Source organism: Vigna umbellata, chromosome 4 (assembly GCF_029865625.1).
Source record: "Vigna umbellata cultivar VRB3 chromosome 4, Vumbellata_1.0, whole genome shotgun sequence".
Taxonomy (NCBI): domain Eukaryota; kingdom Viridiplantae; phylum Streptophyta; class Magnoliopsida; order Fabales; family Fabaceae; genus Vigna; species Vigna umbellata.
Genome location: NC_142168.1, coordinates 6,729,065 through 6,801,153, shown reverse-complemented (window position 1 = coordinate 6,801,153; position 72,089 = coordinate 6,729,065). Strand labels below are relative to the sequence as shown.

The window sequence follows — 72,089 nt, the reverse complement described above, 5'->3', positions numbered from 1 at the left end:
GAGGAGCATGTTATCTAAGAACCTTGTTCCAGAGAGATCCTCTCACAACCAGATCAGAAAATCATGGACAACAATAATGGAAAGCCAGACAAACGTACTTTGGCAAATTATGCAACTGTAGTTGGCGCTCAGTATTTTAACAGCATTGCAAAGCCAAGGGTCAATGCCGCGAATATGGAGATGAAGCCTACGTTGATCCATCTTGTGAAGAGCAACCAGTTCAATGGACTGTCACATGAAAGTCCATATGAGCATCTTACCACCTTTAATGCGATCTGCAACACTGTGAAGCTGAATAGAGTGCCAGATGATGCTATTAGATTAGGCTTGTTTCCTTTCTCACAGGGAGGCAACGCTAAATTGTGGCTAAACCCTTTTCCTGAAAACAACTTTACTTAGTGGGAAGTTGTGGTAGCTAAGTTCTTGAATAAATACTTCCCACGGTCAAAGACCAACAAAGGGAAGCAAGAAATATCCTCTTTCAATCAAGGCATGGAAGAATCATTAGGGCAAGCATGGGATAGATACAAAAGCTTGCTAAGAAAGACACCTACTCATGGTTTTGATGAAGTAATAGTAGTCATTCTTTTCCTTGGAGGTCTTTGTTCACAAACCAAATTGATGTTGGATGCCTCAATTGGAGGCAATATCAAATGCAAGACTCTAGAGGAAGCTTATGAATAAATTGACAACATGGCTACTAATGATAATGAGATGCACAATGAAAGAAGAACTTCATCACAACCTAAGGGAGTTTTACAACTACAGTCTTATGATGCCTTGCTTGCTCAAAATAAGATCATCACTCAACAACTTGAAGTCTGAACAAAGAAGCTTTCTCAGCCACAAAAGGAATGCCATAATGTTTTACAAGTTCACCAGCAACTCTGTGAACTATGTGGTGGTGATCATATTAATGGTCAATTTGTTGTGCCCGAGAATCTAAATGAAGAAGTTAATTACATGGGTAACCAATTTCATCCCAACAATTATAATTAAGGGTGGAAATCTCATCCTAGCATGGGACAAAGTCAGTTTGGGCAAACTGGTGGACAATTCAATTGGTCACCACAACAACAACAATAGCAACAATAAACCTCTCCTTCTGACAGAACCACAAAGCTTGAAGAAACCCTCCAATAATTCATGCATGCAAGTCTTTCAACTCAAAAAAGCAATGAAGCTACTATAAGGAACCTGGAGATGCAGGTTGGTCAAATGGCCAAGAAGTTGGAGGAGATGCCTATCAGAAGTTTTGGGGCTAATACTGAAGTTAACCCCAAGAAAGACTGCAAAGCTATTTTAAGCATGAATGATGAGAGAAAAAAAAAAGAGAGAAAAAGAGAGAAAAGAAAAAGTTGAGATGAAAGAGAGAGAAGAAAAAGAAGAGAGAAAAAGTGAGATTGAGGAAAAAGAAAAAGAAAAAATTCAAAAAGAAGAGAGAGAAAGTGAGATTGAGAGAAAAGAAAAAGAGAGGATTGTGGAAAAAGAGAGAAAAGAGAAAGAAGAGGTTGAGAGAAAAAAAATAAGAAAATTCTTCCTTACCATGAGGAGTGTTCAAAAAAGAAAAAAATATGCAATTAGAGTGTTTTGATGAAATCTTCAAAAAATTGGGAATAAAATTTCCTGTGACTGAAGCATTACAACAAATCCCTGAATATGCTAAGTTTTTGAAGAAACTCCTCAAAAGAAAGAAATATTTAGAGGAGGACTCTATTGAGATACAAGGTGATTGCAGTGTGATCTTGCAGAAGGCACTTCCTCCAAAGGATAAAGATCCAGGAAGTTTCACTATTCCTTGCACTATTGGGAGGCACAAAATAGGGAAAGCCCTAATTGATTTAGGGTCTAGTATCAATTTGATGCCCTTGTCTGTACTTGAAAAGATTGGAAGTTTTGAAGTCAAGCCTACAAGGATGACTTTATGCATGGCAGATGGATCCACCAAAAGGCCTTATGGTGTGGTGAAGGATGTGGTAGTTAAAACTGACAACCTTAAATTCCTGGTGGACTTTGTTGTTATGGAGATGGGGGAAGATTTGGAAATCCCTATTATTCTTGGAAGGCCATTCATGAAGACGACCAAGGTAATCATCAATGTTGATGATGGAACTATAGCTCTTAAAGACCAAGAAGAGGAGATGACTTTCAATGTCTTCAATGTTGAGCAACCGGTTCGAATAAAGAAGACTAGTCTCAAAGCTGCATGTGAGGATGCACCCGGGACTAGTACAAAAGTTGTTAAACCAGGTAAAAAAGGTAAAAAATGTTTTCTATCACAAGTTAAGGAAGAAGAAAAAGACAGCAAAGGAACATGTGTTCATCTAGACTCACTAGAGAAACATGAAGAGCTGAGACCAAGATACTAGTGAGATTCAACAAAAAGCTTTGGGTTGTGAAAGAACTCGAAGCTGATGGACTGATAGAGATTGAATCTCCAATTTAAAGGAGAACTAAAACGGTGAACAGGAAGCTGCTGAAGATCAATTGGTGTGGAGAAGGAAAAGATGACACCAAGATTAAAGATGTGACATGAGCTTATTGGGTCAAGCTAGTGACGTTAAAGAAGCGCTTACTAAGAAGCAATCCAACTTTCAAAACCTTTCTTTTTAATCTTTTGTTTTCTTATTTGCTTTCTTTTTAATCAATTGTTTTGTTATTGTACTTTGCTTGAATGAATTAAACTGCTTTGATTCAACTGTGATGTGTTTTGTGATGAGTATTGCTTTGTAATATTCTAGTGTATTGATTGATGTTGAGATGATGCATGGTGTGCTGATATACAGGTAAAACAGGTGCTTGAGGTAAAATTTGATTAAGATACTGAGCATGATGTTTTTCTGAATTCTAGGACTTGAGAGTTTACTTGTGTGAGTTTTGGGCTTCAGAGTTGTTGTGAATAATTGCTATTACTTTGAAAGCGTGAATGATTTTGCCCAAATTTTCTGTGATTGAACTACTTTCTTGCAGGTTTCATATGATCAAGGTCATCTTTTGTTATACCTTAATTTTTTTAGCCTACTCATGAATTTTTCCAAATAAAAAGAGAACAGTTTGTTCCATCCTTTGAACCTTTAACCTTAAGCACGTTTTGAAAACCCTGTTTTAAATTCTTTTCCTTCAGTTGAGTTGAGAATATTTGTGAGGTATTGATAAATGTTCAAGTTTGGGGTTGCTAGAAAAATAAGCAGTAAGCACAAGGAAAAAGAAAAAGAGAAATCAAAAGAAAAGAAATAAAAGCTCACTGCAAGGGAAAAGGTTGGGAATAAGAAAAAGATCTTCTTGAAAAGAGAACCTGTGTGTAATTCTTAAATTCATAAATATCTCTCTTAACTCAAGGATTTTGCATTCCTGAAAAACCATGTTTCTTCTTAGCCCAGCCAAGTTACAAGCCAAGAAAAGTCCTTGGGATGAAAACCTGCTTGTGAGTATGTTTGGTTTTGGTTAAATGAAAGCCCTTTGGTGTAAATATCTGCACTCTAGTTGACTTTTCTACACTCTGGTTGAAATTTATGCACTCTGGTTGACTTTTCTGCATTCCAACTATTTGGTACTTTAACTCTTCCTTCAAATCATTCCAATAGCGTACAAAATCAAGGGAATTTAGTGATAAAATCAAGTATAACCTCGACTCTCTTATTCACAAAACTAAAGCACAAACATGAGTTAAAGCAAGTTTCTAAGTCAAAAAGGTTGCATTTAGTATCAAAATTACATCACAGATAACGGTATTTTAAACCGTTATCACCTAGCAATTAATTTTGCATTACATACGCACAGAAGCTTAAGATAACCAAAACTCATATCCCTATGTCTAGGCAATACTACTTTTGAGAGCAATTCTTCAGATCTAGGTTTCCCCATATGTGTCCATATCACGAAAACTAATAATCATTGCCATGAATGAGTTAAACATAACAAGCATTGAGTAAAGAAGAATAACTCTAACAATTAATGAAAGAAGCATAAATAAATAAGAATAAATTCAAATACATGAGAGTTCACAAGGTTACATCATCCCCCAACAACAAAGAATGTTTAGCTCCCCATCGTGATGGAGAAACTAGATGAACAATGGAATGAAAAAGATAGAAAAACCCTAAAAATTGAAGAGGAGAGCTTCCGCATCCACTTCTGCCTCTAGAGAATTGAAGAAAATTTGAATTTGTGTTAATTATGTCAAGAGATATTCTCTCTAGGTCTAGCTAATCCTTAAATAGGGTTGAATTGGGCCATAGGCCAATGTTGGCGGTGCTCAGCACCCTTACTTAGGACGCCCAGGTGTGCTTGCGAAGGAGTGGCGCTCAACGTCCAATGGAGGGCGCTCAAGCATGAAACGTTACAGGGAAGATGGCGCTCAACGCCCCAAAAAGGGCGCCTAGGCGTGACTGCAAGCTTCCAGCGCTGAGGATCATAAAAAGGGCGCCCAAGCGTGATGTGACCTTCTGCAACCTTCTCTTCCAGTGCTTTTTCTGTCCTTTATGAGTTCCAACTTCTTGACAACTTAACTCCTCTTCCAATTCATCCCAATTTCCTACAAAATCAAGGGAATTTAGTGATAAAATCTTAAAGCGTAATCTCAACTCTCTTATTTACTAAAATAAACCAAAATCAAGAGAACAAACAAGTTTCTAAGTCAAAAAGGGTTCATTTGATATTAAAATTTACTCTCAAATAACGGTGAAAACAACCGTTATCACTAACTGGACAGTCATATAGTACATAAGACCCCCAAGCCCGAGCCTGAAATGACTGGCGAATGGTTTGAAATTTGTTAAATGGCTTTTTCCTTCCATGCAAACTAGGGTTTCTTCAGCCTCCTATTTTATGTGCATTTAGACCGTTTGATGCATTAGAAATATTCACTTTGAAATGTTTGAAAATATGACCATTGGGAGAGAGGTGTGTGGTGCTTCGAATCTTAAACCTGTCAGAATTCAAAAGGTCGGATGCCTTTATCCATTGGATCTGATTAATCTAATGACTAAGCATGACTGACAGGTGGGGCCTTCGCTAGTATAAATAGGGGTGGGCCTCGCTTGCCATTTTCACCTTTGCTCTTTTACTTTCTGTTGCAGATCGATCATTCCTCATATTTTAGGTAATAATATTGACCGTCAACTTGTCTTCATTTAAGGAGTCTTTAGGAAGGGATGGTCGATGATATGAAAATGATGCTTCTTCATCGTCGATGTCACTGTCAATCGCTTCACCCATTTTGGGATCAATCGAGCGAGATGAGAATTTGGTTGGTAGCGTGATTGTTGTAGGTACCAATAAGGTAGTGAGCTTCGAGAGCATTGAAGTTCGTTTTTTGTTAACAATGCTTGCTCTAAGTCACCCCACTATATTGAGTCAGATAACACTAAGTCGCGATTGAACAACTTTAGTCATCTCACAACTCGATCAGTAGGAGTTCGTTTAGGTGAGTTCTTCCTTCACTAGACTAAGAGGTAGTGGTTCACTTACACAAAATCATCCTTCACTGACTTGGCATGCCTTCGGTAGGGGCTCACAAGTGAGCTCATCCTTCACCAATTAAGTGGTGCAATAGGGGTTAACAGATGATTTCATCACTCACAAACTTAGTGGTGTGGCAGGGGTTCACGGATGAACTCATCCTTCATCGACTTAGTAGTGTGGCAGGAATTCACTAATGAACTCATCCTTCACCAACTTAATGGTGTGACAGAGGTTCATAAATGCACTCATCCTTCATCGACTTAGTGTTGCGGCAGGGGTTCATGAATGAACTCATCCTTCACTAAATTAATGATGTGGCAAGGTTTAACAGATGAATTGATCCTTCGTTGACCTAATGGTGCATTAGAGGTGCATTAGGGGTTCATGGATGAACTCATCCATCACCGACCGATTCGTTTTATTCATTGGATTAAGCGATAGAGTTTCACGAATGAACTCGTCCTTCACTAACTTGACATGTTGTTGGTAAGCAATAACATAAGTAAACTTTTCCTTCACCAACCTGTTAATATCTAACCTGTTAATATCTAACCGGACCACACTTGCACTCATTTTCTTGAAAATACTTTATTGTATTCATTAAGATGAAAGTTACATGACGTTTGTAAATTTTTTAGTTATTGTAAAACTTCAAATGGAAAGGTTCCAAGTGTTAGGGATGGGTCTTCCCGCCATGCACTAGTTGGTAAGCCTCATTCTTAGGGTCTTCTACAATTCTAAACGGCCCCTCCCAGTTGGATACAAGTTTTCCATGTACCAACTTCTTATGCACTTCATAAGTCTTCATCCACACTAGGTCCCCATTGTTAAAGCTTCTTGGCTAAACCTTTGTGTAGTATCTTCATGCGATTACCCTTTTATTTTCTCGCACGACTTCCACTTTCCTCCTCGCTTGCATCATGTACCACTCCACTCTAAGTTGTGCATCATTCATGGTTTTAGATAACCTCATACATCGGTTGTCGGCAAATGGCCTAGGCCTTAGAGCCATTATCATGTGGTGTAGGGCTATCTTGTGGTTGAGATTTTTTGTTTGTCGTGCGGTATTCTTGAAACGATCCATGAGGGCACAAAAGGATTCTTCTTTCTTCTGCCTAAGATTCACCAGGGCAAAGAGTTTTAAGGTGATGTGATCGATTTGCGGTGAAATGAGTGCCGAACAATGAGCAAATCGCCAAAAAGCTATCTATATAATTGGGTGGCAGTGAGTTGAACCACGCCAAAGCTTCTCTTTTGAGGGAGACAGAAAAAGCTCTAGACCACATCAAGACGCTTATAGTGTAAAAATCCATTTGATTCACGAACATCCTTAAATGCTTGTTTGAATCAGTTGATCCATCGTACTTCTCGATGGTTGGGGAGACTGAGAGCTTGAGAGTCTCCATGATGGCTAGTGTGAAAGGATGTAGATTGGTTGTGTTGACCGTTTGCATGGACGAGTTTTCTCTACTAGCTCTCGTTTTGCCCCCATGGGCAGTTCTGCACGAGTCTTCTTTAGGCTTGGTTGGAGTGGGCTGATGTTCTTGTGGTTTAGTTAATGTTCGAGGCACTGATTGTCAAGTGCTTTGTCGGTGTATGGTCGCATTCTCAACTGTGAGTGCCATTAGCTCCTTTTCATATCTTCGTTGCATTTCCTTCATCTTCCATTGCATGTTCTTTATCATCTCCAACTAACTGGATTGATTCTTCGATTCTTCTATCAGGATGTTGAATGTCATGTTCCTTAAAGTCACTATAGGGCTTATTGGTTGTGAAATACTCATCCTCTCGTAGGCGCCAAAATGCTTCAAGATCACTAATACAATATAGACCTTTTAAGTCTGTCAATTTAAATCTATTTAAAAAAAACAGACTTAAAAGATGTGCAGTAGCACTTTTATAAATAAAAGATACCTGTTAATCAAATAACAAACTTAAATTTAACTCTTTTAAGTCAATAACAGATGTAAATTTATATTTCAAATATATTTTACATCTGTTGAATTTTCAACCGACTTAATTAAATGGTTAAGTATGGTAATTTTAGACTTAGATTTATCTTTTAATTTATGCTACACAGTATCATCCCTCCACTTAGCAATTTCTCTCCCTCCCCTTCGACAGATTTGTTCCAATCTCTCATCCTACGCATCAACATCTCCCCATCTCTTGCCGCAACAAAGACCTCTGGTGACTCACCACCGACAGCTCACCACAACGCGTCAACAACTCCTCTCCCGCGCGCGGTTTCTCTCGCTCTCGTTTGGTGGGCTGTGTTCTCATTCTCGGTAAGTTGGGGCAGCTTATGGGTGCACACGGATGTGCTAAAGTTTGCACTTTTTTGACAAACGTTGGTGTTTTTCTGCTCATGTGAGTTAATTATGCAGCTTAAGGGTTTTTGTTGCTACCACAGTTTATGATTTTGTTTTTCTTTCTCTATGGTATTCACCGTTTTCTTTTGATTGTCATTCCCTTTCTGGTTTCTAAGGATGTAATAGCAATTTCTGTTTTCGGGGGAGGGGGTGTTAGGAAACCAATATAAAACAGGCGAACGCGCGTTAGCAAACCCATATATGTGTGTGTGTGTGTGTGTGTGTGTGTGTGTGTGTGTGTGTGTGAAAGTAGTGTTCTAATATTATATATATCACGTGAAGTGCAGAATTTTGTTAATCACGGTGAAGTGCAGAATTTTGTTAATTGACTATGTGAAAGTAGTTTTATAGTATTATATAGTTCTTGTGAAGTTGGTAATAAGTTTGAAAGTTTTGGGTGGTGAATTAGATCCTAATGCATTTGGATATTTTTTTTATGATTAAAAAGGGGCTACTGATTTTTTTTTTTTTTATTTTTGTGAAAATTAGTGTGTATGATTTAGATATAATTTTAGTTCAGTTGCATGGTTTTTATCGTGATTAATTTGATAGAATGCTTTTAAAAATGACACTGAAAAATTCACTTTTAAGGTTTTATTATACATTTCTTCACTTTATTTTATTATTTATTATTTTATTATTAATTATATTTAATTTTTCTTTTTGTTTTACCGGCCAATCGGCAGATTAGTTGTAAACACTTCCTGAAGTATATTAGCAATGGACAAGTTATTTTCTCCAATGTGAAGATTAGGTGTTGTTTAAGTTTTGTTTAGGTTATGTTTAGACTTAAAAGATTAAGTTAAACTTTGTTTAGACTATAAATTTTAAGTTAAACATCTTATTCTTTATTTTGATTTTGAAACTTTATTTATGTACTTGAATTGCACAATTTGTAATATATATTTTATTATGAAAATTTGGTTGTACTTTAGATTTTAGATTAAACAAATAAAATTTAAAAAGTAACAAATTTAATTTGCTTATTTTTATTTATAAATATACAATAGTTAGTCAACAACAGATTTAATTAGTCAACAACAGACTTAAAATTTATGTATGTCGAATCTAAGTCTGTTGTAAAACAGACTTAAAAAGCCCAAAATAACAGGCTTAAAAAACTCATTTTGTACTAGACTTAAAAAACTCATTTTGTACTAGTGGATGTAGGGTCAATGTTAACTTTTAAGTTGATTATCATGAAAGTTAATTGTCATGGTTCATATGATTGATCGATTCACTTTTTTGATCGTCCGATCTCAAGACTTACTTGTAAATATCCAAGATTGACGGTTCGGTTTTCTTGATCGTCCGGTCTCGAAAGTTACTTGTAAATATCCAAGATTGACGGTTTGATTTGCGGCTGATCAAACCGTCTTACGATACAAATATAATCATAGATAATAGCCAAATTATAGAAAAATTGTGTAGCATATTATCTAGCTCTTTCTCGTGGTGTCGCCAGTGACAATGCGGTGGTTGTCGTGGGTTGGATTCAACAATCGTTGTTGCACATGAGCTTGACCTTGAAGTGGAGGGAAGACCATAACAGGGACATCAAAGGACCGGTGGTGGTGGTTGTTGACATTGGAATTACGAGCGTGTGGGATGGAATTGATGACCTAATGTAATATAAGAATAATGATGAAGAGAACCATAAAGGTAATATGAACAAATATAATGAGAATGAAGACGAACAAAGACAATACAACTAATAATTAAAATTAAAATAATATAAAACAATTGAAGCGATTAATATAAATTAATGATAATACAAATATTTCTAACCATATATTTAACATATACAAAATAATGGCTAGTAAAAAATATTTTTTTAATACATAATAACAAAATCATAAAAAAAATAAAATATAGAATCTTTAGCCCAAATCAAAATTTATTTTTTTTGAAAATCAGATAACATACAAACAGATTGTCTTTGTATAACATGATCAAATTCTAAAAGAGATAAAAAATGAAAACACAAATATAAAGAAGAGAGAAAAATGAAATGAGGAAAATAAAGAAGAAAAAAGAAAGTACCTAAGAAAAGAAAAGAAGATAATAGACGCAGCATCACATGTTTTGAGATTTATTTAACATTTACTGTAAAAAAAATGAAATTAAGAATAATGTTTTGTCAACTAAAGTAAATTTGTTGCTAAATTTGATTAATTAATGAATTTTATCTACAAAATTTGTCACTAAATTTGTCATGATATATATTTTATTTATTCGTACGAAATTTTTCACTAAATTTGTCATAATATATATTTTATCTATTCGTACGAAATTTGTCATAATATATATTTTATCTATTCGTAAATTTATTTTATCAATAAATAAAATATGCATTATTAGTGAATTATTTTATTAATAAAATTGTCAATAATTAAAATTTTCAAATCAATCCATAAAATCCTTTCGTAATATAAAATGGTAAGCTATGTAAGTATTTTTACTTTTTAATTATTGATATTTCATTATTTTTAATTTTTATTTTATTTAATTAATTCCTAAATTTTATTTATAAATGTAATTTTAATTATAAGAAAATATTTATTATAAATTTATTTTATTTTATTCTAATTTTTCATCATTAATTATTGATATTATATAATTTTTGTGTTAATTAATTCATTTAAATTTTATTGATAAAATAAATTTTAATTATAGAAAAGCATTTATTACAAACGAAATTTCTTTTATAGTATAATATTTTCAAACCATTAATTAGTATTATTTTATTACTTTTTTTATTTATGTGTTAATTAATTAATTAATTCATTTAAGTTTATTGATAAAAACATTTTAATTGTAAGGAAACATAGTATAAGATTTTTTTCAAAATTAATGATGATATTTTTTACTAATTTATTTTTGGGTTAATTAATTAATTTACAATTTATTGATAAAAATAATTCTAAATATAAAAAAGCATTTTTTTTCCAAATATGTTTTATAATATTCTCTTACCATTAGTTATTTATATTTTATTGCTCAGTTAATTGTTGTGCAACATTGATAGTTTTGCCATATGTTTACAAAGATTTCCTCCATCAGAATGTTCTTTGTCTTCTACATATGAAATTAACAATCATGTATGTTAAAATCAGTAATAATGTAGAAGTGGAAATAAGAGTTAATAAAATATAATTAATTAATTAATTAGCTATTTGAATTGACCTCATGTATGTTAATTATATGAATTGAATTAATTATTTTAGCACATAGAATATGAATAATTAATGCTGAGAGAATTTTGGGATACATGTTTCCAATAATTAAAATTTTGAGATAAATGTTTTCCATCAGGTCAAATAAAAAATAAAAACACATTTTTGTCCTTTAACATCATGCCATTATATATATATATATATATATATATATATATATATATATATATATATATATATATATATATATATATATATCAGATTGAAGAGAAAAAAACATGAGAATTTGCAATGTATACATTAGTGAAAATCGTTGTGTTGTTGTGCATGCTGGCATTGGCATGTGCATGGGCAGACCCAGCTAGTGTGGAAATTACGAATAGTTTAGAGGGATATGAAACTATAAATGTTCACTGCAAATCAAAAGATGATGATCTTGGGTTCCACATTCTCCCTATTGACAAAAGCTACAAATTTAGTTTTCGAACTAACTTTTTTGGGGGAACACTGTTCTTTTGTTCGGTTCAATGGAAAAATGGTCCTTTATTGCATTTTGATGCATTTGACCAAAGTAGAGATTCAGGTATATGTTTAAACTGCCATTGGTATATTATGAAAGATGGACCATGTAGGTACGAATCTGGCATTCTCACATGGTATAAATGGAATTGATGTGCTTTATTTTAATTATCTATTCTTTTATAAAGACAAATGATAACCCTACACTTCTATCTTATGTTATTCCTCCACTTACATTTTTTTTTATTACTACACCTTTTTAAACTTATATATTTTTATTACTCTTTCTTAAACTATATGTTGAGGCAATTGAAAAGTAGAAAAAAATTATTTAAGATTTTTAAAGCGTTGCGAGACCAAAAGGTAATGTTATATATACAATCGGTCGAAAATGAAATCTTACGTCGCTCAATCGATTGAGCGTCCAACCTTATTAAGATGATAAACGAAGGATTATAGCACCTAAAAAAATTTATAGTGACGATGTGAGTGAAGGACAATTGTATCCTCATAAGTTATTTTGAGCTTTCAGGACCCATAAGTTGTAAACCAAAAGCATTATATTCTAGAGACGAAATAAATAAAAGACAATTTTACTAAATGATCCTTTATGAGTTGGATGTCATAAGATAAACATGTAACCCATTAGCAGTCAACTTTTTATTCAAAAACCGTTAAGGGTAGTTTTTAGGGTAGTTATATGTAATTTGTCCAAATATAAATTCAAATATGTAATTGTCCAAGGAGGGTTGAAAATATAAATAGGTTTATTTTGATTTTACAAGAATGACAAATGGAACAATTCATACATACTAAAACACTGCAAACAAAAAAATCAGGGGTGATAAAATAAGACAATTCGAACTATTTTTGGCCTGCCAAAATTGAATCGAGCTATGCTAGCAATTAGAAAATGGTTTGGAAGATTCCCACCAATGTTATGTTGCTACTTCTAGAAGAACAGCTCTCCAATTTCTTCTTTGACCCAAATTCTTTTGGAAGAAACACCCAACATGTTTTACTGTAGTAGCAAGATGTGGTATTCTATTCTATGTTTGCAATAACCCTAATTAAAAAAAAAAAACCCTAATTTCTAACCTTGATTCTCAGATTACAAGTAGATAGAGGAATTGACAATGTCAATTGTAAACCAATTGCAACACGAACCTAGAAAATGAACTAAGGCAAATCAATGACAACGAAAACATAAACATGTGGTGCCTTTGCTTCACTCTTCTACCTTGCCTTGCTCCACCCTATAAAGATAGGGTGAGATTAGATTCAGACTATGAAAAGATAGTTGAGAGGGATTCACATTCAAAGTTTAGTGACATTCGCAGTCTCACGAGGTTCACAATCTCGCAAAGTTCACACTCTCATAGTGTTCGTACTCTCGTGGTGTTCATAGTTTTACATTGATGTTTGCATTCTCACAAACGTTCGCACTCTCGCGGCGTTCACACTCTCGCAACATTTGTACTATTGTGGTGTTCATAGTTTCACGATGGTGTTTGCACTCTCGCAACGTTCATACTCTCATGGCGTTTACACTCCCAGAAAAGCCAAAAACACAACATACAAACCTAATTTTGCGAGCTAAGTTAATTAACGTGTAACAAGCCGACGAGTTTGCATGTCCTGCCTTGCATCTGGTCTGACAGGTTGGTGGGCTGGATGGGCGAGAGTATTGTGTTTTGACATGTTCAAACGCATTTCTCCACCTGCCTTTATTTAGTCAGGTACTTTGTTACTCCTAGGAAAAATGGTTAATCCAATGTTGATGGTTGCAATTTTCTTTCCTTAGTAATTTTCTTTATGCAATTTACTTCAATGTTCTTGTTACTTTATTGCAACTTCTCCGATCACCACATATACCACTTTGAGTTTTATCACTTTTACGCTACACCTCATTGATTGTTGTTGCATTTCCATTTTCATCTTTATAAATAAACCAAATAAAACAAAAATATAGACTAGTGATGCACGAGATTATCATTGAAATTCGAGTAATAAAGAGATTATAATAATTAAGTGTGTGGGTGAAATTGGTACACGAAATCAATAATCTATACACTAAATTAATTTTATCCATCGACATTGAGACGTGAAAACACCCCAGTTAGATTGAAAAATGATTTTTTGTTGTCCCTATGAAAAAGAACTCACATTAAGCGATTTAGTTTTGAGCAATATTATGATATCGATTGAGACTAAATCCCCGAGAAGCAAAGACACTTATCCATGTCACAATGTTGAAAAACTTTCCTCAGTTTCTCACCACATGATGATATCTTAGTCTATGTGACTTAGATCATCAGTGAAACAAGGAGATTTGTTACAACATAATTTTCAATCCTTAATACAGAAATCAAATAATAATTCACATAAATATCATCCAAGATATGTGACAACATATTCATACAAGTCTTCATCATTTTCAATAGTAATTTTCATACAACATAATTTACATTTTGTTAAGAAATAAACTTTAAGTCTAACTCAACCTTACAAATTTGGCTTGTAATAAGATGATGTTTGCATTCACTTATATATTCTAAATTAACCTTATAACTAATTAATGTGAGATTTCAAAAATAATTCAATTAATATACAAATAATTACATCTATCATAAACATTCAAATATAATCTATTAAAGAGAAAAGCAAAGAAAAAGAAAGAAATTGGAAAATAAAAACCAGGTTTGAATCTATGTACTATCACTAATACAAAAATAGTGTATAATGTAACACATTCAACGTCCAATCACAAAATAGTCAATGTTAACAATGATCAGTGACAGTATTGTAAATAAATTCAACTGGTAGACATCATGTAGATGTAGCATTCGACGTCTTAAACTAAATGACGTCCAACCATTAACACCTTCGACATTAAACTTTAACCAGAACAAACGTATAACGTCCGCTTAGGCAACAACTGACGTCCAATCCAAAATAAATGAATACTAAACGCTCATATGCTTCCCCACATTTACACTTTAAATAGAGTTTCAGATCCTTTTGAAACCCTACACCTCCATTCACCAAACTTTTGGTTCCAAGTAGAGCTTTCTTATTCAAATTCATTTTTATAACTTTTTGTCTTTGGGTTTGTATCAACTCCTTCAAGTTTACAAAAGCAAGGCATTTTGTTGTCTTTATGATCAGCTTTTGTGAAGCTTGAAAGTATGATACAAACCCAGAGCAAAAAGTTAACAGATATGGATTTCAAAATCCTACTCCATTTTACATAACCTATGGTTCTTTTACTAGTTTGGTTTTCATTTTTGCCTATGTTTTGTTATAATGTATTTCTTTTCGTTTTGTTTTCATTTCTAAACCTATGTTTTTTAATAATGGATTTCTTTTTGAAATCCTTTAAGCTATTTGACGTCAGATTTAATGATAATTCGACGTCATATTATACTTTAACGTCGGCCAATTCCCAAGGTCGACATCCTTTGGTATATTTGAATGATCCATTTTACAACATAATTTTCAATTCTTAATTCACAACTCAAAAAATAATTCACATATCATCTCATATATGTGATTACATATTGATACAAGTCTTTTAGCATTTTCAATAATCATTTCTATACAACATAATTCAAATTTTGTTAAGTCAAACTTACAAAATTAACTTGTAAGATGAGGTTTGCACTTACTTATATAAACTTGTTAACGGTTGAAAATATCGTTATCTGTGATGTAATTTTGATGCTAAATACACCGTTTTCTGCTTAGAAACGTTCTTGGAATCATATTTTTCTGTTAAGTTGTGTGAATAAGAGAGTTGAGGGTGAATTTGATGATTTTATGACTAATTCCCTTTGTTTTGATAGAAAATGAGTTAATATGGAAAGCAGCAGGGATAAAGTGCTAAGGAGATAGAGCTCGGAAAGGTCCAGAAAAAGCACCAGAAGGAAGGAAGCTCGAGGTTGGGGCGCCCTTTTTGGAGGCTTCAGCGTAGCAAACCACCGCCCACCACCTGAGTGCCCCTTTTGGGGCGCTTGAGCGCCAACAACACGAAGCTTGGGCGTCCTCTAGAAGGCTTAAGCGCAGGAAGTGTCACTCACCAAATGCGGGACAACTCAACACATGATAGAGTTAATTCTAAGGTAAGGTCATAAAATTATTACCGATCATATAGGTCTTCAGTAAATATAAGTAATAGATTTTACTTTCATGATCAAGGTGGGATTGTTTTCTCAAACATTGTGACAACAGTTCACCTCTTTCACGACCCCACCTTATAATTTCTTTCAGTTTGATACAGGTGGAATTGTTTTCTTTTAATTTTATAATAATTATATATAAATTGAACTACACTACAAACTAAATCAAATTGAATTATTTTAAATTAGTTAAAATATCTTATTTGTTTTTATTAATAAATGATTTATTTTAAAATTTTCAAAACTTAAAAAAAAGAAACCCCAAACCCTTGTTCACCTCCCTCATTCTTGTTCACCTCCCTCATTCCGCTCAACCCTTTGTCTTTTATCTCTCTCACTCCAACCTTTTCTCTGTCATTTCTATTGTAGTCCCAATTGAAAAAATCAGAAACACTTGTCGTTAAACAATTTGTCTTTGTAAAGAGTTGAGTCATTGGCATATTCACTTTCAGGCAAAGGTTCATTCAAGATCTCTTCAATTTCACCATCTTTACTAACCTTTATAATTTCATCATCTGCATAGGTTGAATCATCATCTCTAAAAAAAACCCTCTAGGTCAATTACCAATTCCTTCGGATGTCATTATGCTCGTGAAAATTAAATAAAATTATATACGAAAAAAATTATAAAATGAAAACTCATTATAAAATCATTTTTTGTAAGAAATTGTTTAACGAGTGTTTCTGATTTTTTCAGACCAATTACCAATTCCTTTGATGTCATTATGTTTGTGAAAATTGGATAAAATTAGATAAGACAAAAATTATAAAATGAAAACTCATTATAAGGACTAGATTGTGCTTTGCATGACATTAATGGATGTATTCCTCTTGTTTGGTGCAATTCGTTGACCCTAGACTGGGTGTCTTCCTCTCGGTTAGGGAAAATGGTTATTAAGGGTGTCTAACAGGGGCTTTGTTCCTGGACAGTACGTGTACGAGGGAAGAATAAAATAGGTGTGATAAGTGAAAGATATGAATGATGATTGGAGTGGTGAGGAATAAAATGAGTTGAGTTATTTGAGGAGAATAAATAGGTGTGATGCATGGAGAGTTTCGGTTAGATGTGCGTGATGGGAATAGGTCAAATAGAGTAGAGTAGATGGTTTCTTGGAAGAGGATGTATGAGTGAGAATCATGGGAAAGTGTAAATGATTTTGTCGGATGTGGTAGATGAGTGTGTGAATGGGTACATGAATGAAGAGAAGGTGAGGACGAGAGAAGATATGTATGAGGGTGTTGTGAGGGGATGAAGAGTGTGTGTATGTGGGAGGGGAATGAAGAGTGTGTGAGAGTGTGAGCGTCGTGTTCCCAATTAGAGAGCCTCGGATGGGTTGTGGAAATTTAGAATGTGCGTGCGAATATATTAAAGTGGAGTGATGTCTGCTAAATAGTTTTGTCTGGAGGCGAGGGAGGAAAGAACAAGAAGAGAGAAATAAGAAGGGGTTGTATTATAAGAGGAGTGGTTGAAGTTGGAAGAAAAGAAAGATGAGGATAAGAAGGAGAAAAGTTAATGTGTAGAAGTAGAGTTAGAAAGGAAGCTGGGCAAGTTTACGTGAAGGTGCTTCTGGTGTTGATGGGTTTCGGAAACAGTGGAGGGGAATAGAAAAAAAGAAGAAGAAGAAGAAGGGATTTAGGGTTACGTGATTATTATGCATGAATAGAATGTTGGAGCTTTGAAGGGTATGAGTAGAAGTTGAGAGAAAGCAAGGGGAAGAGAGTCATGCAGGGTTAGCCATGTAAAAATTAGGGTGATTTTTATTGGTTGGATTTTACAATGCAGTAGGAGAAAGGAAGTTAATGGGTTGGGATGGCTAAGGGTTGCATGTGATAGTATGGGGCTCCGCGGAAATAAGAGAGAAAGAGAAGTATAATAGTGTGGAGCATGCAATTACGAGGGAGAGAAAAAGGTCCTTATATAATTAAGTTTACGTATAGGGTTTAACGAAAAAGATAGGAGTGGAGATTGTTGGATGCAAGAAATGGTGTGTGTGGGTCCCACGGTGGAAAATTGAGCAAAGAAAATAAAGAGTGGGTGAAGATGTGTGTGTAGTATACGTAAATAGTCAAGTGTAGGGGAAGAAGTTTCTTCGTTTGGGTTTTACTTTGAGAGGATGATTATGTGAAGTTTGGAAAGGAAGAAATAAAGAGTGGCACATTAAAAGCTTTACTGCATGCAACGTAATTAAATGGAGAAAATAGAAAGTGAAATGTTGAAATAGAGTTTTAAAGGACAGAAGGGTTTTGGCTTCTGGTGGAAAAATAGAACAGTGATATAGGAGAGTTAGGATGAGAATCGTTAAGGTGGGTTCGTTGGTTTTTTTTTGTAAGAGTGATTAGTAATTATTGAAAGATAATATATTGGTTTAAACGAAGAAAGATAATATATAGGGTTTAGGAAGAGGTGGTCAAGGGTATGCAAAAGATGCTTCTTCATCATCGATGTCACTGTCAATCGCTTCACGCATTTTGGGATCAATCGAGCGAGACGACGATTTGGTCGGTAGCATGACTGTTGTAGATAACAATAAGATCACTAGCTTCGAGAGCATTGCAGTTCGTTTTTTGTTGGATGTCCACACAAAAAATGAGGAAGTGTGATAATTACTTATTATTCACACTTATTAAAACCCCTTCTTTGTCTTGATTCATGTGTTTTGTGTTAAAATTCAATGAAAAGATGCAAAATCATGTTTTAATGAATTCATATTTGTCTATGGAATTATTATTAAAAAAACGAAAAAATAAATAAATATGTAAAATAAACAAATTTAATCAACTGTATTAATTAATTAATATAACTTTTATCATTATTTTTAAGCATTTATGACATGAAATTGTCAAAATAAATTCGTTTTTCACTTTATCTATAAGAAATCAACCTACACGGGCACTATTTTAAAATAATTGCAAGCAATTCTTTTCGCAAATAAAAAATGGAAATGAATAAAAATAAAACGAAGGGCAACTTGTTGTAGTTGACATTGATCACAACAAGGAACAAATTTAAAATAAGACTTCAAATCATATTGAAGAAAACCATTATAGTAAGCAAAATATATATATATATATATATATATATATATATATATATATATAAACTTCGGAAAACAAGGAAATAATAGTATAGAATGTGCTTAAGGTTTTGTTAATGGTGAATTGGGCCACGGTTTTAATTCTGCACCAAACATTTCCTCCATATCTTTCTGCAGAAGAATATGTAAAAAATCCAAAATATTTTAGCATTATTCGAATAAGAGCATTTCATATCAAAATAATCAGAATGTACCAAACCAGCAAGTATTTGAAGAGGCTATATATTTGAGGGAAAAAATAGTTGCTACCTGTAAAATAATATTATTTTGAGACGTACAACGGTCTAACATTTGGATCACTTTAGTGTTTGAAACTCTTTTGAAATCCAAGTACTCTTGCAACCGCTCGTTCCAATATTCAGAGGGTATTTCCATAAAACACTCGATGTCAAAGTCAGCTTAACGTTACACAGTTTAAATATTAATAGTGCAGTAAATACAGATCACCTACCTCATTACCTCAAACCTGTATTTAAGTGACCACCAATTCACTTATTTGATTGTCTAGTCTCGAGGGTGACTCACACAGATCTAAGCTTGATTGTCCAATCTGTGGCTGACCGGACGGTCATATAGTACACAGGACCCCAAGCCTAAGCTCGAAATGACTAGCGAATGGGTTTGAAATTTGTTAAATGGCTTTTGCCTTCCATGCAAACTAGGGTTTCTTTAGCCACCTATATATTTTATGTGCATTTAGACCGCTTGACGCATCAACAATATTCGCTTCGACGTGTTTGAAAATATGACCATTGGGAGAGGTGTGTGTGGTGCTTCGAATCTCGAACATGTAAAAATTCAAAAGGTCAGATGCCTTTATCCATTGGATCTAACTTGATCTAATGACTAAGGATGACTCACAGGTGGGGCCTTTGCTTCTATAAATAGGGGTGTGCCTCGCTTGCCATTTTCATCTTTGCTATTGTACTTTCTGTTGCAGATCGATCGTTCCTCATATTTTAGGTAATAATGTTGAACGTCAACTTGTCTTCATTCAAGGAATCTTTAGGAAGAGATGGTCAAGGGTATGCAAAAGATGCTTCTTCATCATCGATGTCACTGTCAATCGCTTCACGCATTTTGGGATCAATCGAGCGGGACGACGATTTGGTCGGTAGCATGACTGTTGTAGATAACAATAAGATCACTAGCTTCGAGAGCATTGCAGTTCGTTTTTTGTTGGATGTCCACACAAAAAATGAGGTATCCAACAAAAAATGAGGAAGTGTGATAATTACTTATTATTCACACTTATTAAAACCCCTTCTTTGTCTTGATTCATGTGTTTTGTGTTAAAATTCATTGAAAAGATGCAAAATTTGTACATTAGTGTTATAGAGATAGAGAATTATCTAGTTTTGGTTAATTTTGAAGGAAAGTGGAAGATTGAAGCTTGTTAAATTATTTTTGCCAAAAGTTGCTCGCCTAGCGAGTCCTCTCACTACAAAAAAGAAGGGCATTACCGAAGGCCATAAGCCCTCGGAAATAGCCAGAAGCCGTCGGAAAAGGGTATTTACAGACGGCTTATCGACGGCCAAAGAGCCCTCGATAAATCCCTTGTCGCTAACATTTACCGAAGGCTTTTGCCCTTCGATAATTACCGAGGGCCAAAAGCCTTTGGTAATTATCGAGGGCCAAAAGCCTTCGGTAATTACCGAGAGCCAAAAGCCTTCGGTAAAAATCAGGCAGGAGTAAAGAATAAAGAATCAATGAACTACATTTAAAATCTCTAGCAAATTGTAATGTAGCTGGTAATGCGATGAACTCTATAATTTCCTTTCAAGTTAAATCATATTCCGGAACATATATCTTGAAGAAGGTAATAATGAATGTAATCTTTTGTCATTCAACAAAGAATAAAGTATGATTCTTATATTCCAATACATATATCTCCAGAAGAAAAAAGGCTACAAATTATAAAATCTAACTATAAATAGAAAGCTCTTATGAATCGTCATTTACATTCTTGGCAATCTTCAAAAGAAACCTTATTAAGATAATTCATTTGCATGATGACACATATAGCCACAACTAACATAAAAAACCATGTCTCTGGGTAGATCAACTGATTTTTCCCTTCAAAAGTTAACTTCAAAGAAGTCCCGAGGGCCTTAACACTCATCACCTGTAAAATTATAGCAATCCAACGTAGATCAGCCTCAGTATTATTGTAGTGAAAAGCAAACATTTTTCAGTAAGTATTATTATAGAAATAATTATGCAAGTAAAAAATATATAAACACCGTATGGAAGCTGAAAGTCTATTTATGAAATTCATTACTAGAACACAGTAGTGAATAGTAAAGACCATATTACTTTGAACATGAAATCATGTTCCTCGGATTATATACTATGAAGTGTAGATCAATCATCAAACATAAGATTTAACAGGAGAGAAAACATTTAATTTACTTACAGAGAGGGAACCCATCAATGAACAAATGCCAGTATAAACTAGCACATTTGTATGCCCACATTTTGGTGCAAAATTGAAGACAAGAATGAATACCAATACTATTACTAAGCCCCCATATGCCAGAAAAGCTACAAGCACGGAGAAGACCTTCGTAATGAAGGAGCTACTATGAATAACATTATACTAATTCAGAGTATGAATGTTTTGGTCTTACATCATATTTATATTACCATAACTCACTTTGGTTATATTCTTTTTTGTTTCAATTTACTCTTCATTAAGAAAAAAGTGATAATTAATGTTAACCTTGCTAGTGAAGCCTTATATTGTGATCAATGGCAAGTCTTCCTTTGTTTTAACTAATTAACCTCATAAATCATACTAAATATTCAGGGAGTTTCAATCAATTCATTTGATATGAAAAACGAGAGCTTTCCATTAATTTATGCTGGAAATGCACCAAACATCAATGGTGGATACAATAGTTCCATATCTAGGTACCAAAATCTAATCTTTCTCTCTGGTAACAATTTTACAATTACATTTAGTGAGTCTTATTTCTTTATCCTTACACCATGACTACTTAGGTTTTGCATCCAACATTCCTTAGACGAGAATTTGGTGAAGGGGAAAATTGTTTTGTGTGATGGTCTTAAAGAATCTTCATCTCTGGGATTGGTGTCTGGAGCAGCTGGTGTTTTATTGAGAAGTGCAGTGCCAGAAGATGTGACTTCTATCTATGCATTGCCAACGGTTCAACTTGGCCTTAGAAACGGGGCACTCATACATTCTTACATAAATCTAACAAGGTATATTTTTACTACACACATCCCATCACTTAAGAATCACAGGAGCAATTTTCATTCGTGTATACATATGACTAATTTATATTATATTAACTGCATACTATACAGTAATCCCACTGCTACTATATTTAAGAGTAATGAAGGTAAAGACTCAGTAGCCCCTTACATAGCTTCATTCTCATCTAGAGGACCAAATGCAATCACTCCAAACATTCTAAAGGTAATATACATATCAATTTGTATTTTCAAAGAAACAGTTTGCTTATTCTAACCATTTCTTGATTTTGCAGCCTGATTTAGCTGCTCCAGGGGTTGAGATTTTAGCTGCATGGTCTCCAATTTCTCCTGTTTCTGATGTAAGAGGAGATAACAGAATTGCAAACTACAGTGTAGTGTCTGGAACTTCAATGGCATGCCACTGAAGATAAAACTACACTGTACATTAAACCATACAGAAACAGGTTCTGCAAGAAATCAGATGAAGAAAAAATGACCATGACAAACAAATATTTGCATCTAGCTAATAATAAAGCATGTAAAACATGAAATCCGGGTTCCACTACCTAATGTAAAACGAGTCAGTTGATCCTAACTTACCAGATTCAAAAAATTTATTAAAAATAAAATCCAATTAACTCCAGACAATTAATTGATAAAATCAAAACCAATTATTAATACAAGACAAAAGGTAAAAGAAAATCTAGAATCTAGCAGCCCCGTCCTGCCATGTTAAAAAACAAAGTTTTAAGCATAAAAACAAAATTAAAACAACACTAAAAGCTTACTTGTGATCATTCCCACCCACCAGAGTGGCTCCAAGAGATAATAATACCCACCAAAACCTGCAAAATGGCAAAGAAAACAAAATCATGTATAACCAAATACAAGCTTCCAAATAGAAATTCTAATTGTTAAAGGAAAAATAAGAAAAATAAGAAATTCCCTGACCAGCCCTGACACCAGAAGCTGCTGCAGCTCTTCTGAGACCTTGCTTCTTAATGATGAAACTTGCCCCAATGAACCCACTTGACACCAAAGCCAGTATGAGACCTTTCAGATTCTCCTTGGACAGACCCATCACGATTAACCGAACTAAAATTAGGATTGGTCATCAATAACACTCTTCAACAATTATAACACACACACATTAACCGAACTAAAATTCTATACTCTCTCCGATGGTCATCTCGAACTCCAATCAAAATTGGAGTTTCATTCTCATAATTATTACAGTGAAGCTAGTTGATCAGAGCGGAATTCTGGTCTAATTTAGCACTAAAAAAGAGATGCAAGACAAAGAAAAGAAAAGACAGAGCACCACCGTATAGCAAAGGCGCTTGAGCACCTCGAGGCTCCCTCCAAATCTCCGCCACCACGCCGTCACCTTCGTCTTCCTCCTCCTGTGCCGCCTCTTCCTCAAGGCAAAGTCTGCACAACAGGCACGACGCGTGGAGGTCGAGTCACGGCGTGATGCAACCAGCATGGTAAAGGTGTTTGCAGGGCAACTATTTGGCCTCGGCGTCAAAGAGGGAAATTTGGTCTTTGCACACAGCGAAGAAAACGAAGCCGTTGGGGTCGAGCGCAAAAAGGACCGAGGGTGTGACGTTGACGGAGGGGAAAGGGTGGCGTTTGGCGGGGAGGGGCTTCGGGGAGAGGAGTAAGAGCGCGTCCTGGAAAATGAGGTCAAAGAGGGGTGATTCGGCATCGTTTTGGGAGAAGGAAGAGTCCATTAGTTCGAGGAAGGAGGTGTGGCAATGGGGACAGAGGAGAGGCGAGGGAAGGAGTGTGAGGGACACGCTCATATCGCATTCGTGGCACCAGTAGGTCTTCGCTTTTGGCTCCGCTGTCGTCGCCATTGGAGGTGTTTCCCTCTGCAAATGATTGTGAACTTAACAGGGAGGCACCCTCTCCGATTGCACGAACCCGCTCCACCATCGGAAATGCTCGCGCTCTTCACACCACCGTTATGCCAACAGAAGATGGAAGGGACCGATGATGCGCAAAGAAAAGGGAATCAAACGAAGGAGGAGATATTTGAGGGTACCCTCACATGCCCTCGAATTTCAATTTTGGGGGAAGAGAAGAGAGAAATTAGGGGGAAAGAGAACTGCTGAAATTGAAAATGAGTGAGGGAATAGCCAAAATTTAGGTGAAGTAATCGTGCCTAATACCGAAGCCTCGTATCTGCCGATAAATCACAAGCAGCGCAAATTACCGAAGGACACTTGACCTTCGGTAATTGTCTGTCGGTAATAAGCGCTTTTCTTGTAGTGTCTCAACTCGTCCAATGAGAGCCCGACGCTAGCCCTGCCAAGAAAAGCTTGTAGCCTAGCGAGCTAAGCTACCTAATTTGTCAAAATAAGTACCTCTCGCCTAGTTAAAGCATTGAATGTTGGCAAAAGAAGGGGCTTTTGGACATGGCAATGAGACAGAGGCAAGAAGACTGGGTTGAGGCACTTCTAGAGCTCAATGTTTCATCTTCCTTCATCCTTTTCATCTTTCAATCCATCCTTGTGTTCTAGAATGTATAGGAGTAGCTAAAATCCATTTCATTAAGGTTTGATGTAATGTACCTAAACTTTTTGTAACTTTTTCTCTACAATAGAATATCTTTATTCTATATTCATGTGTTCCATCTCTTGTTTTCACTTGCATGATGGGATATATGCTATTATGTTGGTATCTAATCATTGAAAAATCTTTTGGAACCTAGATTAGGATAAAACAACCAAGACGCTTGGTTCTAGCATAGACAAAGACTCTTAGACATTCTTGACTTCTTTTCTTAATGAAAATCTTGTGTTTGAATATATAAGAGACTAGTATTTTCACATGAATATTTAGAACTTATTTCTAAGGGGTTAAAGTTTTTTTTTTTACTTATTATGTGAATGTGTGAAGATGTTAGAGATATATTCCATGGTTGAGTGATTAGAGTTTTGATCATTAAATTCAATCCCTTATAACTGTTATTTTTAGTAATTTTCACGTGTTTGTAATACATTTGAATTAGCACCATTTATATTGCTTAAACTAATAAGTAACCATAATTACTTAAGGAAACGTAAGTAACCATAATTACATGTTTTAAAATTTATTTAACATTTACTGTAAAAATTTGGAATTAACATTTTTATTAGTATATTTGTTGCTAAATTTGATTAATTAATAATTTTATCTACGAAATTTGTCACTAAATTTGCCATGATATATATTTTATCTATTCTTAAGAAATTTTTCACTAAATTTGTCACAATATATATTTTATCTATTTGTAAATTTATTTCATCAATAAATAAAATATGTATTGTTGAAGAATTTTTTATTAATAAAATGGTCAATAATTAAAATTTTGAAATCAGTTCATAAAATCCTTTCGTAATATAAAATGGTTATAATTAAAAGTGATGTAAGTACTTTTAATTTTTAGTTATTGATATTTTATTATTTTTAATTTTAATTTTAATTAATTAATTCCCTAAATTTTATTTATAAAATTTATTTTAATTATAAGAAAATATTTATTATAAATTTATTTTATTTTATTCTATTTTTTCATCATTAACTATTGATATTATATAACTTTTGTGTTAATTAATTAATTAATTCATTTAAATTTTATTGATAAAATAAATTTTAATTATAGAAAAACGTTTATTCCAAAAAAAATTTCTTTTATAGTATAATATTTTTAAACCATTAATTTAGAAAGTGGAAATAAGTGTTAATAAAATATAATTAATTAATTAGCTCTATGAATTGACCGTCACTCATGTATGTCAATTATAGGAATTGAGTTAATTAATTTAGTACAACAAGTAATAGAATATAAATAATTAATGGTGAGAGAATTTTGGGATAAATGTTTCCTATAACTAAAATTTTTGGGATAAATGTTTCCTATAATTAAAATTTTGGGATAAATGTTTTCTAATAACTCAGGTCAAATACAAAAAATAAAAGACATTTTTATTCTTTAACATTATGCCATTGTTTTGCAGCTTGTGTATATATATAACAGATTGAAGATCAGAAAAAGAACATGAGAATTTACAATGTCTATGTTATTGAAAATCGTTGTGATGTTGTGTATGCTGACATTGGCATGGGCATGGGTAGTAGACCCAGTTAGTGTGGAAATTACGAATAGTTTAGAGGGACATGAAACTATAAATGTTCACTGCAAATCAAAAGATGATGATCTTGGATTTCACCTTCTCCCTATTGGCCAAAGCTACAAATTTAGTTTTGGAGCTAACTATTTCGGGGGAACACTATTCTTTTGTTCGGTTCATTGGGGAAATGGTCCTTTGTTGCATTTTGATGCATATGATCAATATAGGGATTACAAAATATGTGTAAACTGCCATTGGTATATTATGAAAGATGGACCATGTAGGTACGAATCTGACATTCTCATGTGCTATAAATGGAATTGATGTGCTTCATTTTAATTGTCTACGCTTTTATAAAGACAAATAATAAGCCTACACTTCTATCTTATTTTATACCTCCACTTACATTTTTGTTATTACTACAGCTTTCTTAAACTTATATATTTTTCGAAATTTAAAAATATGTAATTGTCTAAGGAGGGTTGAAAATATAAATAGATTTATTTTGATTTTACAAGAGTGACAAATTGTGGAACAATACACACATTCTGAAACACATCAAACAAAAAAAATTAGAGGTGATAAAATAGGACAATTACCCAGTTTATTTTTGGCCTATCAAAATTGAAACGGGTTGGGCTAGCAATTAGAAAATGGGTTGGAAGATTCCCACCATGGATGTTATGTTGCTCCTTATAGAAGAAAAGATCTCCAATTTCTTCTTTGACCCAAATTCTTTTGGAAGAAATACCCAACATGTTTTATTGTAGTAGAAAGACGTGGTATTCTATTCTTTGCAATAACCCCAATTCAAAAAACCCTAATTTCTAACCTTGATTCTCAAATTACAAGTAGATAGAGGAATTGACAATGTCAAACGTCATGGCATGAACCTAGAAAATGAACAAAGGCAAATCAATGACAACAAAAACATAAACATATGGCGTTCATAGTTTTACATTGTTGTTTGCACTCTCACAAAAGTTCACACTCTCATAATGTTCACAGTCTCGCGAAGTTCACACTCTCGTAACATTTGTAGTCTTGTGGTGTTCATAGTCTCACAATGGTGTTTATAACACCCTTAATAGAGTGCCATGTTTTAATTTATAAAATCCAAATTGCCAATTTTTTTTTTCGTTTAGATAACGTCACGAAAACGAGAACCTGAAATTTCTAAACGTATTATAATAAAAAGTAAACCATTACAATTCTTGAAATACATTATTCAAAAATATAATATAACTTTAAAACATAATAAATTCCGAGCAGCAAATTCCTATATCTCTCTTTGACTACTCTAGTCCTGTCTTATCTGCATTGTCATATACTCTCGTACAAGTACGATCATTGCAGGTGGAACCACAACCACAAACAAAAAAGAGTTAGTAACTAAGAATATAACATAACATACAATTCAGTAATCATATCCCCAAAACACAGACTATATGAGTCGTTACATCACATTATATTTCAATTCTCAACTCATAACACAGACTAAAATAATAGTCATTACTTTACAATACACCCCATTATTTAAAACATAATCCAGATCATTCACACAAGCTTTTGTTGTTTCCTGGAATTTTATCATATCAAACCTGTTTCGCTATTCGAGCCGCCTTCCATCGCAACTTCAAGCTTATCTCTCCGACTCATCAAGAACTAACAAGTAAAAACTTCGGTTCTGTACATCTATCGAGCACTATACTCAACATAAGCCGAAATCATTGGGTGAGACATCCAACCTTCTCTAGTCCTTGCAAATGTGGAAAGGGTGATACTCAAATCTCAACCTCCACAGAAACTCAACACACTATTGTATCGTAATACGAACATCGTCCGTTCGACAAAAATTCCAATGAAATGACAGAACACTTATTCTCACAAACTCATAATCATACATATTTAACAAACCATGTATAAAATCAACCAATTCATTGACCAACAAATAATTAAAATTACAAACAATTAATTTAATTAATTTCCACAATTAATTAAAATATTTTTTTATGGCATATCCCATGAAATTATTAATTTTACAACTCGACCATTAGAATAATTATTTGTAGTGCACCCCACTTTTACTACATTCATACAAATTAAAATACTCTTTTTAATGTATCTCCATTTTTAATTTAAATACACTATCTCTTAACTTTACCAAGTAGACCCATGAACATTTTTAAATTCTAAAATCATACTTTATTTTTCTATGACGAAATAGACCCACTATAAAACAATCATTTCTCACTAAAAGCACTTTTCTCTCTCCCTTTTTTTTCACTTTTACGGTACCCACTCCACACACCAAAATTACACTTTCAATCTCCTCTCTCTAACCAATGAAGTTCACGGCCCCACACCATTACACCCCATTTTATTTTTTATTCTTGTCTCTTCACTTCCTCCACCACACTCACGCAACACCATGTCTTCTCTCACACAATTTCATTTTATTTTCTTCTCTCTCATAGCCCCAAGCTCACGGTCCCACACCACTCATTCCCATGCATTCTTTCATTTTTTTTTCCTTTTTATTCACTCCCTCTACTATTTACGTAACACTTTCTCCACTCTTTCATCCACTTTTTCATTTTGACTTTTCAACACCACTATAACTCTCATTCTCCTCCTCATTCACGTCAACCCATGCACACAATCTCACTCCACTTCTCATTTTTTTTCCTTCTCCACACTTACGTAAATCACCTCCAAAGCTTTTCGAAAATTAATATAGAAATAAATACTAATTTAATTTTATTCACATCTTTAAATATTTCTCAACACCTTCACAAAATAATTTATTATTTAATATCCTAAAATAAAATAATTAAATTAAAACATCATCTTATTTACACGGGTCTTATAATGTTTGCACTCTCACAACGTTCACACTCTTGTGGCGTTCACACTCTCATAAAAGCCAAAAACACAACACACAAACCTAATTTTGTGAGCTAAGTTAATTAACATGTAACGGGCCGACGAATTTGCATGTCCTGCCTCTCATCTGGTCTGGCGAGTTAGTGAGCTAGACCAGCGAGACTATTATGGGTTGGTAAGTTCAAAAGCATCTCTCGACTTGCCTTTATTCAGTCGGGTAGACGGGTTGGGCCATCGGATCTAACCCATTTTGTCACTCCTAGGAAAAATGGTTAATCACTACAAGAAAAAATCGTATTACATACAGCAAAAATCCGTATATAAGACCCGAAATCCGTATATAATACGTGTTTATATACGGATTATATACGGACAAAAATCCGTATATAATACTGTCGTAGCTAGATTTATATACGGATAAATCCGTATATAACTTATATACGAAAATTATATACGGATTTATCCGTATATAAGTTATATACGGATTTATCCGTATATAACTTATATACGGAAATTATATACGGATTTATCCGTATATAAGTTATATACGGATAAATCCCGTATATAATTTATATACGAAAATTATATACGGATTTATCCGTATATAACTTATATACGGATAAATCCGTATATAATTTTCGTATATAACTTATATACGGATAAATCCGTATATAATGGTTTCAGAAGAGCTAAATAAATACTCTGTTTATAGCAGTTTCCCATGCACAATATACAAGCAGGACTTACAGTATATACACTATAATACAACTTATCCCTAATGCATATTCACCAACACTATTAATCAACATATATATGACTTTTGAAATAAATTATTAGTGAAGGATAAATTAAATAGATCATAACACTTCCTATCAAATTTAGTATGAATATGACCTATGAAGCTGTTATTACTAACATTCAAAGACACCAAACTTCCTCCAACTGCAGCAGCTGCTGCCAAGTTCTCGAGCAAAGAATTTGGAAGTGTCCCGTTGAAAAAGTTGCTGGACAAATCCAGCTCCTGGATAGCAGCACCACTGCTATTTTTGCCACTGCATTAAAGAAATAGAGGAACTGACGGAGGAAATCTGAATCTGGACCAAAAGCATTCCTGAATGCAAATAAAGTGGCATTAACTTCAGTTTTAATAGTGCAGAGTTTGGGTCAGACTACACTAAATAAATAAATAATTTTTAGAGAAACCAAGTGAAAGGAAGCAAATAGATGTCATGCAACAATTCAGAGTAAACAATCCAATTTCACCTGTCTAAATTCTGACAGTTCTCCCCATAGATGCTAAGAAATTTCTCTCGTAGTTTAGACTGCTCTGTTCTGACAACTTTTCTCCCTCTCAAGCATTTCTGTAGCAAGAATCAGTCAATAATTTGCAAGACGCTCATGAAAGATAGATTAACACTCATCATCTTTCCAGTAATAGATGTTTATAGCACCTATGAAACCATATTGTAAGGGCCTAAGCTTTAAAGTTGGGAAATATGAAATGCTTATTTCCCATAGATGTACACATTAAAAATTGTTTTATAATTTTATAAAACAAATTCATAGAACCAAAAAAAGGATGAGCACTGACCAAAATTAAATTTAAGAAAATAATGCATCTAGGATTGCACAAACTTCTTTTTCTTACAGCAAGTAAATGGCATGGCATCTTTCAACAGGCATTTACCCGAGTTCATAAGGTCAATTTGAATTTAAATTTTGATTGTACAGATGAGAGATGTTAAATAGCATGGCAAACTATTGTAAACCAAATCTTCAATGTTGAAACATTATGTATGCAGTGCAATGCATGATTAATTGATTCGGTCATTTTATATGCCATATCATTGTAACTGTTAAAGAACTACACTTTTATTTCCTCAATGATCATTGGAACTTGACTAAGGAGAACAAGGAATAATCAAATTGAAATTTAAGAGAGGAGTGCTAAAGATATGATACCCTATTACAAGTTTCATGATATATACTCCATCTAGAGGGGGAATGTTATAGATATGATACTGTATAACTAGAAAAGTATGCATGGCTAATATTCAAGATATGGTTAGATATATAGCTCGAGATCAGGGATTATATGATTATATCCCTTATTACCCTTTATTTTGTTTCCTTATTTTGCATTCTTGATCATTATAAATAGAGAACCTTTTTACTGCTTTTACATATTCAGCAAATCCTACATTAACTTTAAACTTGAACTTTGGAGATGGACTTTGGAAAAAAAGTGTTTTCGCTTAAGTAGGAAAAATGGGACATGGCATTCCACAAGTTGATCAGTTTATATTACAAAAGGATGGAGAAATCAACAACGAAGTCACACAGGATCCATGAGGATTACATATAATGGAGAAAGACATATGGGGTTATTTGTAATTGCATGATATTCCAAACTCAACAGCGAGTTTTATCATACTACTATGCTTCTCACTAGTGAATGTTGAAAACAGCATGAGAGAAAAGTAAAAGAAACAAAAATGAGAATGCTAATATAGAACTATTATATATAAAAAGAGATTTCTGTATGACAGATTAACAAGAGAGTAGTAGAAAATTGATTAAGGTGGTTTGGGCACATAAATTGATTAAGGTGTTTATAAACTTTCCTTTATAAACAGAGTTTCAGCCACTTGCATATGCATTTCTACGTACTATTCATATTACACTTTCTAAACCAAATATTAACTATCAAAGTGCCCTTCTACAGGACCTTCCTCTCCCTCCACAACAACATACTTTGAAGAATCTACTGTCACCAATTACTTTTTAATCATTGCATAGGAAAATTGCAAAAACCACTCAGAATATATATTATCCGACAAATCATTCTTAGTTTGCATTGTTAACCTCCACAAAACATACTAAATTTCAACACTTGGCTTACTTTCATAATTAATCTCTACAATTAGACAGATTTTTTCTTTCACTGTTGGTTAGTAAACACTCTTGATGCTGAATTCTATCTCACTCGTATGTATATATATAACTTTATAAAATTATAATTTCAATATTTAGAAAATAGTCACATTACTTAATATAATATTTAAAAGTCTTTAAATTTTTTTATTAAGTAATACATTTATAAATATGTAAATTATGTAAAATTTAAAATAAATAATCACTAGTATAAATATCATGAAATTCAACTGTTAGATTCATTAAATTTGCATCTTATAAAAAAAAAATTTCCAGGTGTTTGTGTGTCTATATATATATATATATATATATATATATATATATATATATATATATATATATATATATATATATATATTGTGTATGAAGTAAAAGGAAGTTTTGGCAACAGTTTCCAAGAGTAAATGAAACACTTTCATTTAATATAGTAAAAATGTGTAACAGCAGGGTCTAGGTTTTGTAGTTGATATTATGTACTCTTGTTTGAAAAACAAAACAACAATTAGTATAAATAACAACATGTTAAATTACTTCCAATTTCAATCAGCTTGCATCAGTCTCCAACTCAACATACAAACAGGTACATGTGGCAAAACTTATAGAAGTAATAACCCACCCTGATTTTTTTTATTTAATACTAAAAGGTATAACCCAATCAAAAACTGTACCGATGGAGTTCTTTTATTATATTAACAAGCAACAAACTTCTCCAAACCAATGGATTTTAGCCCCCTTAAATTGTGAAATGAAAAAACATTAAAAGTACAAGTAATATTTCAACTCTTGAAAAACAGAATGCTATCATTTTAGTGATGTCATGCAGTAAAAGTCAGATGTAGAAGTTAAAAACGTTTTAACATCTGAATTAACTAATTTCCACAAATTGATTGATTAGTTTTTTATAATTTCGAAATAATAGGCATTAGGGTGTGTTTATAAATTCTATCGTTTTGAATTTGGAAATTGACAAGTTTTTCATTTCTTGTGAATCAGACATCAATTGATTCTGGCATACTAATCAAGTGGACAAACAGTTTTGCAGTCACTGCAACAATATGCATTTACTCTTATTAATTTTTTTCCTCTAATTACTAGTTCCATACAATTGAGTGACCAAAACATCAAAAAAAGGAATTGTGTACTTCTACTGTTAGAGGTGACAGCTTCAGGATCCTTTCTCAATGCATCTAAACTGTCTGCATTTGATTTTGAATTTCCATTGTTAGTTGTACTTCTACTGTTAGAGGTGTAATAAATGTAATATATATAACAATATATCAATCATGACTAACATCCCATACAATAAATATATATGCCCTGCATCCACACTATACAAATATATATTAAACAAGATTTTAACCAACTAATACAATAAAATATTTATGTAGCATTTGAATCATATACCTCTCTGTAGTAATAACACTTTGGACTTCAATACTAATTTAGCAACTTGTAATCACAACCAGAACAATTATGTTTGAGCTTTATCATCTTTTGTTATAGCTTTTCCAACCTGCAATGACAAAGAAAAGTTTAATGAAGTTCAATCCAGTATGATACAGGTGTTTGATCAACAAAACTAGCTATTGAATTTTCCAAGAGTAAAGTAATTAATACTTTGGAATCAAAACTCACATTATGAGAGGACTTAGGAAGCCACCGTATTCATCTTCTAAAGTTTGGGGAAGATCCCAATGGAAAAGAGTTACCAGTGGTTTTATACCTACAAATGTTCATATTTAATTGTCATATACCACCATTGATAACAGAAGAATGTGATGAGATAAAAGAAATCTGAGTTTGAACCTTACCATTAGCCAATAGTTCGTTGATGACATTGTTCAGCATTTGACTTACTTGGTAGAATCCTGGACCAAGAAATCGAGAATCTGTATGAATCCAAGTTCATATTCTTCATAAATTTAGCATCTTCCTGTAAATTTATGTATAATGTAAATGTTATTATATTGCATCAACGATTAAAATAGAATAAACTAAAAACAAACACAATACTCAAGATATAGTAAGAATTAATTTATCATATCTTAAGAATGACTTAATAAAATACTACTTTGAAGAAATCATATACCTTATAACGGTGATATGTATCTATAGCCACATCTCCATTGCTTTTGTCCAGTATCTTATCTGCAAGTCAATTCACACATTGTAAATTATATAACTCCTTTTAAGATATTAACCAAACCATAGATAAATATATCTGGGAAACAAAATATATACCATTTGTAAATGTTGTTAACCTGCATAGAACAACATTTCATATTGAAACATGCTAAAACAAAAGGTTACCATTTGTAAAGAATTGATTCCCTTCAAGCCATTACAAAAATTTATCTTAATCAATTGATGACTAGATGTAAAAGGAATCTGTCAAATTGATTCAATGAAATCTCTTTTTAACCTCTAGTGCCTCTACTGTCTTAAAAGTATCATTAAAAGTAATGGTTAATGCACACACCAACAGGTTTGAACAATTTTTATACAAACCCAATGAATTCGTTTAACAAATGAGCAAAAAACAGAAGACTTTGGTTGGAGATGAGATTTTCATGAAAAGTTAGAAAGAGAAATAATAAGAAATATTCAAACGTCTTAATGAAACAAACTTGGAAAAATTTGATTTGTTTCCATTTATATATAATAAATTTATTTTATCTCTAATAAATATAAGATCTCAAGCATACTTCTTGATATTAGTGAGTAATATGATAGCAGAAGATAAGAGAGGCACGACAAAACAAGTTTTAGATTATACTGATACCATCTTAAAAACTATAATAAAATAATTTTGTCTTTAAAGTTTTCATTCAATGAAGCTTAAGCACGGAAGATTTATGAGACAAACTTGAACTTAGAACAAACAAAAGAGAGAAGCATGAAAGTCTGATTTTACCAGAATATCAAGTTTACCAAATTTGGATTTGATAAAAGCTGCAAAAGCAGCTACACTTGCAGCATGAGCCACATCTAGCTGATGAAACAACAGTAGATGAGAAAGACCAGAGGCTTTGAGTGTCTCCAATGCTTGAAGACCCCTCTCTTCGTTCGTTGCAGTGAGTACCACCTTTATTCCTTCTGAAGCTAACTGCCTTACTATCTCTAATCCAATCCCTTTATTTGCTCCTGTCACCACTGCATACCTGATCAACTCAACCACATCCCAAAGGTCAAAGGGACTCAGAAAATGTATATTTTGAATACAGCAATATAATTGGTATCTCAAACTTGTGAGAGAAAAAGCAAGAATACCTCTCTGTAGCTTCCCCCATCTTCAGTTTCAACTATGAACTGATATGCAGCTTATTACAAACCTGTTATGGTTACCAAGTTGTTATTTATGCATATCTTTGAGCTCTGAATATGAATTCCACAAATTATGGTTTCCTATTCATTACTAAGAATACCAATGCTCAAGCCGGCATGTCTGTAACTACAATCTTCTACAGTGCCTGTCGATTATGTCTTGCTTCTTTCTGTGCCAAATGAAAAGGACAAAAAACTTGAAAATAGATTTCATAGAAAAAGAATAAAATATTTACTATTCTTTCTGTTACCGTTCTTTTTCTTATTAGTCAATTTCAATCACCACAAGTGTTATTTAAATAATTATTAATAAGTTTCTTTTTAATTTCTCAACCAGTAACAGCAGTATCATTCAAAGCCGGAATTATCCAAACAAAAAACAAAAACAAATTAAAAAGCCGAGAGACGACTATGAAGAAGATGAACACGCAAACTAACCTTTTGCAGTTTGGCTCTACTCTCGTGACCAATCCTCGATCTAGGAGCTTTGGAGGCCATTGCGAAAATCAAAACGCAAGCACGAAAAGTATCTGTTTTTTAGTGCAACAAAAGCTTTAAATCTTGGGTGATTAACAAGAGGAAATAAATGTAGAAAAAAGAAATTCGTGCAAAATAGCTTTGCGGGGAAGAAATAAAACCTTATCATGCGAGGAATTGCATAAATCGAAAATGGATGAGAGAAAAAGAGGATTAGGGTTTTTGCAATTCAAAAATTTAGCTCAATGAGAATTAAACATTACTTACCAATTAACCATGGTACCAAGGCCGCACAATCATGGTTCGAATGAGGGAAAATTAGGGTTTCAATGCGCGACCTACGAAAGCTCAACGAAAGAGAACCGAGGCTCCACAGAAGGGGAAGGAGGGCTCGACGAGAGAGAACCACGACCAGAACACTGATTTAGGAAGGGTTGAAGTGAAAGAGAAAGAAGAATAGGTTTGGTGGTGGGAGTGCCTCGACCCTTTTTCCAAACAAGAAATGGTTGCAGCGCGAGTGAGAAAAAAAGAAAGGGTTGACGACTTAAAATAACTTAATTTTATTTATTTATTAATTAATTATAAATCCGTATATAAAATCCGTATATAATAAATCCGTATATAATATCTGTATATAACGAATCCGTATATAATATCCGTATGTAACATTTTTATTATATACGGATTCAAATCCGTATATAATAATCAGTATATAAAATGCAATTTTCTTGTAGTGAATCCAATGTTGATAGTTGAAATTTGCTATTCTTGGTAATTTTCTTTATGCAATTTACTTCAATGTTCTTGTTAATTTATTGCAACTTCCCCAATCACCACATATACCACTTTGAGTTTTATCACTTTTACGTTACACCTCATCGATTGTTGTTGCACTTCCATTTTCATCTTTATAAAAAACCAAATGAAACAAAAATATAGGCTAGTGATGCACAAGATTATCATTGAAATTCAACTAATAAAGAGATTACAATCATTCAATCTGTGGGTGAAATCGGTACACGAAATCAATATTCTATACATTAAATTAAATTTATCCATCGACATTGAGACGTGAAAAAACCCCAATTAGATTGAAAAATTATTTTTTGTTGTCTTTATGAAAATGAACTCACATCAAGTCGATTTAGTTTTGAGCAATATTATGATATCGGTTGAGACTAAATCCTCGAGAAGCAAGGAGACTGATTCATGTCACGATGTTGAAGAACTTTCCTCAGTTTCTCACCACACGATATCTTAGTCTATGTGACTTAGATCGTTAGTGAAGCAAGGAGATTTGTTACAACATAATTTTCAATCCTTAATATTGAAATCAAACAATAATTCACATAAATATCATCCCAAATATGTGACAACATATTCATACAAGTCTTCATCATTTTCAATAGTAATTTTCATACAACATAATTTACATGTTGTTAATTAAGAAATAGACTTTTAAGTCTAACTCAATCTTACAAATTTGACTTGTAATAAGACGATGATGTTTGCATTCACATATATATTCTGAATTAACCTTATATTTAATTAATGTGAGACTTCCAAAATAATTTAATTAATATACAAATAATTACATCTATAATAAACATTCAAATATAACCTATTAAAGAGACAAGCAAAGAAAAAAGAAAGAAATTGGAAAATAAAAACAAGGTTTGAATCTATGTACTATTTTCATTTAAGGCAAATATTTTACTTTGAGAGAAAATATCAGAAAAATTAGTCTGAAAAATAAATTAATAAATTTCAAAAATATTTTTAAATGCACTTTAATAATTCGACTTCTTAAATATTTAAAGTGATCAATTCGAACCTCATCTTTAATAGATTACAATTGTACCGTGGTCATTCAAACTTAAAGTATTTATAATCACATCAAAATCATAAAATGTCATCATAAAACTAGTGTTGTCAACGTGAGTTGTAACCCGCGAGCCAGTCCGGTCCACCACGGGTTTGAGCCGGGTTGGGTTTGAAAAAAATGTAATTTTTTTATGCGAGTTAGTTTTCAACCCGGCTCACTGGGTTGAACTCGTGGTGGGCCGGGTTAGCTCACCAATCCACCTAATTTAATTTAATTATTTATTATTTTGTATTTTAATATTATTAGCTATCATTTTTTTTATTATATTGTAGATGGTAATAAAGAAGATGTTTGAAAAGAGAAAAATATTATAAATTTATCTATTCAAGACTCTAATATTATAAATGGACAAAAATTATCAATATTAAAAACTTATTACTTTACTTTTTGTACATGTTTTTGGATTACGCTTGGATTGTATGATATTTTTATTTATTTATTTTGAATTGTCTTTGAAGTTTAACATCATTTTAGTGTGAAATTTATTTATATTTGAATTAAAAAAATCGTAATTTTTTTATTTTAAGAAAACTTATAATTAAATGAGCTAGTGAGCCAACCCGTTTAACCCACCAACCCGTGGTGGATTGAGCCGGGTTCGAATTTTTTCAACTCGCTGATAAGTGAGCCGGGTTTGATTAGCTCACTAAGTGACCAACCCGTGGTGGGTCGGGTCGGGTTGAGCCGAGTTACCCGTTTTGACAGCTTTAAATAAAACCACACTTCTTAGACCAAAAAATAAAAATTTAGTGATCAAATAATTTTCACATCCAAGTTATCTGAAATCATAAATAATTGTCTTTTCATGTAATCTGTTATTCTAATTAAATCCTAATGTATGTACAAACTAACTCAAAATCTAGAAATTTAGAATAAAATATCTAAATATAATAACATTTTGGTATATGATAAAAATAAGTTGAAATAATTATTTTTTTTTCAAATAAGCCTATTAAAATTGGTGACAAAATAAAATAAAAAAACAAAAAATTTTAGACTAAATAAAAACTTACTCTAAAGATTTGATAAAATAAAAACAATTTCTATTTGCTTAACGTCATTCTCAAAGAGAAAAAAAAAATGAAAACACAAATTGTTTCAAGTAAGAAGTTGAGATCCCTTACTCAAAAACCAAGTTGTTTTGAAGACTGGATGAACTTCCTAATGATCTTCTATTATCCAAATTGCGTTGTTCGCTCTCTCTCTTCCTTGTCCAAGCCATGTGGGAGAGTATTTGTCAAAGACACTCCGACACTCAAGTTAGTGACTTTGCGTGATAATATTTAATAAAAAGTGAGTACTCATAATTAATTACATGACCTTCCTGTCAAAGGTATATTTATATATATTAAAATGGGTTTATCCTTAGGTCTGACCTATTACTATTAAACGACTTTCATTATTTTATTAACTTCCAATTAGTGGTTGTTATTATTATTATCCTTGTAACTACCTCAACGGCTATCTTAACCGATTGGTTAAGAATTGTTAATTGTTTGTCTACCTAGTTCATTGGCCTGACAGGTATCCATACAGTACAAAAGCCCTTCAAGCCCAAGCAAGCTCTTTTTTTGGAAGGGGTGTGCAGGGATTGTTATGAGCTTGAGAGAGGCCGTTCACGTTGTATTGGGGAGCGGCAGACTCTAAGAGTTCACTTAGAACGTTCCCTAGGTCAAAGAGACTTGTGTGAGAGTTCACGAAGAACGTTCCTCACCAAGTGGCGGACTCTAGGAGTTCACTTAGAACGTTCCCTAGGTCGAAGAGACTTGTGTGAGAGTTCACGAAGAACGTTCCTCACCAAGTGGCGGACTCTAGGAGTTCACTTAGAACGTTCCCTTGGTCGAAGAGACTTGTGTGAAAGTTCACGAAGAACGTTCCTCACCGAGTGATGGACTCTAGGAGTTCACTTAGAACGTTCCCTAGGTCGAAGAGACTCGAGTGAGAGTTCACAGAGAACGTTCCTCACTGATCAGCAGACTCTAGAAGTTCACTTAGAACGTTCCCTAGGTTGAAGAGACTCGAATGAGAGTTCACAGAGAACATTCCTCACCAAATAATCTCTAGTTGGCAGAGTAGTTTGTACATAGGGTCATATCATCTGCACTGAAAAGAAAATAACAATTCGAATTTGAATGGTCAGAAAAATGTAGCGAATCAAATTAATATAAAAATAGTTTAGTTTATAAGCCTAAATGGCTAAACAAGCGAGACGGTTCGGTCTTCGGTTGAATGTTTGGAGACAACCAATGAAATTCATATTAGGATGTGCCATGGCCGAGATATTAGTGTTTAATATCTTGTGACCTACCGAAGAAAATGAAGAAATGAAGGCGTTAATCATGACAATATAAATAGACCCAACTCGGGATACGCAAATAAGGATTGAGATGCCCAACTGAGGCTTGAACAAGATCCAAGGCATTGGAGCCTGACAAGGCTGAACACATGACGTCCCACGGACCAAGCGATGGGAGAGAAACCAAGGCCTGCTCGTGTTATACCCCAAAATCTGAAAATTGTCAACGAGACGACTAATGAGGTTAAGCACGTTGTTGGTGAACATAGTGTTGGAAATAAAGAGCCTTGTTTCTCAACACCAAGAGGGGGGCTGAATTGGTGATTTATAAAAACTAACACTTTCCAAATCTTTTTGGAAATTTAGAATGATCTTTAAAACTTTCTTGCAATGTAAGTAAACGCATATGTAATTTAAAGTAAAAGAGATAGGGAAAGAATAACAAACACAAGGGTTTTATTCTGGTTCGGCCTCAATGCCTACATCCAGTCACCCTTCCAATCAACCTTAGATTGAAGGATATTTCACAATAATGATTTCAGATTTACACCAAAGGTTTTACAGTGAACACACTCGCACAAATGTAAACACCTTTCCCACTCAACCAAATATAGAAAAAACAATGTTAGAAATAGAGAACTTTGTTTCTCAACACCAAGAGGGGGGTGAATTAGTGATTTATAAAAATGAACGTTTTTCAAATCTTTTTGCAAAATTGAAATTATCTTTAAAACTTTCTTGCACTGTAAGTAAACGCGTATGCAGTTTAAAGTAAAAGGGATAGGGAAAGAAGAACAAGCACAAGGTTTTTATCCTGGTTCAGCCTCAATGACTACATCCAGTCACCCTTCCAATCAACGTTAGATTGAAGGATATTTCACTATAATGATTTGAGATTTACACCAAAGGTTTTACAGTGAACACACTCTCACAAATGTAAACACCTTTCCCACTCACAACCAAATATAGAAAAGAAAACACCTGCACGCACATAACCACACGTTCTTGCTGCATAATCCCTTTGAGAAACAACTCTCAAAGTCCAAGAGCTCCTCACTCTTCTTCCTGTCGCACACGATCAGGGTTGTGTTAACGGTTGAAAATACCGTTATTTGTAATGTAATTTTGATACTAAATACACCCTTTTCCACTTAAAAACTTGCTTGGACTCATGCTTTTTAATTAAGTTGTGTGAATAAGAGAGTTGAGGTTGCATTTGATGATTTTATGACTAATCCCCTTTGTTTTGATAGAAAATGAGTTAATACAGGAAGCAAGGATGAAGTGCTAAGGAGATAGAGCTAAGAAAGGCTTGCAAAAGCACCAGAAGGGGGAATCACACGAAGCTTGGGCGCCCTGCATGGAGGCTTAAGCGCAAAAAATTGACGTCCACCGCCCGGGCGCCCTCCTAGGCCGCCTGAGCGGCGGACCCCGAAGCCTGGGCGTCCAATTGAAGGCTCAAGCCCTACATGAGGACGGTCCACCGCCCGGACGCCTTAAATGGGGGCGCTCGAGCGTCGTGCGTCGCAGATCCGGCCCAGTTTTTACTCTGTTTCGACTCTTTTGGACCGGGCCCTGTTTCTACTCTTTTTCGACTCTATTTAAAAGACCCAAGCGCTCTAGGTTTTGTATCTCTGGCTGGAGCAGCACAACAACACACTCTTCCATTCTCTGAAGGCGGATTTGGATGCGGGAGCGTTCATCCTCTACTTTTAGGGTTCTTCTATCTCATGCTTTTCCATTATTCATCTAGTTTCTCCATGTCTATGGGGAACTAAACTCTATTTGTTGTTAGGGAATGATGTAACCTTGTAAACTCTCATGTATTTGACTTGATGCTTAATTTATATGCTTTTTCATTAATTGTTAGGGAATTCATCTATTCCAATGCTTGCTCTATTTTAACTCATTTAGTAGCATGATTTATGAATTGCATGAGTATCGGGAGGTTCCTTACAATTCAGGTTCTTGATGAATTCTTTCAAGGGTAATATTTCTCAAGGATGAGGGTATTAGTACTTGGTCGTTTTAAGCTCTTGATCTTCAGACTTAATTTTCTAGGAACGCTAGGAATTGCACGAACTAGGAATTAAGGCAGGCTTATTGCGCTGAGGGATCGGGTTCTAAGTAATTTAGTGAGTGACGTTAACATTAATGTAAAAAAGAAGAATTCTTATATACATGAGAGTAAACTTGGTGAAATCAAACCCTAACAACATAATCATCGCATTTTATAAACAACCTTCGTTCATCGTTGTTTTCTCTGTTATTGATCAATTGCATTCATATTTAATTTTCTGTTTTCGCATCCCAAATCAATGATCTTGTTTTCTAAAAGTCTTAATTAATTGAGTTATCACACAACTGTCTAGTACCGAGAGTCTTCAGGGATACGATACTTGGTCTTACCATTTTATATTACATGTGCGATTCGGTACACTTGTCAATCCATCAACAAGTTTTTGGTGTCGTTGCCGGGGACTCACGGTTTAAACTATTCTATATTTGTGATTCTTAATTAATTTTGGCTTTATTCTATTTTACTTTATTTCATTTGATTTGATTTTATTTGATTTTATTTTATTCTATTCTATTTTATTTTCATATCTTTTATTTTTATTTTTATTTTTGTGCTAACAATTTTTTCTAGGGTTTTGTTTTTAGTTTATGCAGGATACAGTAAGGACTCGAAGCAACAAAAGTTCTGAACCTCTTCTTGAAGGACTTGAGACTAGCAGGAGGAGCATGTTATCTAAGAACCTTGTTCCAGAGAGATCCTCTCACAACCAGATCAGAAAATCATGGACAGCCAGACAAACGTACTTTCGCAAATTATGCAACTGTAGTTGGCGCTCAGTATTTTAACAGCATTGCAAAGCCAAGGGTCAATGCCGCGAATATGGAGATGAAGCCTACGTTGATCCATCTTGTGAAGAGCAACCAGTTCAATGGACTGTCACATGAAAGTCCATATGAGCATCTTACCACCTTTAATGCGATCTGCAACACTGTGAAGCTGAATAGAGTGCCAGATGATGCTATTAGATTAGGCTTGTTTCCTTTCTCACAGGGAGGCAACGCTAAATTGTGGCTAAACCCTTTTCCTGAAAACAACTTTACTTAGTGGGAAGTTGTGGTAGCTAAGTTCTTGAATAAATACTTCCCACGGTCAAAGACCAACAAAGGGAAGCAAGAAATATCCTCTTTCAATCAAGGCATGGAAGAATCATTAGGGCAAGCATGGGATAGATACAAAAGCTTGCTAAGAAAGACACCTACTCATGGTTTTGATGAAGTAATAGTAGTCATTCTTTTCCTTGGAGGTCTTTGTTCACAAACCAAATTGATGTTGGATGCCTCAATTGGAGGCAATATCAAATGCAAGACTCTAGAGGAAGCTTATGAATAAATTGACAACATGGCTACTAATGATAATGAGATGCACAATGAAAGAAGAACTTCATCACAACCTAAGGGAGTTTTACAACTACAGTCTTATGATGCCTTGCTTGCTCAAAATAAGATCATCACTCAACAACTTGAAGTCTGAACAAAGAAGCTTTCTCAGCCACAAAAGGAATGCCATAATGTTTTACAAGTTCACCAGCAACTCTGTGAACTATGTGGTGGTGATCATATTAATGGTCAATTTGTTGTGCCCGAGAATCTAAATGAAGAAGTTAATTACATGGGTAACCAATTTCATCCCAACAATTATAATTAAGGGTGGAAATCTCATCCTAGCATGGGACAAAGTCAGTTTGGGCAAACTGGTGGACAATTCAATTGGTCACCACAACAACAACAATAGCAACAATAAACCTCTCCTTCTGACAGAACCACAAAGCTTGAAGAAACCCTCCAATAATTCATGCATGCAAGTCTTTCAACTCAAAAAAGCAATGAAGCTGCTATAAGGAACCTGGAGATGCAGGTTGGTCAAATGGCCAAGAAGTTGGAGGAGATGCCTATCAGAAGTTTTGGGGCTAATACTGAAGTTAACCCCAAGAAAGACTGCAAAGCTATTTTAAGCATGAATGATGAGAGAAAAAAAAAAGAGAGAAAAAGAGAGAAAAGAAAAAGTTGAGATGAAAGAGAGAGAAGAAAAAGAAGAGAGAAAAAGTGAGATTGAGGAAAAAGAAAAAGAAAAAATTCAAAAAGAAGAGAGAGAAAGTGAGATTGAGAGAAAAGAAAAAGAGAGGATTGTGGAAAAAGAGAGAAAAGAGAAAGAAGAGGTTGAGAGAAAAAAAATAAGAAAATTCTTCCTTACCATGAGGAGTGTTCAAAAAAGAAAAAAATATGCAATTAGAGTGTTTTGATGAAATCTTCAAAAAATTGGGAATAAAATTTCCTGTGACTGAAGCATTACAACAAATCCCTGAATATGCTAAGTTTTTGATGAAACTCCTCAAAAGAAAGAAATATTTAGAGGAGGACTCTATTGAGATACAAGGTGATTGCAGTGTGATCTTGCAGAAGGCAGTTCCTCCAAAGGATAAAGATCCAGGAAGTTTCACTATTCCTTGCACTATTGGGAGGCACAAAATAGGGAAAGCCCTAATTGATTTAGGGTCTAGTATCAATTTGATGCCCTTGTCTGTACTTGAAAAGATTGGAAGTTTTGAAGTCAAGCCTACAAGGATGACTTTATGCATGGCAGATGGATCCACCAAAAGGCCTTATGGTGTGGTGAAGGATGTGGTAGTTAAAACTGACAACCTTAAATTCCTGGTGGACTTTGTTGTTATGGAGATGGGGGAAGATTTGGAAATCCCTATTATTCTTGGAAGGCCATTCATGAAGACGACCAAGGTAATCATCAATGTTGATGATGGAACTATAGCTCTTAAAGACCAAGAAGAGGAGATGACTTTCAATGTCTTCAATGTTGAGCAACCGGTTCGAATAAAGAAGACTAGTCTCAAAGCTGCATGTGAGGATGCACCCAGGACTAGTACAAAAGTTGTTAAACCAGGTAAAAAAGGTAAAAAATGTTTTCTATCACAAGTTAAGGAAGAAGAAAAAGACAGCAAAGGAACATGTGTTCATCTAGACTCACTAGAGAAACATGAAGAGCTGAGACCAAGATACTAGTGAGATTCAACAAAAAGCTTTGGGTTGTGAAAGAACTCGGAGCTGATGGACTGATAGAGATTGAATCTCCAATTTAAAGGAGAACTAAAACGGTGAACAGGAAGCTGCTGAAGATCAATTGGTGTGGAGAAGGAAAAGATGACACCAAGATTAAAGATGTGACATGAGCTTATTGGGTCAAGCTAGTGACGTTAAAGAAGCGCTTACTAAGAAGCAATCCAACTTTCAAAACCTTTCTTTTTAATCTTTTGTTTTCTTATTTGCTTTCTTTTTAATCAATTGTTTTGTTATTGTACTTTGCTTGAATGAATTAAACTGCTTTGATTCAACTGTGATGTGTTTTGTGATGAGTATTGCTTTGTAATATTCTAGTGTATTGATTGATGTTGAGATGATGCATGGTGTGCTGATATACAGGTAAAACAGGTGCTTGAGGTAAAATTTGATTAAGATACTGAGCATGATGTTTTTCTGAATTCTAGGACTTGAGAGTTTCCTTGTGTGAGTTTTGGGCTTCAGAGTTGTTGTGAATAATTGCTATTACTTTGAAAGCGTGAATGATTTTGCCCAAATTTTCTGTGATTGAACTACTTTCTTGCAGGTTTCATATGATCAAGGTCATCTTTTGTTATCCCTTAATTTTTTTAGCCTACTCATGAATTTTTCCAAATAAAAAGAGAACAGTTTGTTCCATCCTTTGAACCTTTAACCTTAAGCACGTTTTGAAAACCCTGTTTTAAATTCTTTTCCTTCAGTTGAGTTGAGAATATTTGTGAGGTATTGATAAATGTTCAAGTTTGGGGTTGCTAGAAAAATAAGCAGTAAGCACAAGGAAAAAGAAAAAGAGAAATCAAAAGAAAAGAAATAAAAGCTCACTGCAAGGGAAAAGGTTGGGAATAAGAAAAAGATCTTCTTGAAAAAAGAACCTGTGTGTAATTGTTAAATTCATAAATATCTCTCTTAACTCAAGGATTTTGCATTCCTGAAAAACCATGTTTCTTCTTAGCCCAGCCAAGTTACAAGCCAAGAAAAGTCCTTGGGATGAAAACCTGCTTGTGAGTATGTTTGGTTTTGGTTAAATGAAAGCCCTTTGGTGTAAATATCTGCACTCTAGTTGACTTTTCTACACTCTGGTTGAAATTTATGCACTCTGGTTGACTTTTCTGCATTCCAACTATTTGGTACTTTAACTCTTCCTCCAAATCATTCCAATAGCGTACAAAATCAAGGGAATTTAGTGATAAAATCAAGTATAACCTCGACTCTCTTATTCACAAAACTAAAGCACAAACATGAGTTAAAGCAAGTTTCTAAGTCAAAAAGGTTGCATTTAGTATCAAAATTACATCACAGATAACGGTATTTTAAACCGTTATCACCTAGCAATTAATTTTGCATTACATACGCACAGAAGCTTAAGATAACCAAAACTCATATCCCTATGTCTAGGCAATACTACTTTTGAGAGCAATTCTTCAGATCTAGGTTTCCCCATATGTGTCCATATCACGAAAACTAATAATCATTGCCATGAATGAGTTAAACATAACAAGCATTGAGTAAAGAAGAATAACTCTAACAATTAATGAAAGAAGCATAAATAAATAAGAATAAATTCAAATACATGAGAGTTCACAAGGTTACATCATCCCCCAACAACAAAGAATGTTTAGCTCCCCCATCGTGATGGAGAAACTAGATGAACAATGGAATGAAAAAGATAGAAAAACCCTAAAAATTGAAGAGGAGAGCTTCCGCATCCACTTCTGCCTCTAGAGAATTGAATTTGTGTTAATTATGTCAAGAGATATTCTCTCTAGGTCTAGCTAATCCTTAAATAGGGTTGAATTGGGCCATAGGCCAATGTTGGCGGTGCTCAGCACCCTTACTTAGGACGCCCAGGTGTGCTTGCGAAGGAGTGGCGCTCAACGTCCAATGGAGGGCGCTCAAGCATGAAACGTTACAGGGAAGATGGCGCTCAACGCCCCAAAAAGGGCGCCTAGGCGTGACTGCGAGCTTCCAGCGCTGAGGATCATAAAAAGGGCCCCCAAGCGTGATGTGACCTTCTGCAACCTTCTCTTCCAGTGCTTTTTCTGTCCTTTATGAGTTCCAACTTCTTGACAACTTAACTCCTCTTCCAATTCATCCCAATTTCCTACAAAATCAAGGGAATTTAGTGATAAAATCTTAAAGCGTAATCTCAACTCTCTTATTTACTAAAATAAACCAAAATCAAGAGAACAAACAAGTTTCTAAGTCAAAAAGGGTTCATTTGATATTAAAATTTACTCTCAAATAACGGTGAAATCAACCGTTATCACTAACTGGACAGTCATATAGTACATAAGACCCCCAAGCCCGAGCCTGAAATGACTGGCGAATGGTTTGAAATTTGTTAAATGGCTTTTTCCTTCCATGCAAACTAGGGTTTCTTCAGCCTCCTATTTTATGTGCATTTAGATCGTTTGATGCATTAGAAATATTCACTTTGAAATGTTTGAAAATATGACCATTGGGAGAGAGGTGTGTGGTGCTTCGAATCTTAAACCTGTCAGAATTCAAAAGGTCGGATGCCTTTATCCATTGGATCTGATTAATCTAATGACTAAGGATGACTGACAGGTGGGGCCTTCGCTAGTATAAATAGGGGTGGGCCTCGCTTGCCATTTTCACCTTTGCTCTTTTATGCAGATCGATCGTTCCTCATATTTTAGGTAATAATATTGACCGTCAACTTGTCTTCATTTAAGGAGTCTTTAGGAAGGGATGGTCGATGATATGAAAATGATGCTTCTTCATCGTCGATGTCACTGTCAATCGCTTCACCCATTTTGGGATCAATCGAGCGAGATGAGAATTTGGTTGGTAGCGTGATTGTTGTAGGTACCAATAAGGTAGTGAGCTTCGAGAGCATTGAAGTTCGTTTTTTGTTAACAATGCTTGCGTCTAAGTCACCCCACTATATTGAGTCAGATAACACTAAGTCGCGATTGAACAACTTTAGTCATCTCACAACTCGATCAGTAGGAGTTCGTTTAGGTGAGTTCTTCCTTCACTAGACTAAGAGGTAGTGGTTCACTTACATAAACTCATCCTTCGCTGACTTGGCATGCCTTCGGTAGGGGCTCACAAGTGAGCTCATCCTTCACCAATTAAGTGGTGCAATAGGGGTTAACAGATGATTTCATCATTCACAAACTTAGTGGTGTGGCAGGGGTTCACGGATGAACTCATCCTTCATCGACTTAGTAGTGTGGCAGGAATTCACTAATGAACTCATCCTTCACCAACTTAATGGTGTGACAGAGGTTCATAAATGCACTCATCCTTCATCGACTTAGTGTTGCGGCAGGGGTTCATGAATGAACTCATCCTTCACTAAATTAATGATGTGGCAAGGTTTAACAGATGAATTGATCCTTCGTTGACCTAATGGTGCATTAGAGGTTCACAAATGAACTCACCCTTCACCGACATAGTTGTTTAGTAGGGGTTCATGGATGAACTCATCCATCACCGACCGATTCATTTTATTCATTGGATTAAGCGATAGAGTTTCACGAATGAACTCGTCCTTCACTAACTTGACATGTTGTTGGTAAGCAATAACATAAGTAAACTTTTCCTTCACAAACCTGTTAATATCTAACCTGTTAATATCTAACCGGACCACACTTGCACTCATTTTCTTAAAAATACTTTATTGTATTCATTAAGATGAAAGTTACATGAGGTTTGTAAATTTTTTAGTTATTGTAAAACTTCAAATGGAAAGGTTCCAAGTGTTAGGGATGGGTCTTCCCGCCATGCACTAGTTGGTAAGCCTCATTCTTAGGGTCTTCTACAATTCTAAACGGCCCCTCCCAGTTGGATACAAGTTTTCCATGTACCAACTTCTTATGCACTTCATAAGTCTTCATCCACACTAGGTCCCCATTGTTAAAGCTTCTTGGCTAAACCTTTGTGTAGTATCTTCATGCGATTACCCTTTTATTTTCTCGCACGACTTCCACTTTCCTCCTCGCTTGCATCATGTACCACTCCACTCTAAGTTGTGCATCATTCATGGTTTTAGATAACCTCATACATCGGTTGTCGGCAAATGGCCTAGGCCTTAGAGCCATTATCATGTGGTGTAGGGCTATCTTGTGGTTGAGATTTTTTGTTTGTCGTGCGGTATTCTTGAAACGATCCATGAGGGCACAAAAGGATTCTTCTTTCTTCTGCCTAAGATTCACCAGGGCAAAGAGTTTTAAGGTGATGTGATCGATTTGCGGTGAAATGAGTGCCGAACAATGAGCAAATCGCCAAAAAGCTATCTATATAATTGGGTGGCAGTGAGTTGAACCACGCCAAAGCTTCTCTTTTGAGGGAGACAGAAAAAGCTCTAGACCACATCAAGACGCTTATAGTGTAAAAATCCATTTGATTCACGAACATCCTTAAATGCTTGTTTGAATCAGTTGATCCATCGTACTTCTCGATGGTTGGGGAGACTGAGAGCTTGAGAGTCTCCATGATGGCTAGTGTGAAAGGATGTAGATTGGTTGTGTTGACCGTTTGCATGGACGAGTTTTCTCTACTAGCTCTCGTTTTGCCCCCATGGGCAGTTCTGCACGAGTCTTCTTTAGGCTTGGTTGGAGTGGGCTGATGTTCTTGTGGTTTAGTTAATGGTCGAGGCACTGATTGTCAAGTGCTTTGTCGGTGTATGGTCGCATTCTCAACTGTGAGTGTCATTAGCTCCTTTTCATATCTTCGTTGCATTTCCTTCATCTTCCATTGCATGTTCTTTATCATCTCCAACTAACTGGATTGATTCTTCGATTCTTCTATCAGGATGTTGAATGTCATGTTCCTTAAAGTCACTATAGGGCTTATTGGTTGTGAAATACTCATCCTCTCGTAGGCGCCAAAATGCTTCAAGATCACTAATACAATATAGACCTTTTAAGTCTGTCAATTTAAATCTATTTAAAAAAAACAGACTTAAAAGATGTGCAGTAGCACTTTTATAAATAAAAGATACCTGTTAATCAAATAACAAACTTAAATTTAACTCTTTTAAGTCAATAACAGATGTAAATTTATATTTCAAATATATTTTACATCTGTTGAATTTTCAACCGACTTAATTAAATGGTTAAGTATGGTAATTTTAGACTTAGATTTATCTTTTAATTTATGCTACACAGTATCATCCCTCCACTTAGCAATTTCTCTCCCTCCCCTTCGACAGATTTGTTCCAATCTCTCATCCTACGCATCAACATCTCCCCATCTCTTGCCGCAACAAAGACCTCTGGTGACTCACCACCGACAGCTCACCACAACGCGTCAACAACTCCTCTCCCGCGCGCGGTTTCTCTCGCTCTCGTTTGGTGGGTTGTGTTCTCATTCTCGGTAAGTTGGGGCAGCTTATGGGTGCACACGGATGTGCTAAAGTTTGCACTTTTTTGACAAACGTTGGTGTTTTTCTGCTCATGTGAGTTAATTATGCAGCTTAAGGGTTTTTGTTGCTACCACAGTTTATGATTTTGTTTTTCTTTCTCTATGGTATTCACCGTTTTCTTTTGATTGTCATTCCCTTTCTGGTTTCTAAGGATGCAATAGCAATTTCTGTTTTCGGGGGAGGGGGTGTTAGGAAACCAATATAAAACAGGCGAACGCGCGTTAGCAAACCCATATGTGTTTTGTGTGTGTGTGTGTGTGTGTGTGTGTGTGTGTTTAGTGTGTGTGTGTGTGTGTGTGTGTGTGTGTGTGTGTGTAAGGTGTGTTCTAATATTATATATATCACGTGAAGTGCAGAATTTTGTTAATCACGGTGAAGTGCAAAATTTTGTTAATTGACTATGTGAAAGTAGTTTTATAGTATTATATAGTTCTTGTGAAGTTGGTAATAAGTTTGAAAGTTTTGGGTGGTGAATTAGATCCTAATGCATTTGGATATTTTTTTTATGATTAAAAAGGGGCTACTGATGTTTTTTTTTTTATTTTTGTGAAAATTAGTGTGTATGATTTAGATATAATTTTAGTTCAGTTGCATGATTTTTATCGTGATTAATTTGATAGAATGCTTTTAAAAATGACACTGAAAAATTCACTTTTAAGGTTTTATTATACATTTCTTCACTTTATTTTATTATTTATTATTTTATTATTAATTATATTTAATTTTCCTTTTTGTTTTACCGGCCAATCGGCAGATTAGTTGTAAACACTTCCTGAAGTATATTAGCAATGGACAAGTTATTTTCTCCAATGTGAAGATTAGGTGTTGTTTAAGTTTTGTTTAGGTTATGTTTAGACTTAAAAGATTAAGTTAAACTTTGTTTAGACTATAAATTTTAAGTTAAACATCTTATTCTTTATTTTGATTTTGAAACTTTATATTATGTACTTGAATTGCACAATTTGTAATATATATTTTATTATGAAAATTTGGTTGTACTTTAGATTTTAGATTAAACAAATAAAATTTAAAAAGTAACAAATTTAATTTGCTTATTTTTATTTATAAATATACAATAGTTAGTCAACAACAGATTTAATTAGTCAACAACAGACTTAAAATTTACGTATGTCGAATCTAAGTCTGTTGTAAAACAGACTTAAAAAGCCCAAAATAACAGGCTTAAAAAACTCTTTTTGTACTAGACTTAAAAAACTCATTTTGTACTAGTGGATGTAGGGTCAATGTTAACTTTTAAGTTGATTATCATGAAAGTTAATTGTCATGGTTCATATGATTGATCGATTCACTTTTTTGATCGTCCGATCTCAAGACTTACTTGTAAATATCCAAGATTGACGGTTCGGTTATCTTGATCGTCCGGTCTCGAAAGTTACTTGTAAATATCCAAGATTGACGGTTTGATTTGCGGCTGATCAAACCGTCTTACGATACAAATATAATCATAGATAATAGCCAAATTATAGAAAAATAGTGTAGCATATTATCTAGCTCTTTCTCGTGGTGTCGCCAGTGACAATGCGGTGGTTGTCGTGGGTTGGATTCAACAATCGTTGTTGCACATGAGCTTGACCTTGAAGTGGAGGGAAGACCATAACAGGGGCATCAAAGGACCGGTGGTGGTGGTTGTTGACATTGGAATTACGAGCGTGTGGGATGGAATTGATGACCTAATGTAATATAAGAATAATGATGAAGAGAACCATAAAGGTAATATGAACAAATATAATGAGAATGAAGACGAACAAAGACAATACAACTAATAATTAAAATTAAAATAATATAAAACAATTGAAGCGATTAATATAAATTAATGATAATACTAATATTTCTAACCATATATTTAACATATACAAAATAATGGCTAGTAAAAAATATTTTTTTAATACATAATAACAAAATCATAAAAAAAATAAAATATAGAATCTTTAGCCCAAATCAAAATTTATTTTTTTTGAAAATCAGATAACATACAAACAGATTGTCTTTGTATAACATGATCAAATTCTAAAAGAGATAAAAAATGAAAACACAAATATAAAGAAGAGAGAAAAATGAAATGAGGAAAATAAAGAAGAAAAAAGAAAGTACCTAAGAAAAGAAAAGGAGATAATAGACGCAGCATCACATGTTTTGAGATTTATTTAACATTTACTGTAAAAAAATGAAATTAAGAATAATGTTTTGTCAACTAAAGTAAATTTGTTGCTAAATTTGATTAATTAATGAATTTTATCTATAAAATTTGTCACTAAATTTGTCATGATATATATTTTATTTATTCGTACGAAATTTTTCACTAAATTTGTCATAATATATATTTTATCTATTCGTACGAAATTTGTCATAATATATATTTTATCTATTCGTAAATTTATTTTATCAATAAATAAAATATGCATTATTAGTGAATTATTTTATTAATAAAATTGTCAATAATTAAAATTTTCAAATCAATCCATAAAATCCTTTCGTAATATAAAATGGTAAGCTATGTAAGTATTTTTACTTTTTAATTATTGATATTTCATTATTTTTAATTTTTATTTTATTTAATTAATTCCTAAATTTTATTTATAAATGTAATTTTAATTATAAGAAAATATTTATTATAAATTTATTTTATTTTATTCTAATTTTTCATCATTAATTATTGATATTATATAATTTTTGTGTTAATTAATTCATTTAAATTTTATTGATAAAATAAATTTTAATTATAGAAAAGCATTTATTACAAACAAAATTTCTTTTATAGTATAATATTTTCAAACCATTAATTAGTATTTTTTTATTACTTTTTTTATTTATGTGTTAATTAATTAATTAATTCATTTAAGTTTATTGATAAAAACATTTTAATTGTAAGGAAACATAGTATAAGATTTTTTTCAAAATTAATGATGATATTTTTTACTAATTTATTTTTGGGTTAATTAATTAATTTACAATTTATTGATAAAAATAATTCTAAATATAAAAAAGCATTATTTTTCCAAATATGTTTTATAATATTCTCTTACCATTAGTTATTTATATTTTGTTGCTCAGTTAATTGTTGTGCAACATTGATAGTTTTGCCATATGTTTACAAATATTTCCTCCATCAGAATGTTCTTTGTCTTCTACATATGAAATTAACAATCATGTATGTTAAAATCAGTAATAATGTAGAAGTGGAAATAAGAGTTAATAAAATATAATTAATTAATTAATTAGCTATTTGAATTGACCTCACTCATGTATGTTAATTATATGAATTGAATTAATTACTTTAGCACATAGAATATGAATAATTAATGCTGAGAGAATTTTGGGATACATGTTTCCAATAATTAAAATTTTGAGATAAATGTTTTCCATCAGGTCAAATAAAAAATAAAAAGACATTTTTGTCCTTTAACATCATGCCATTATTTATATATATATATATATATATATATATATATATATATATATATATATATATATATATATATATATATATATATATATCAGATTGAAGAGAAAAAAACATGAGAATTTGCAATGTATACATTAGTGAAAATCGTTGTGTTGTTGTGCATGCTGGCATTGGCATGTGCATGGGCAGACCCAGCTAGTGTGGAAATTACGAATAGTTTAGAGGGATATAAAACTATAAATGTTCACTGCAAATCAAAAGATGATGATCTTGGGTTCCACATTCTCCCTATTGACAAAAGCTACAAATTTAGTTTTCGAACTAACTTTTTTGGGGGAACACTGTTCTTTTGTTCGGTTCAATGGGAAAATGGTCCTTTATTGCATTTTGATGCATTTGACCAAAGTAGAGATTTAGGTATATGTTTAAACTGCCATTGGTATATTATGAAAGATGGACCATGTAGGTACGAATCTGGCATTCTCACATGGTATAAATGGAATTGATGTGTTTTATTTTAATTATCTATTCTTTTATAAAGACAAATGATAACCCTACACTTCTATCTTATGTTATTCCTCCACTTACATTTTTTTTTATTACTACACCTTTTTAAACTTATATATTTTTATTACTCTTTCTTAAACTATATGTTGAGGCAATTGAAAAGTAGAAAAAAATTATTTAAGATTTTTAAAGCGTTGCGAGACCAAAAGGTAATGTTATATATACAATCGGTCGAAAATGAAATCTTACGTCGCTCAATCGATTGAGCGTCCAACCTTATTAAGATGATAAACGAAGGATTATAGCACCTAAAAAAATTTATAGTGACGATGTGAGTGAAGGACAATTGTATCCTCATAAGTTATTTTGAGCTTTCAGGACCCATAAGTTGTAAACCAAAAGCATTATATTCTAGAGACGAAATAAATAAAAGACAATTTTACTAAATGATCCTTTATGAGTTGGATGTCATAAGATAAACATGTAACCCATTAGGAGTCAACTTTTTATTCAAAAACCGTTAAGGGTAGTTTTTAGGGTAGTTATATGTAATTTGTCCAAATATAAATTCAAATATGTAATTGTCCAAGGAGGGTTGAAAATATAAATAGGTTTATTTTGATTTTACAAGAATGACAAATGGAACAATTCATACATACTAAAACACTGCAAACAAAAAAATCAGGGGTGATAAAATAAGACAATTTGAACTATTTTTGGCCTGCCAAAATTGAATCGAGCTATGCTAGCAATTAGAAAATGGTTTGGAAGATTCCCACCAATGTTATGTTGCTACTTCTAGAAGAACAGCTCTCCAATTTCTTCTTTGACCCAAATTCTTTTGGAAGAAACACCCAACATGTTTTACTGTAGTAGCAAGATGTGGTATTCTATTCTATGTTTGCAATAACCCTAATTAAAAAAAAACCCTAATTTCTAACCTTGATTCTCAGATTACAAGTAGATAGAGGAATTGACAATGTCAATAGTAAACCAATTGCAACACGAACCTAGAAAATGAACTAAGGCAAATCAATGACAACGAAAACATAAACATGTGGTGCCTTTGCTTCACTCTTCTACCTTGCCTTGCTCCACCCTATAAAGATAGGGTGAGATTAGATTCAGACTATGAAAAGATAGTTGAGAGGGATTCACATTCAAAGTTTAGTGACGTTCGCAGTCTCACGAGGTTCACAATCTCGCAAAGTTCACACTCTCATAGTGTTCGTACTCTCGTGGTGTTCATAGTTTTACATTGATGTTTGCATTCTCACAAACGTTCGCACTCTCGCGGCGTTCACAGTCTCGCGAAGTTCACACTCTCGCAACATTTGTACTATTGTGGTGTTCATAGTTTCACGATGGTGTTTGCACTCTCGCAACGTTCATACTCTCATGGCGTTTACACTCCCAGAAAAGCCAAAAACACAACATACAAACCTAATTTTGCGAGCTAAGTTAATTAACGTGTAACAAGCCGACGAGTTTGCATGTCCTGCCTTGCATCTGGTCTGACAGGTTGGTGGGCTGGATGGGCGAGAGTATTGTGTGTTGACATGTTCAAACGCATTTCTCGACCTGCCTTTATTTAGTCAGGTACTTTGTTACTCCTAGGAAAAATGGTTAATCCAATGTTGATGGTTGCAATTTTCTTTCCTTAGTAATTTTCTTTATGCAATTTACTTCAATGTTCTTGTTACTTTATTGCAACTTCTCCGATCACCACATATACCACTTTGAGTTTTATCACTTTTACGCTACACCTCATTGATTGTTGTTGCATTTCCATTTTCATCTTTATAAATAAACCAAATAAAACAAAAATATAGACTAGTGATGCACGAGATTATCATTGAAATTCGAGTATTAAAGAGATTATAATAATTGAGTGTGTGGGTGAAATTGGTACACGAAATCAATAATCTATACACTAAATTAATTTTATCCATCGACATTGAGACGTGAAAACACCCCAGTTAGATTGAAAAATGATTTTTTGTTGTCCCTATGAAAAAGAACTCACATTAAGCGATTTAGTTTTGAGCAATATTATGATATCGATTGAGACTAAATCCCCGAGAAGCAAAGACACTTATCCATGTCACAATGTTGAAAAACTTTCCTCAGTTTCTCACCACATGATGATATCTTAGTCTATGTGACTTAGATCATCAGTGAAACAAGGAGATTTGTTACAACATAATTTTCAATCCTTAATACAGAAATCAAATAATAATTCACATAAATATCATCCAAGATATGTGACAACATATTCATACAAGTCTTCATCATTTTCAATAGTAATTTTCATACAACATAATTTACATTTTGTTAAGAAATAAACTTTAAGTCTAACTCAAATTTGGCTTGTAATAAGATGATGTTTGCATTCACTTATATATTCTAAATTAACCTTATAACTAATTAATGTGAGATTTCAAAAATAATTCAATTAATATACAAATAATTACATCTATCATAAACATTCAAATATAATCTATTAAAGAGAAAAGCAAAGAAAAAGAAAGAAATTGGAAAATAAAAACCAGGTTTGAATCTATGTACTATCACTAATACAAAAATAGTGTATAATGTAACACATTCAACGTCCAATCACAAAATAGTCAATGTTAACAATGATCAGTGACAGTATTGTAAATAAATTCAACTGGTAGACATCATGTAGATGTAGCATTCGACGTCTTAAACTAAATGACGTCCAACCATTAACACCTTCGACATTAAACTTTAACCAGAGCAAACGTATAACGTCCGCTTAGGCAACAACTGACGTCCAATCCAAAATAAATGAATACTAAACGCTCATATGCTTCCCCACATTTACACTTTAAATAGAGTTTCAGATCCTTTTGAAACCCTACACCTCCATTCACCAAACTTTTGGTTCCAAGTAGAGCTTTCTTATTCAAATTCATTTTTATAACTTTTTGTCTTTGGGTTTGTATCAACTCCTTCAAGTTTACAAAAGCAAGGCATTTTGTTGTCTTTATGATCAGTTTTTGTGAAGCTTGAAAGTATGATACAAACCCAAAGCAAAAAGTTAACAGATATGGATTTCAAAATCCTACTCCATTTTACATAACCTATGGTTCTTTTACTAGTTTGGTTTTCATTTTTGCCTATGTTTTGTTATAATGTATTTCTTTTCGTTTTGTTTTCATTTCTAAACCTATGTTTTTTAAGAATGGATTTCTTTTTGAAATCCTTTAAGCTATTTGACGTCAGATTTAATGATAATTCGACGTCATATTATACTTTAACGTCGGCCAATTCCCAAGGTCGACATCCTTTGGTATATTTGAATGATCCATTTTACAACATAATTTTCAATTCTTAATTCACAACTCAAAAAATAATTCACATATCATCTCATATATGTGATTACATATTGATACAAGTCTTTAGCATTTTCAATAATCATTTCTATACAACATAATTCAAATTTTGTTAAGTCAAACTTACAAAATTAACTTGTAAGATGAGGTTTGCACTTACTTATATAAACTTGTTAACGGTTGAAAATATCGTTATCTGTGATGTAATTTTGATGCTAAATACACCGTTTTCTGCTTAGAAACGTTCTTGGAATCATATTTTTCTGTTAAGTTGTGTGAATAAGAGAGTTGAGGGTGAATTTGATGATTTTATGACTAATTCCCTTTGTTTTGATAGAAAATGAGTTAATATGGAAAGCAGCAGAGATAAAGTGCTAAGGAGATAGAGCTCGGAAAGGTCCAGAAAAAGCACCAGAAGGAAGGAAGCTCGAGGTTGGGGCGCCCTTTTTGGAGGCTTCAGCGTAGCAAACCACCGCCCACCACCTGAGTGCCCCTTTTGGGGCGCTTGAGCGCCAACAACACGAAGCTTGGGCGTCCTCTAGAAGGCTTAAGCGCAGGAAGTGTCACTCACCAAATGCGGGACAACTCAACACATGATAGAGTTAATTCTAAGGTAAGGTCATAAAATTATTACCGATCATATAGGTCTTCAGTAAATATAAGTAATAGATTTTACTTTCATGATCAAGGTGGGATTGTTTTCTCAAACATTGTGACAACAGTTCACCTCTTTCACGACCTCACCTTATAATTTCTTTCAGTTTGATACAGGTGGAATTGTTTTCTTTTAATTTTATAATAATTATATATAAATTGAACTAGACTACAAACTAAATCAAATTGAATTATTTTAAATTAGTTAAAATATCTTATTTGTTTTTATTAATAAATGATTTATTTTAAAATTTTCAAAACTTAAAAAAAAGAAACCCCAAACCCTTGTTCACCTCCCTCATTCTTGTTCACCTCCCTCATTCCGCTCAACCCTTTGTCTTTTATCTCTCTCACTCCAACCTTTTCTCTGTCATTTCTATTGTAGTCCCAATTGAAAAAATCAGAAACACTTGTCGTTAAACAATTTGTCTTTGTAAAGAGTTGAGTCATTGGCATATTCACTTTCAGGCAAAGGTTCATTCAAGATCTCTTCAATTTCACCATCTTTACTAACCTTTATAATTTCATCATCTGCATAGGTTGAATCATCATCTCTAAAAAAAACCCTCTAGGTCAATTACCAATTCCTTCGGATGTCATTATGCTCGTGAAAATTAAATAAAATTATATACGACAAAAATTATAAAATGAAAACTCATTATAAAATCATTTTTTGTAAGAAATTGTTTAACGAGTGTTTCTGATTTTTTCCAGGCCAATTACCAATTCCTTTGATGTCATTATGTTTGTGAAAATTGGATAAAATTAGATAAGACAAAAATTATAAAATGAAAACTCATTATAAGGACTAGACTGTGCTTTGCATGACATTAATGGATGTATTCCTCTTGTTTGGTGCAATTCGTTGAGCCTAGACTGGGTGTGTTCCTCTCGGTTAGGGAAAATGGTTATTAAGGGTGTCTAACAGGGGCTTTGTTCCTGGACAGTACGTGTACGAGGGAAGAGTGTGTGAGAGTGTGAGCGTCGTGTTCCCAATTAGAGAGCCTCGGATGGGTTGTGGAAATTTAGAATGTGCGTGCGAATATATTAAAGTGGAGTGATGTCTGCTAAATAGTTTTGTCTGGAGGCGAGGGAGGAAAGAACAAGAAGAGAGAAATAAGAAGGGGTTGTATTATAAGAGGAGTGGTTGAAGTTGGAAGAAAAGAAAGATGAGGATAAGAAGGAGAAAAGTTAATGTGTAGAAGTAGAGTTAGAAAGGAAGCTGGGCAAGTTTACGTGAAGGTGCTTCTGGTGTTGATGGGTTTCGGAAACAGTGGAGGGGAATAGTAAAAAAGAAGAAGAAGAAGAAGGGATTTAGGGTTACGTGATTATTATGCATGAATAGAATGTTGGAGCTTTGAAGGGTATGAGTAGAAGTTGAGAGAAAGCAAGGGGAAGAGAGTCATGCAGGGTTAGCCATGTAAAAATTAAATGGAGAAAATAGAAAGTGAAATGTTGAAATAGAGTTTTAAAGGACAGAAGGGTTTAAGGTGGGTTCGTTGGTTTTTTTTTGTAAGAGTGATTAGTAATTATTGACAGATAATATATTGGTTTAAACGAAGAAAAAGGGGAGTATACCATGAAAAGGATTGGTGGCCTTGATTTTAGGTTTAGGAAATTATCGTTATGAGGTTACATATACAATGCCTAAACATTAAAAAAGTACTGAACTTACCTTTAAAGCAGAAAAGGGGAAAGCTGTGTGGTCCTTTAACTCTTATCAACATTATTTGCAACATGCATCTTCATGTACCATATGTATTAACAAAATTTTTATCATGTTCCCTTCGTCTTTTCTTTGCACATAACAATAAATATGTCATGATTTAGAAAAAAAAAACAAAAAAATCATGTTTTAATGAATTCATATTTGTCTATGGAATTATTATTAAAAAAACGAAAAAATAAATAAATATGGTAAAATAAACAAATTTAATCAACTGAATTAATTAATTAATATAACTTTTATCATTATTTTTAAGCATTTATGACATGAAATTGTCAAAATAAATTCGTTTTTCACTTTATCTATAAGAAATCAACCTACACGGGCACTATTTTAAAATAATTGCAAGCAATTCTTTTCGCAAATAAAAAATGAAAATGAATAAAAATAAAACGAGGGGCAACTTGTTGTAGTTGACATTGATCACAACAAGGAACAAATTTAAAATAAGACTTCAAATCATATTGAAGAAAACCATTATAGTAAGCAAAATATATATATATTTTATATATATATATATATAAACTTCGGAAAACAAGGAAATAATAGTATAGAATGTGCTTAAGGTTTTGTTAATGGTGAATTGGGCCACGGTTTTAATTCTGCACCAAACATTTCCTCCATATCTTTCTGCAGAAGAATATGTAAAAAATCCAAAATATTTTAGCATTATTCGAATAAGAGCATTTCATATCAAAATAATCAGAATGTACCAAACCAGCAAGTATTTGAAGAGGCTATATATTTGAGGGAAAAAATAGTTGCTACCTGTAAAATAATATTATTTTGAGACGTACAACGGTCTAACATTTGGATCACTTACTGTTTGAAACTCTTTTGAAATCCAAGTACTCTTGCAACCGCTCGTTCCAATAATCAGAGGGTATTTCCATAAAACACTCGATGTCAAAGTCAGCTTAACGTTACACAGTTTAAATATTAATAGTGCAGTAAATACAGATCACCTACCTCATTACCTCAAACCTGTATTTAAGTGACCACCAATTCACTTATTTGATTGTCTAGTCTCGAGGGTGACTCACACAGATCTAAGCTTGATTGTCCAATCTGTGGCTGACCGGACGGTCATATAGTACACAAGACCCCAAGCCTAAGCTCGAAATGACTAGCGAATGGGTTTCAAATTTGTTAAATGGCTTTTGCCTTCCATGCAAACTAGGGTTTCTTTAGCCACCTATATATTTTATGTGCATTTAGACCGCTTGACGCATCAACAATATTCGCTTCGACGTGTTTGAAAATATGACCATTGGGAGAGGTGTGTGTGGTGCTTCGAATCTCGAACATGTAAAAATTCAAAAGGTCAGATGCCTTTATCCATTGGATCTAACTTGATCTAATGACTAAGGATGACTCATAGGTGGGGCCTTTGCTTCTATAAATAGGGGTGTGCCTCGCTTGCCATTTTCATCTTTGCTATTGTACTTTCTGTTGCAGATCGATCGTTCCTCATATTTTAGGTAATAATGTTGAACGTCAACTTGTCTTCATTCAAGGAATCTTTAGGAAGGGGTGGTCAAGGGTATGCAAAAGATGCTTCTTCATCATCGATGTCACTGTCAATCGCTTCACGCATTTTGGGATCAATCGAGCGGGACGACGATTTGGTCGGTAGCATGACTGTTGTAGATAACAATAAGATCACTAGCTTCGAGAGCATTGCAGTTCGTTTTTTGTTGGATGTCCACACAAAAAATGAGGAAGTGTGATAATTACTTATTATTCACACTTATTAAAACCCCTTCTTTGTCTTGATTCATGTGTTTTGTGTTAAAATTCAATGAAAAGATGCAAAATTTGTACATTAGTGTTATAGAGATAGAGAATTATCTAGTTTTGGTTAATTTTGAAGGAAAGTGGAAGATTGAAGCTTGTTAAATTATTTTTGCCAAAAGTTGCTCGCCTAGCGAGTCCTCTCACTACAAAAAAGAAGGGCATTACCGAAGGCCATAAGCCCTCGGAAATAGCCAGAAGCCGTCGGAAAAGGGTATTTACAGACGACTTATCGACGGCCAAAGAGCCCTCGGTAAATCCCTTGTCGCTAACATTTACCGAAGGCTTTTGCCCTTCGGTAATTACCGAGGGCCAAAAGCCTTCGGTAATTACCGAGGGCCAAAAGCCTTCGGTAAAAATCAGGCAGGATTAAAGAATAAAGAATCAATGAACTACATTTAAAATCTCTAGCAAATTGTAATGTAGCTGGTAATGCGATGAACTCTATAATTTCCTTTCAAGTTAAATCATATTCCGGAACATATATCTTGAAGAAGGTAATAATGAATGTAATCTTTTGTCATTCAACAAAGAATAAAGTATGATTCTTATATTCCAATACATATATCTCCAGAAGAAAAAAGGCTACAAATTATAAAATCTAACTATAAATAGAAAGCTCTTATGAATCGTCATTTACATTCTTGGCAATCTTCAAAAGAAACCTTATTAAGATAATTCATTTGCATGATGACACATATAGCCACAACTAACATAAAAAACCATGTCTCTGGGTAGATCAACTGATTTTTCCCTTCAAAAGTTAACTTCAAAGAAGTCCCGAGGGCCTTAACACTCATCACCTGTAAAATTATAGCAATCCAACGTAGATCAGCCTCAGTATTATTGTAGTGAAAAGCAAACATTTTTCAGTAAGTATTATTATAGAAATAATTATGCAAGTAAAAAATATATAAAAACCGTATGGAAGCTGAAAGTCTATTTATGAAATTCATTACTAGAACACAGTAGTGAATAGTAAAGACCATATTACTTTGAACATGAAATCATGTTCCTCGGATTATATACTATGAAGTGTAGATCAATCATCAAACATAAGATTTAACAGGAGAGAAAACATTTAATTTACTTACAGAGAGGGAACCCATCAATGAACAAATGCCAGTATAAACTAGCACATTTGTATGCCCACATTTTGGTGCAAAATTGAAGACCAGAATGAATACCAATACTATTACTAAGCCCCCATATGCCAGAAAAGCTGCAAGCACGGAGAAGACCTTCGTAATGAAGGAGCTACTATGAATAACATTATACTAATTCAGAGTATGAATGTTTTGGTCTTACATCATATTTATATTACCATAACTCACTTTGGTTATATTCTTTTTTGTTTCAATTTACTCTTCATTAAGAAAAAAGTGATAATTAATGTTAACCTTGCTAGTGAAGCCTTATATTGTGATCAATGACAAGTCTTCCTTTGTTTTAACTAATTAACCTCATAAATCATACTAAATATTCAGGGAGTTTCAATCAATTCATTTGATATGAAAAATGAGAGCTTTCCATTAATTTATGCTGGAAATGCACCAAACATCAATGGTGGATACAATAGTTCCATATCTAGGTACCAAAATCTAATCTTTCTCTCTGGTAACAATTTTACAATTACATTTAGTGAGTCTTATTTCTTTATCCTTACACCATGACTACTTAGGTTTTGCATCCAACATTCCTTAGACGAGAATTTGGTGAAGGGGAAAATTGTTTTGTGTGATGGTCTTAAAGAATCTTCATCTCTGGGATTGGTGTCTGGAGCAGCTGGTGTTTTATTGAGAAGTGCAGTGCCAGAAGATGTGACTTCTATCTATGCATTGCCAACGGTTCAACTTGGCCTTAGAAACGGGGCACTCATACATTCTTACATAAATCTAACAAGGTATATTTTTACTACACACATCCCATCACTTAAGAATCACAGGAGCAATTTTCATTCGTGTATACATATGACTAATTTATATTATATTAACTGCATACTATACAGTAATCCCACTGCTACTATATTTAAGAGTAATGAAGGTAAAGACTCAGTAGCCCCTTACATAGCTTCATTCTCATCTAGAGGACCAAATGCAATCACTCCAAACATTCTAAAGGTAATATACATATCAATTTGTATTTTCAAAGAAACAGTTTGCTTATTCTAACCATTTCTTGATTTTGCAGCCTGATTTAGCTGCTCCAGGGGTTGAGATTTTAGCTGCATGGTCTCCAATTTCTCCTGTTTCTGATGTAAAAGGAGATAACAGAATTGCAAACTACAGTGTAGTGTCTGGAACTTCAATGGCATGCCACTGAAGATAAAACTACACTGTACATTAAACCATACAGAAACAGGTTCTGCAAGAAATCAGATGAAGAAAAAATGACCATGACAAACAAATATTTGCATCTAGCTAATAATAAAGCATGTAAAACATGAAATCCGGGTTCCACTACCTAATGTAAAACGAGTCAGTTGATCCTAACTTACCAGATTCAAAAAATTTATTAAAAATAAAATCCAATTAACTCCAGACAATTAATTGATAAAATCAAAACCAATTATTAATACAAGACAAAAGGTAAAAGAAAATCTAGAATCTAGCAGCCCCGTCCTGCCATGTTAAAAAACAAAGTTTTAAGCATAAAAACAAAATTAAAACAACACTGAAAGCTTACTTGTGATCATTCCCACCCACCAGAGTGGCTCCAAGAGATAATAATACCCACCAAAACCTGCAAAATGGCAAAGAAAACAAAATCATGTATAACCAAATACAAGCTTCCAAATAGAAATTCTAATTGTTAAAGGAAAAATAAGAAAAATAAGAAATTCCCTGACCAGCCCTGACACCAGAAGCTGCTGCAGCTCTTTTGAGACCTTGCTTCTTAATGATGAAACTTGCCCCAATGAACCCACTTGACACCAAAGCCAGTATGAGACCTTTCAGATTCTCCTTGGACAGACCCATCACGATTAACCGAACTAAAATTAGGATTGGTCATCAATAACACTCTTCAACAATTATAACACACACATTAACCGAACTAAAATTCTATACTCTCTCCGATGGTCATCTCGAACTCCAATCAAAATTGGAGTTTCATTCTCATAATTATTACAGTGAAGCTAGTTGATCAGAGCGGAATTCTGGTCTAATTTAGCACTAAAAAAGAGATGCAAGACAAAGAAAAGAAAAGACAGAGCACCACTGTATAGCAAAGGCGCTTGAGCACCTCGAGGCTCCCTCCAAATCTCCGCCACCACGCCGTCACCTTCGTCTTCCTCCTCCTGTGCCGCCTCTTCCTCAAGGCAAAGTCTGCACAACAGGCACGACGCGTGGAGGTCGAGTCACGGCGTGATGCAACCAGCATGGTAAAGGTGTTTGCAGGGCAACTATTTGGCCTCGGCGTCAAAGAGGGAAATTTGGTCTTTGCACACAGCAAAGAAAATGAAGCCGTTGGGGTCGAGCGCGAAAAGGACCGAGGGTGTGACGTTGACGGAGGGGAAAGGGTGGCGTTTGGCGGGGAGGGGCTTCGGGGAGAGGAGTAAGAGCGCGTCCTGGAAAATGAGGTCAAAGAGGGGTGATTCGACATCGTTTTGGGAGAAGGAAGAGTCCATTAGTTCGAGGAAGGAGGTGTGGCAATGGGGACAGAGGAGAGGCGAGGGAAGGAGTGTGAGGGACACGCTCATATCGCATTCGTGGCACCAGTAGGTCTTCGCTTTTGGCTCCGCTGTCGTCGCCATTGGAGGTGTTTCCCTCTGCAAATGATTGTGAACTTAACAGGGAGGCACCCTCTGCGATTGCACGAACCCGCTCCACCACCGGAAATGCTCGCGCTCTTCACACCACCGTTATGCCAACAGAAGATGGAAGGGACCGATGATGCGCAAAGAAAAGGGAATCAAACGAAGGAGGAGATATTTGAGGGTACCCTCACATGCCCTCGAATTTCAATTTTGGGGGAAGAGAAGAGAGAAATTAGGGGGAAAGAGAACTGCTGAAATTGAAAATGAGTGAGGGAATAGCCAAAATTTAGGTGAAGTAATCGTGCCCAATACCGAAGCCTCGTATCCGCCGATAAATCACAAGCAGCGCAAATTACCGAAGGACACTTGACCTTCGGTAATTATCTGTCGGTAATAAGCGCTTTTCTTGTAGTGTCTCAACTCGTCCAATGAGAGCCCGACGCTAGCCCTGCCAAGAAGAGCTTGTAGCCTAGCGAGCTAAGCTACCTAATTTGTCAAAATAAGTACCTCTCGCCTAGTTAAAGCATTGAATGTTGGCAAAAGAAGGGGCTTTTGGACATGGCAATGAGACAGAGGCAAGAAGACTGGGTTGAGGCACTTCTAGAGCTCAATGTTTCATCTTCCTTCATCCTTTTCATCTTTCAATCCATCCTTGTGTTCTAGAATGTATAGGAGTAGCTAAAATCCATTTCATTAAGGTTTGATGTAATGTACCTAAACTTTTTGTAACTTTTTCTCTACAATAGAATATCTTTATTCTATATTCATGTGTTCCATCTCTTGTTTTCACTTGCATGATGGGATATATGCTATTATGTTGGTATCTAATCATTGAAAAATCTTTTGGAACCTAGATTAGGATAAAACAACCAAGACGCTTGGTTCTAGCATAGACAAAGACTCTTAGACATTCTTGACTTCTTTTCTTAATGAAAATCTTGTGTTTGAATATATAAGAGACTAGTATTTTCACATGAATATTTAGAACTTATTTCTAAGGGGTTAAAGTTTTTTTTTTTTACTTATTATGTGAATGTGTGAAGATGTTAGAGATATATTCCATGGTTGAGTGATTAGAGTTTTGATCATTAAATTCAATCCCTTATAACTGTTATTTTTAGTAATTTTCACGTGTTTGTAATACATTTGAATTAGCACCATTTATATTGCTTAAACTAATAAGTAACCATAATTACTTAAGGAAACGTAAGTAACCATAATTACATGTTTTAAGATTTATTTAACATTTACTGTAAAAATTTGGAATTAACATTTTTATTAGTATATTTGTTGCTAAATTTGATTAATTAATAATTTTATCTACGAAATTTGTCACTAAATGTGCCATGATATATATTTTATCTATTCTTAAGAAACTTTTCACTAAATTTGTCACAATATATATTTTATCTATTTGTAAATTTATTTCATCAATAAATAAAATATGTATTGTTGAAGAATTTTTTATTAATAAAATGGTCAATAATTAAAATTTTGAAATCAGTTCATAAAATCCTTTCGTAATATAAAATGGTTATAATTAAAAGTGATGTAAGTACTTTTAATTTTTAGTTATTGATATTTTATTATTTTTAATTTTAATTTTAATTAATTAATTCCCTAAATTTTATTTATAAAATTTATTTTAATTATAAGAAAATATTTATTATAAATTTATTTTATTTTATTCTATTTTTTCATTATTAACTATTGATATTATATAACTTTTGTGTTAATTAATTAATTAATTCATTTAAATTTTATTGATAAAATAAATTTTAATTATAGAAAAACGTTTATTCCAAAAAAAATTTCTTTTATAGTATAATATTTTTAAACCATTAATTTAGAAGTGGAAATAAGTGTTAATAAAATATAATTAATTAATTAGCTCTATGAATTGACCGTCACTCATGTATGTCAATTATAGGAATTGAGTTAATTAATTTAGTACAACAAGTAATAGAATATAAATAATTAATGGTGAGAGAATTTTGGGATAAATGTTTCCTATAACTAAAATTTTTGGGATAAATGTTTCCTATAATTAAAATTTTGGGATAAATGTTTTCTAATAACTCAGGTCAAATACAAAAAATAAAAGAAATTTTTATTCTTTAACATTATGCCATTGTTTTGCAGCTTGTGTATATATATAACAGATTGAAGATCAGAAAAAGAACATGAGAATTTACAATGTCTATGTTATTGAAAATCGTTGTGATGTTGTGTATGCTGACATTGGCATGGGCATTGGTAGTAGACCCAGTTAGTGTGGAAATTACGAATAGTTTAGAGGGACATGAAACTATAAATGTTCACTGCAAATCAAAAGATGATGATCTTGGATTTCACCTTCTCCCTATTGGCCAAAGCTACAAATTTAGTTTTGGAGCTAACTATTTCGGGGGAACACTATTCTTTTGTTCGGTTCATTGGGGAAATGGTCCTTTGTTGCATTTTGATGCATATGATCAATATAGGGATTACAAAATATGTGTAAACTGCCATTGGTATATTATGAAAGATGGACCATGTAGGTACGAATCTGACATTCTCATGTGCTATAAATGGAATTGATGTGCTTCATTTTAATTGTCTACGCTTTTATAAAGACAAATAATAAGCCTACACTTCTATCTTATTTTATACCTCCACTTACATTTTTGTTATTACTACAGCTTTCTTAAACTTATATATTTTTCGAAATTTAAAAATATGTAATTGTCTAAGGAGGGTTGAAAATATAAATAGATTTATTTTGATTTTACAAGAGTGACAAATTGTGGAACAATACACACATTCTGAAACACATCAAACAAAAAAAATTAGAGGTGATAAAATAGGACAATTACCCAGTCTATTTTTGGCCTATCAAAATTGAAACGGGTTGGGCTAGCAATTAGAAAATGGGTTGGAAGATTCCCACCATGGATGTTATGTTGCTCCTTATAGAAGAAAAGATCTCCAATTTCTTCTTTGACCCAAATTCTTTTGGAAGAAATACCCAACATGTTTTATTATAGTAGAAAGACGTGGTATTCTATTCTTTGCAATAACCCCAATTCAAAAAACCCTAATTTCTAACCTTGATTCTCAAATTACAAGTAGATAGAGGAATTGACAATGTCAAACGTCATGGCATGAACCTAGAAAATGAATAAAGGCAAATCAATGACAACAAAAACATAAACATTACACTTTTCTATGACGAAATAGACCCACTGTAAAACAATCATTTCTCACTAAAAGCACTTTTCTCTCTCCCTTTTTTTTCACTTTTACGGTACCCACTCCACACACCAAAATTACACTTTCAATCTCCTCTCTCTAACCAATGAAGTTCACGGCCCCACACCATTACACCCCATTTTATTTTTTATTCTTGTCTCTTCACTTCCTCCACCACACTCACGCAACACCATGTCTTCTCTCACACAATTTCATTTTATTTTCTTCTCTCTCATAGCCCCAAGCTCACGGTCCCACACCACTCATTCCCATGCATTCTTTCATTTTTTTTCCTTTTTATTCACTCCCTCTACTATTTACGTAACACTCTCTCCACTCTTTCATCCACTTTTTCATTTTGACTTTTCAACACCACTATAACTCTCATTCTCCTCCTCATTCACGTCAACCCATGCACACAATCTCACTCCACTTCTCATTTTTTTTCCTTCTCCACACTTACACTTACGTAAATCACCTCCAAAGCTTTTCGAAAATTAATATAGAAATAAATACTAATTTAATTTTATTCACATCTTTAAATATTTCTCAACACCTTCACAAAATAATTTATTATTTAATATCCTAAAATAAAATAATTAAATTAAAACATCATCTTATTTACACGGGTCTTATAATGTTTGCACTCTCACAACGTTCACACTCTTGTGGCGTTCACACTCTCAGAAAAGCCAAAAACACAACACACAAACCTAATTTTGTGAGCTAAGTTAATTAACATGTAACGGGCCGACGAATTTGCATGTCCTGCCTCTCATCTGGTCTGGCGAGTTAGTGAGCTAGACCAGCGAGACTATTATGGGTTGGTAAGTTCAAAAGCATCTCTCGACTTGCCTTTATTCAGTCGGGTAGACGGGTTGGGCCATCGGATCTAACCCATTTTGGCACTCCTAGGAAAAATGGTTAATCCAATGTTGATAGTTGAAATTTGCTATTCTTGGTAATTTTCTTTATGCAATTTACTTCAATGTTCTTATTAATTTATTGCAACTTCCCCAATCACCACATATACCACTTTGAGTTTTATCACTTTTACGTTACACCTCATCGATTGTTGTTGCACTTCCATTTTCATCTTTATAAAACACCAAATGAAACAAAAATATAGGCTAGTGATGCACAAGATTATCATTGAAATTCAACTAATAAAGAGATTACAATCATTCAATCTGTGGGTGAAATCGGTACACGAAATCAATATTCTATACATTAAATTAAATTTATCCATCGACATTGAGACGTGAAAAAACCCCAATTAGATTGAAAAATTATTTTTTGTTGTCTTTATGAAAATGAACTCACATCAAGTCGATTTAGTTTTGAGCAATATTATGATATCGGTTGAGACTAAATCCTCGAGAAGCAAGGAGACTGATTCATGTCACGATGTTGAAGAACTTTCCTCAGTTTCTCACCACACGATATCTTAGTCTATGTGACTTAGATCATTAGTGAAGCAAGGAGATTTGTTACAACATAATTTTCAATCCTTAATATAGAAATCAAACAATAATTCACATAAATATCATCCCAAATATGTGACAACATATTCATACAAGTCTTCATCATTTTCAATAGTAATTTTCATACAACATAATTTACATGTTGTTAATTAAGAAATAGACTTTTAAGTCTAACTCAATCTTACAAATTTGACTTGTAATAAGACGATGATGTTTGCATTCACATATATATTCTGAATTAACCTTATATTTAATTAATGTGAGACTTCCAAAATAATTTAATTAATATACAAATAATTACATCTATAATAAACATTCAAATATAACCTATTAAAGAGACAAGCAAAGAAAAAAGAAAGAAATTGGAAAATAAAAACAAGGTTTGAATCTATGTACTATTTTCATTTAAGGCAAATATTTTACTTTGAGAGAAAATATCAGAAAAATTAGTCTGAAAAATAAATTAATAAATTTCAAAAATATTTTTAAATGCACTTTAATAATTCGACTTCTTAAATATTTAAAGTGATCAATTCGAACCTCATCTTTAATAGATTACAATTGTACCGTGGTCATTCAAACTTAAAGTATTTATAATCACATCAAAATCATAAAATGTCATCATAAAACTAGTGTTGTCAACGTGAGTTGTAACCCGCGAGCCAGTCCGGTCCACCACGGGTTTGAGCCGGGTTGGGTTTGAAAAAAATGTAATTTTTTTATGCGAGTTAGTTTTCAACCCGGCTCACTGGGTTGAACTCGTGGTGGGCCGGGTTGGCTCACCAATCCACCTAATTTAATTTAATTATTTATTATTTTGTATTTTAATATTATTAGCTATCATTTTTTTTATTATATTGTAGATGGTAATAAAGAAGATGTTTGAAAAGAGAAAAATATTATAAATTTATCTATTCAAGACTCTAATATTATAAATGGACAAAAATTATCAATATTAAAAACTTATTACTTTACTTTTTGTACATGTTTTTGGATTACGCTTGGATTGTATGATATTTTTATTTATTTATTTTGAATTGTCTTTGAAGTTTAACATCATTTTAGTGTGAAATTTATTTATATTTGAATTAAAAAAATCGTAATTTTTTTATTTTAAGAAAACTTATAATTAAATGAGCTAGTGAGCCAACCCGTTTAACCCACCAACCCGTGGTGGATTGAGTCGGGTTCGAATTTTTTCAACTCGCTGATAAGTGAGCCGGGTTTGATTAGCTCACTAAGTGACCAACCCGTGGTGGGTCGGGTCGGGTTGAGCCGAGTTACCCGTTTTGACAGCTTTAAATAAAACCACAGTTCTTAGACCAAAAAATAAAAATTTAGTGATCAAATAATTTTCACATCCAAGTTATCTGAAATCATAAACAATTGTCTTTTCATGTAATCTGTTATTCTAATTAAATCCTAATGTATGTACAAACTAACTCAAAATCTAGAAATTTAGAATAAAATATCTAAATATAATAACATTTTGGTATATGATAAAAATAAGTTGAAATAATTATTTTTTTTTCAAATAAGCCTATTAAAATTGGTGACAAAATAAAATAAAAAAACAAAAAATTTTAGACTAAATAAAAACTTACTCTAAAGATTTGATAAAATAAAAACAATTTCTATTTGCTTAACGTCATTCTCAAATAGAAAAAA

At 33.5% G+C, this 72,089-nt stretch overlaps 3 protein-coding genes across 6 annotated transcripts; all 3 read right to left on the bottom strand.

Moving 5' to 3' along the window:
* Positions 1-20,688: 20,688 nt before the first annotated feature.
* LOC148199150 (putative magnesium transporter NIPA3) lies at positions 20,689-23,730 on the bottom strand. The gene is made up of 5 exons (XM_088111543.1): positions 23,347-23,730; positions 22,974-23,088; positions 22,811-22,867; positions 21,220-21,347; positions 20,689-20,928 (listed from the first exon to the last, which is right to left on the bottom strand). Exons 1-5 carry the CDS (start codon positions 23,728-23,730, stop codon positions 20,758-20,760), a joined length of 855 nt encoding a protein of 284 aa, XP_087967669.1. The 3' UTR covers positions 20,689-20,757.
* A 5,986-nt stretch (positions 23,731-29,716) lies between these two features.
* Positions 29,717-36,274, bottom strand: LOC124845837 ((+)-neomenthol dehydrogenase-like). 4 transcript variants are annotated; one of them, XM_088111484.1, is made up of 11 exons: positions 36,029-36,274; positions 35,723-35,814; positions 35,386-35,454; positions 35,231-35,292; positions 34,875-35,121; positions 34,050-34,108; positions 33,772-33,893; positions 33,596-33,683; positions 33,365-33,473; positions 30,290-30,387; positions 29,717-30,137 (listed from the first exon to the last, which is right to left on the bottom strand). In XM_088111484.1, exons 4-6 carry the CDS (start codon positions 35,248-35,250, stop codon positions 34,070-34,072), a joined length of 306 nt encoding a protein of 101 aa, XP_087967610.1. In that variant the 5' UTR covers positions 35,251-35,292; positions 35,386-35,454; positions 35,723-35,814; positions 36,029-36,274; the 3' UTR covers positions 29,717-30,137; positions 30,290-30,387; positions 33,365-33,473; positions 33,596-33,683; positions 33,772-33,893; positions 34,050-34,069. The 4 variants fall into 4 exon arrangements, with proteins under 4 accessions (XP_087967610.1, XP_087967613.1, XP_087967612.1 ...); XM_088111487.1 differs by having other exon boundaries at positions 33,772-33,849; XM_088111486.1 differs by having other exon boundaries at positions 33,772-33,828.
* A 26,238-nt stretch (positions 36,275-62,512) lies between these two features.
* On the bottom strand, positions 62,513-65,552 carry LOC148199149 (putative magnesium transporter NIPA3). Its single transcript, XM_088112584.1, has 5 exons — positions 65,169-65,552; positions 64,798-64,912; positions 64,635-64,691; positions 63,044-63,171; positions 62,513-62,752 (listed from the first exon to the last, which is right to left on the bottom strand). The coding sequence occupies exons 1-5, from the start codon at positions 65,550-65,552 to the stop codon at positions 62,582-62,584; spliced, it is 855 nt and encodes a 284-aa protein (XP_087968710.1). The 3' UTR covers positions 62,513-62,581.
* Positions 65,553-72,089: the final 6,537 nt, after the last annotated feature.

What these genes read in the sequence shown, in the direction of transcription:
- LOC148199150 (XM_088111543.1), bottom strand. Translation starts at nt 23,730, where the DNA reads ATGCCGAATCACCCCTCTTTGACCTCATTTTCCAGGACGCGCTCTTAC. An exon ending in AGCTTCTGGTGTCAGGGCTG is followed by an intron (nt 22,868 to 22,973) that starts GTCAGGGAATTT and finishes GCCATTTTGCAG; the next exon opens with GTTTTGGTGGGTATTATTAT. An exon ending in CATTGATGGGTTCCCTCTCT is followed by an intron (nt 20,929 to 21,219) that starts GTAAGTAAATTA and finishes ATAATTTTACAG; the next exon opens with GTGATGAGTGTTAAGGCCCT.
- LOC124845837 (XM_088111485.1), bottom strand. Translation starts at nt 35,250, where the DNA reads ATGGGGGAAGCTACAGAGAG. An exon ending in ATGGGGGAAGCTACAGAGAG is followed by an intron (nt 35,122 to 35,230) that starts GTATTCTTGCTT and finishes TGAGTTGATCAG; the next exon opens with GTATGCAGTGGTGACAGGAG. An exon ending in TTGGTAAACTTGATATTCTG is followed by an intron (nt 34,109 to 34,874) that starts GTAAAATCAGAC and finishes ATTGACTTGCAG; the next exon opens with ATAAGATACTGGACAAAAGC.
- LOC148199149 (XM_088112584.1), bottom strand. Translation starts at nt 65,552, where the DNA reads ATGTCGAATCACCCCTCTTTGACCTCATTTTCCAGGACGCGCTCTTAC. An exon ending in GTGGGTGGGAATGATCACAA is followed by an intron (nt 63,172 to 64,634) that starts GTAAGCTTTCAG and finishes CCGTGCTTGCAG; the next exon opens with CTTTTCTGGCATATGGGGGC. An exon ending in CATTGATGGGTTCCCTCTCT is followed by an intron (nt 62,753 to 63,043) that starts GTAAGTAAATTA and finishes ATAATTTTACAG; the next exon opens with GTGATGAGTGTTAAGGCCCT.